The sequence below is a fragment of the Bufo gargarizans genome, chromosome 5 (genome assembly GCF_014858855.1).
Source record: "Bufo gargarizans isolate SCDJY-AF-19 chromosome 5, ASM1485885v1, whole genome shotgun sequence".
NCBI classification, from domain to species: Eukaryota; Metazoa; Chordata; class Amphibia; order Anura; family Bufonidae; genus Bufo; species Bufo gargarizans.
In genome coordinates, this window is record NC_058084.1 from 144,228,935 (window position 1) to 144,301,023 (window position 72,089).

Here is a 72,089-nt window from a genome sequence, read left to right on the forward strand (position 1 = left end):
ATCAGATAAGGGGTCCCATTCCTCATCCGACTAGGTCAGGAGCCTGTAGGCCTTTTCAGAAGAATACCCCCTGTTTAACATTTGGACTACTAAATTTAGGGGTATTCCCTGAGACTACCCAAGAAAAAAAGCAAGCCTGTCTTACAAATGGGAGGCTAGCGAAGTACCGGAAGCCGCTGCGAGTATTAGGTGACACTCATACTATTATAGATCTGACTGATCAGTTTTGATCACTTACAGATACTATGAAAGTACAAAAGCTGATTAGCAATACGCTAATCAGCGAATAAGTGACTCCGGTGGGTGGGCTGGGCGCTAAACGATCGCTAAACTACCTAACCAAGGGGCCTAAACTATCCTAAAATCTATCACTCAATACCAGTGAAAAAAAAAAGTGACAGTTTACACTGATCACTTTTTTCCCTTTCACTAGGTGATTGACAGGGGCAAGAAGGGGTGATCAAGGGGTTAATTGGGGTGCTGGGGGGTGATCTGGGGCTAAGGTGTAGTGTTTGGTGCTACTCACTGTGATGCCTGCTCCTCTGCTGAGACCAACCGACGAAAAGGACCACTAGAGGAGCAGGGAAGCCATTTAACACCTTATATTTATAAATATAAGGTGTTAGATGGCTTCTGATTTGAGATTTGAAAATCGCCAGCCTGCCAGCAATGATCACACATCCTTGTGCACCCACATCTACTGTGTACCGACACAGCTCTTTTTATTTATATTCTTATATAATTTTGATATATTCATATATTTTTTATATATATTTTTGATATGTATCCATAGATTTTTTATATATATTCATATATTTTTTATACATGGAATTTTTTATATATTTTTTTATAAAGTTTTTAACACACTCATCTTTATACATTTACCTCTTACTCATTTATTCTAACGTCATCTACATTAAATCCACGTTATTTCCATATTTTTATCATATTTTCAGTCACCTTTATCAAAATCGCTCCATGCTTGGAACTTCAAGAACCCTTACAGACTTTTACATGGATGAATTCCCCTTTTCCCATTTAATTTCCCCATTTAATTTTGTACAGCACCCAAGGAGTTAATTTTGTGCAGCACCTAATGAACCACTCATTGCCCTGATTGAGAACAGATGGGATTGATTAAAAGAGACAACCTCTAATTGAAGGAGGGGGATAAAAAGGGTGCCAATTACACCAGTGGGTCACCACTGAGGAAGGAGTCAGCTAAGACTCCGAAACGCGTCTAGTGAAGGACCCGCTCACAGAGGACAATAACCAGAAATAGGAAGCGCTTCCACACAAACTAACTAGCCGGCATACCATCCAGTACAGATCCGCACAAACCTGCGGCCCTGAACCACATGGGACGCCGATCGTCTTAGACCACGTGGGACTTCATTTGCACACCACGTGGGATGCCAACACTACGTGGGGCGTAGAGTACATTGCGCACTCCGCTCACAGGCCGGGAACGTGAATCTCCCCCGTAGCGCATAGGACAGGATCGGCAGCACCCAGAAGAGGCCGCAAAGGTAATAACAGGCAGAAGAATCACCTCTGTGTGGGACGCCACCGGAGACCCTCACAACCCACCTGCCTGCTACACCACTTTTTAACAAGTTTTCACCATTTTATGCGACCATTTTAAAACATTTACTACCTGACTCCTACCACTCCTATATGTACTACAATTAGCACTCCATATTGTGCACCACAATCATCACCCTAGCATAGTGTACTATCCCTGGCCGCACAAGCACAGACTACATTGACCAACAACCCATTGAGACACGGTTGATGCACTGAGACTTCCTTTTCCCACCTTTTTCATTATTTCATTCTTTATTTTCCATCTATTTGCTCATTGATTTTTTCTTTGGAATGCCAGACATTCTCCCTGGAATACTATAAGACTATTTTTATCCGGACAATTGTACTATTTACCATTCTTTATATTGCTCCAGTTCGGAATACTGTATCACCCTTTTAACTTTTTTTAGATCAATAAATTAGATTTTATACATTTATTCTTTCCGCTCCCTGCTCTTTTGCTTTTCACTGGATCCCAGATATTAGTGTGCCAGTCTGAACACTAAACCTATCTCCACGTAATCTTATTATAGCCTAGTTATTTGCCATAAGGTGCCATGTTGAACTTCCAGTGACCAGTATGAAAATGTGGGAGAGCAATAACACCAAATTTAACACACCTGCTCCCCATTCTCACCTGAGACCTTGTAAAACTAAAGCTAAGCTAAAGCTAAAAACTAAAGCTGCCAGTGGTTTAGATATTAATGGCTGTGTGTTGAGGGCACACCAAATTTACAAGCTGTACACTGACTACTTTACATTGTATGAAAGAGTCATATCTTCAGTGTTGTCCCGTGAAAAGATATAATAAAATATTAGCAAAAATGTGAAGGGTGTCCTCACTTTTGTGAGATACGATAGATAGAAAGATAGAAAGATAGATATACGCATTCAGATGCTCTTCAGACCCTTTCACTTTTTTCACATTTTATGTTGCAGTCTTGTGCTAAACATTTTTTTTTAAAAATCATGTTTTCCCCCCATCAATCTGCACTCAACCCCCCTTTATAACAAAACGAAAACTGAGTTTTAGAAATGTTTTCCAATTTTTTAAAAGAGAAAAACTAAAAATTTGCACCGACATGAGTATTCAGATCCTTTGCTATGACACTTGAAATTGACCTGTGGGGCCTCCCATTTTTCTTGATCATCTTGAAATATTCCTACACCTTAATAAAAGTCCACTTGGTTAATTCAGTTTACTGGACATGATTTAGAAGGACACACCACAGTCTATAAGGTTTTTTAGCTGAGAATGTATATCAGAGCAAAGAACTGCCTGTACAACCCAGAGACATGATCTTATGGAGGCATAGATCTGAAGGGCGCAATAAAATTTCTGCTGCACTGAAATATGCCAAGAGCACAATGGCATGTATAATTTTTAAATGAAAGAATTCAGGGGCGAATGTGGTTTCACCCCTGAAGAAGCAAATAGGCGAAACATAGGTCGGGCAGATCTATGCGGCTGGATGTATTTTATTTCAATGCTTGTTGACATACTTCCTTTGTGAGTATAATAAACCTTTTTATGACCATATATATGGTGGTATTTAACTATGTGTGCAAACCTCTAATTTCAACAGAGGGATTGTTTTGAGAAAGACTATCCCACTTGCATATTGTGATGTTTGGCTGCATCAAAAAAGGCTGCAATAGTCTGATGACTTTTGGATGCATTTGACTATGCAGTAGATAGCTTCATTTGGGTCTGGCTGAGCTGGTGTGAGTTTGTCTCTGGTGTTCCTGCTCGTCCGTCTCTACAGAAGTTGTGTCAAATTTGTGTTTGTTATATTCCCTGTTTGTATCTGGGCCTGAGACAGAGACTTCCATTCGTCCATCTGGGGAGGAATGGGTTGTCTCTGGTCCTAACCTTTTCCAGGGCTTTATAGGGATATAAAGGCCTAGGTATACTGCATATGAATATTCCTACATTCATGCTCTATTCAAATTGATAGATAGTTAGGGCCCAGATTAGGGTTGTCTAGGAGGTGACCTGTTTCTTCCCTAGTTTTCAGGCCCAGTTACTGTTCCCTTTTCCTCCTGTGTTCAGTGTGGAGTTTGCCGCCCCCCCCCCCCCCCCCCCCCCACACACACACACACACTGATCATGGCACTTTCCAAATGTACTGTATAATCCAAATGAACCTTCCCGGGATAATAATCCACCAATAAAAGAAGGCACCACAAAAATAGTAGACATTAATCCATTACATACAGTACCTTTGGATATGTTGGGAGAACCAGAGACCGCCTGGCTGCAGAACACCCTGTGTGGCAATAAGATGTACCACACTAAATAGATTTTAATTGGAAGTTCAATTTTAATACTATAGCCTATTCTCAGGACAGATCATCAATAAGTGATCTGTGGAGATCTGACTCACGAAGCACGCACTGGAGTACTGCAGCATATTTAAAGGGGTGGTCCCCCGAAAAATATTTTATAAGTTTCAATCCAGCATCTGGATCTGAGCACTTTTGTAACTCCCCTTATAATACACAAGTTCAAAATTCTGATCTGATAAGTTTTTTTATATATCTGTATAGCAGTCAGAGCTTTTTTTTTTTTTTATACTGAGCTGCAAATCCACTCTATACACCTCAGCTTAAAGGCTATGAATATCTTTGGATACAATTTTTTGTCCCACAAAAAATATTCTATAGGTTTCTATCCAGATAATCCCTTTAAACAACCGATTGCCAGGGTGGCAGGAATTTGACCCGCACTGATCAGCTATTGATTACTAGTGTTGAGCGCGAATATTCGAATCGTGAATTTTATTTGCGAATATCGCCATTTTGAGAATTTGAAAATATTTAGAATATAGTGCTATGTATTCGTATTCACAAATATGCTAATTGCAAATTTATCGCAAATTCATTGCGAATATCGGCTCTTAGCAACATCCCTAGCAACCAATAGGAAATTTGCCTACTCCGTAGTGTTGATCGCGAATATTTTAATCACAAATTTTTATTGCAAATATATTACATTGCCGATTTTCGCAATCAAGTAATTAATGAATAGAGACCACGAATTCTTGAATTTGCGAATTTATGGTGAATATTCGGCCAAAAATTCATGAAATATTGCAAATTTGAATATTGCCTATGCTGCTCATCACTATTGATTACCTATCCTGCGGATAAGCCATTAATGTTGACTTATAGAATATGATGCATCTTCTGCCAGTCCGAGCACCAGAAAAGCAAACCCATACCAAGCCCAGCCTGTTAATTCTAAACGTGAGAGAGCACAGTAAGGCTCCATTCACATGTCCGCAAAATGGGTCCGCATCCTTTCCGCAATTTTGCGGAAAGGGTGCGGACCCATTCATTCTCTATGGGGACGGAATGTGCTGTCCGTATCCACATTTGCGGATCCGCACTTCCGCATCCGTGCTTCCGTTTCCGCAAAAAAATAGAACATGTCCTATTCTTGTCCGCAATTGCGGACAAGAACAGGCATATTCTATTATGTCGGCAATGTGCGGTCTGCAAAATGCGGAAAGCACATTGCCGCTTTCCGTGTTTTGCGGATCCGTGTCTCCGTGTATCCGCAAAACACATTGCGGACGTGTGAATACAGCCTAAAATGGAAAAAAGGTCACAAAAGTCAGTATTATTTAGCCCGTAGGATGCTGCATTGGAGCTGTTTTTTCCCTCTTCTGGCTGTGACATTGACATTGAAACGAGAAGAAAACAGATACTTAAAGTCATTAAAAGGTTTATTTTTCAGTCAGAAAAGTCTTTTCCTTTTCCTTCGGTTTGCTTTCCTATTGTTTCCTTTCAAAGTTGAATGTCAAGGGTTAAGAAGTCAAACCTCTTAGTACAAAAGAAATTGTAAGCAGAAAACAACAAATATCAGGCTCATAGCCTGTAATATTTCATTTTCCTATTTCTCTATGACTCTAAAAATACAAAAATAAATGCAAAATGTTATCATTAATGCTCTATTTCTGAGTTCTATCTTACATGGAGTTGGTCCACAAAAATTTAAGACTGCCGTTTAATACGCCCTATTGCAGGCATAGAAAATTGTAGAAAATAGTAAATGAGACGGGCCTGCCACCCCTTCCCTGCCCACACCCACTTTTATACACCTGACGTGAGCGGAAATAAGTCTCAGATTCTGCCACAGCATGGTGTGCGTCAGAATCTGCGACAAATATATGACACAAAAGTGGCATATATCTGGTCATAAATGACCCCTGTGGTTGCAAATCCACTCTATACACATCAGCTTAAAGGCTATGATACAATTTTTTGCATTTTACTCATTTTGGGCTTAAAATCATTTATTTAAAAATTTTCTGCAGTTTTTGTCTTATAGGGTAAAGTTAGTCTATCTGCAGACTGTCACTTTCTTTTTTTATGCTGTGTCCTGTCATGTTGCTGTTCTGGATCTATTTATCTGAATTCCTAACAGCTCATAGGCACTAATTTAAACCATATACTTATCAGTTTTATAAGAATGTAGCTATAATGAGTGTTTATGAGCTATTAGGAATTGAGAGATAAGGGCTATATATTCAACCATCAGAACAGCAACATGATAGAACTCAGTGTAAAGCATGATTGAAATCAGTGTAAAGTAGTCTGCAACTCAACACTGTAAAACAAAACTACTGAAGATTTTTTTTAAAAACTAATTGAAAAAATATTTTTTTGGCCCAAAATGAGTAAATTGCAATCATGAACAAATTGCCCCCAAAGGTGCCACTAAAGGAGTTGTCCAGTCTTTTTAGGATAGTTGCACACTAGCGGCAGTGATCCAGCAAGCATGGCCGGAGGTTTGTAAAACTACGTCTGGCCCCATTCACTATAATGGGGACCGGGCAGAGATCCGGCTTCATTCCGGCAAATATTCAAAGAATCGTCCAGAAGAAAACTGCTGCGTGCAGCAGTATTATTCCGGCTGATTCTCAGCAAATTTGCGAATGAGGCTGGACAGATCCTTACAAACTTACAATGGCGGAGTATGCAAAGATCAGGCAGGCTGTTCCATGCTCGACTGATCAGGCATTTGAGCAACAGGCTGAAGATCTACGCTGGAGATTTGAGGAGAGAGGCTATTCCAAGCGCTCCATAGAGGGGGTTTATCGGAGAGCTTGATTGTCCAATCACTCCAACCTACTCTACAAAGAAACTAGATAAGGATAACATTGAGTTGTGTTTCATCACTACATATAATACCAAATGGAGGGAAGTTCGCACAGTGTTGGAAAAATACTGGGAAATATTGAATAATTTATCCCCAATTAAGCACATCCATTCCTACTCACCCACAGGTGACATATAGAAGAGCAAAGAACCTAAGATCATTTGGTCGATAGCCACTATATGACTAAACAACCGAGACTGTTTTGCAGTAGGGGCCCAATCTGGGGTTACAAAGAATGTAGAAGGTGCGTTGCGTGCACCAATATGGATAGGACTGACATATTTTGGGACTCTGGACAACACAAACAATATAAGCTCACTTACCCCATTACATGTACCACCATTGGTGTTATATATTGGGCCAAGTGTCCGTGCAATAAAATCTATGTAGGGATTACGTCACGCCAATTCAAAAGCCGCATCCACGAACATGTATTGGGCATTAAAGGGGCCAAGGTAATTGATATTGACAGCCTGGCTACTATACCAAAGCATTTCAAGGAAATGCATGATTGCAACAGTTTTTTGCTCCGTTTCAGGGGAATTGACCATCTGAACATACCATTGAGAGGGGGTAATTGGAAGGAATTGGTGAGTCAAAAAGATTAACGTTGGATTTTTGGTTTAAAATACCATCACACCACTGGGTTTAAATGACGGTAACAGCTATGTCCCATTCCTTTGAGTGACCTGACAGTCGCTGTTTATTGGATCATCAGACCACTAAGTCCTATTTTTTTTTTTATGATGTTTTCATTATTTTAAAGGGAACCTGTCATGTGGATATTTAATTATAATCTAACTAATTATATACAATCATTAACTACTAAAAAGTACCTTAGATGTAGTCACTTACTGGTGTGACAGATGGTTACCTCATAATATACACACAAAGATGCCGCATGCTAATGAGCTGATTTGAGTGCGGTGTGATGTCATGGAGTCCAGCGTATATTTAATTCAGAGCTATAGCCACTCCCCTGCCCACCTGCTGCTGATTCATATGGAAACAAATGGTCATTCAGCAGCAGGTGGGCGGGGAGAGTCAGGAGCTCATGAATATTCATGACTCATCATTATCATCTGGAGCTTTTCAATACAAGATGTTGGCAGATTGACTGGGTCAATTAAAGAAAGTGACCCAGCATTTTGCTAAGTGAATCAGTCACTTATTTATGTTGCCCTTAGTTAGGACACCATAAAACTGGTGAAAGGTTCCCTTTAATTGTTTTTTTGTGGTCTCTGTGTCTTGTTTATTGTCCTTTTATAACTTATATTTTTCATTTATTTCTATATATAATATATATTGTGACAGGATTAGCTCACGGGACCACCGTCTCCTGGCATAGACGGGCGCTATAGGCACATAAAACACAGTCCAGTCCAAGCAAGTATGGTGCAACTGGCCTCAGCCAGTTTTATTGACTTTTGCAGAAATATAAATATTGAACAAAACAGTTCAAAACAAATGAAATACCTGGCCGTCTGGCCACTACGTCTAAACAGGCAGTAGTCCCCAACTACATGAAACTGAGCCTTGTGCCCAGCTCCATCAACAAAACACACTGTTGTTTTTCACTCACCCAGCAGGGTTCTTCCCAGGAGCAGAGAGAGGTCAGCTAGTGAGCTGTTTGCCCTTTTATAGCACATCCAGGTTCCAAGGTGATTAGCCACAGTTACCCTGAATACCTGGAGTGGCTAATTGGAGCAGGGACCCACCCATCTCTCCCTGCTCCAAGCAGCCAGGCCCTTCTAACCAGGTTTTTAACAAAACCCTTGCAAAGAGAAAACCTAGGAACCTAGGTGAAATGTAGACTCCTTCTACCACTTTTCCCCTGGTCCTGTCACAATATATATATATTCTTACTCATATTTTTTCTATATACATTTTTTAGTCATATATACTCTCCCTGGATTCCTACAGTTCCTGGATGGCTAACTCACCTTTTGTACAAATCCGAGCAGAGGATGACCTTATATACAGTATATAGGATCATTATCCACCACCACTCCATCTATGAATATACCTACCATTCTGTTATATGTGTATATACGCATATGTTCGCAATTTTATTTTATAAAGAGACTTTGATTATTTTTATAGGTATCACATTGGCATTTGTCACTTGGGGTTGCACTTGCACTTTGTCACTTTTTTTGTTTGTCTTGTTTTTGTATGGCACCTATCACTTCTGTTTTGTTTGCACTATATCAATTATAAAAAAAGAAAAAAAATAGAATTTCTTATTTATTCATGTTTTAACAACGTATGTAATTAGCACATTCAATGTCATTGCATGGTGATACATGCAACCTTTATGATTAACCATGAATTATTGTATTCGTTTGTACATATGTCACTTTAAATCTCACTGGCGGGCAAGTGATATGTATTTATGGTCAATCGATTGCTATCACGGATAATGGTAGGTAATATAGTTCACAAATGTGCAGTCTGCGGGTGGACATATTTTTTACATATTTTAGAGCAGCTTTTTATACAAATCATGTGATGGAGTTGGTCGGCTGGTCGAATGGGGTCACATGCTTAATCATGTGACGTCTCCAAGTGACTTCTGGCTCGTATATTGTTAATCTCATGTGAGTGCTCATGTGATATTACGGGGCAGGGTTTTGGTTATTTCCCTAATACCAACGTTCAGTTTGCTGAGGTGCACTTCCCACATATCTCAGAGTGGCAACATAGAGTATAGTATATTGCCTTTGTGCGTGGTACTCTATGTGCAGTTCTTTATATAAATCATGTGATGGAGCTGGTGGGCTGGTCGAATGGGGTCACATGCTTTGTCATATGACTTTTCCATATGACTTTTTGCTCATATTCTGTTTTCTCCAGCACCATGTGACATTACAGGGCGGGGTCTAGGTTACTTCCCCCAACACCAACGTTCAGCCTGGCGCCGCGGGATTAAGTGGGATAAGCCCATTGGATATCTGTTGGGTGTGGATTGATTGAGTGAGGTATATATAGGTAGGTCTAGGACATGGCAAGACACCCCCTGGAAGAAGCGCACTTTGTGAAATGTATGTCGGGCTTTCGGCTCTCCCCAAACTGGTTGGTATTTATTATTACAGGTATTTTGCATCTTGTATTTATGCTCAGGGTATGTTTGGTTGTTGGCTGTGTTGGGTGTCGGCCATGACTCCACATATACCCTGCTATACCCAGTCTTTGACACAGCAAATTTTGCTGTTCACATTGAGTTGCAGAGGGAAATTTTTCCTGGGATAAGGGATGATCTATTTATGGGGTAGATCATTTATTTTCATTGTCACCCCGCTATCAATATCTGGTATCCCTACACTACTGCTACTGTATTTTATCTCATTGATCAATATTTTCTGTGTTGGATTGACTGATGATGCTCGGCACATGGCGGTATTCAGCTGAATACTGCATGTGCTCAAGCGCAATGCTTGAGTCTCCTCCCCGCATGTTTCTTGGCTCCTACACAGCCTATAAATGTGCATGTAAGTGCTGTCCTCACTGTAATGTCGTAGCCATGTTGGTTACTGGCATTACAGTGATTGGCTGGCCGAAACGCGTCATCGGGTGCTTTTCAGAGACCCAAAAGTCATTTTAAGGACTATTGTTGTGTGTGGCAGCAGCAATATCTATTTTTAGCGCAAACTGCGCGAAATAGCTAAAACTTCACAGACCAAAAAGTCCTTTTAAGGACTATTGTTGTGTGTGGCAGCAATATATATTTTTAGCGCATCCTGCGCTAAATAGCATGCAATAGTTAGGCAGCTGTGGACAGTGACATTAGCTGCGCCACATCTCCTGTGTAAAGTGTGCGCATCCATAAAATATCTGTGACATACAGTGTACTTTTTTAATAGACGGTGTCCCCTTCTGACAGTGACATAAACAGCGCCACATCTGCAGTGTAACTTGTGCGCTTAAAACATTTTTTATTTGTGACATCCAGTGTACTTTTTCAATAGACGGTGTCCGCTGCAGACAGTGACATTACCTGCGCCACATCTGCAGTGTAACGTGTGCGCTTAAATTTTTTTTAATCTGTGACATCTAGTATACTTTTTTGTGTAGACGCTGCGGACAGTGACATTGCCAGTGGTACCTCTCCTGTATAACGTTTTCTCATCCCAAATACCTGTGACATTCCCTGTATTTTTTTATTAGCCGCTGGTGACAGCATTGACATTATCTGCGGGATATCTCCTGTGTGACATTTCCACATCCCAAATACGGTTTTAAATTTGTTTCGCATACACTTCCAAATCCTACGCTACTCTACGTGTGACAGACTTTCAATCATATATAACATTTAATATGAAGAAGGTGAGCAGTAAGGGACGCGGCAGTGGCCGTGATGCTGATGGTGCACGCAGAGGCAGTGGCCCTGGGAGCGGTGAAACTGTGCCTGCAGCCAGAGCACAATAAAAACAATAATCCACATAACCCAGCTTCATATTAGGATTTTGATCTAAAGACACAGTTTTCTGATGCAGGACAGTATATGTCACAGAAACACACAGAATATGGACACTAGATTAGGCCCAGAAAATAGGATTTTGCTCTAAAGACACTGTTTTCTGATGCAGGACAGTATATGTCACAGAAACACACAGAATATGGATACTAGATCAGGCCCAGATATTTGGATTTTGCTCTAAAGAATAGTGTTGAGCGCGAATATTCGTATTGCGAATTATAATCACGAATATCGCCACTTCGAGAATTCGCAAATATTTAGAATATAGTGCTAAATATTTGTATTTGCGAATAGTGTTGAATATTCTAATCGCAAATTTATAGCAAATTTGTTGCGAGCACATTACATTGCCGATTTCTCAATCAATAAAAATAATGACTGGATATCACGAATTCTCGAATTTGCAAATTTATGGCGAATATTTGGCAAAATATTTGCGAAATATCACAAATTCGAATATTGCCTATGTCGCTCATCACTACTAAAGAAACTGTTTTCTGACGCAGGACAGTATATGTCACAGAAACACACAGAATAGGGACACCAGATTATGCCCAGATATTTGGATTTTACTCTAAAGAAACAGTTTTCAGAAACATCACCACGCCTCCCTTTTAGTAGCACCCAGTCCTTCTATGTTACTACCTCATCTATGTACTTATTTGGTGATATGTTCTCATCAGTATCTTGTACCATGTGTAAGGGTTTACACTCAGACAGGCAGGGCGGCGATGACGGATTCTCTTGCAGACCACAGGTTTAAAGTCTAAATGTTGCTTTATTTATAACACTCCGGCAATACAGGCAACCCCAGTTATAATTCACTGGGTAAGGTGAAGGTCCAGCACCACAAAACATAAACCAAACCAAAGTAAACACCTGCCCGTCTGGGCTCTGGCTAATACAGTGAAGTTCCTAGCTCACCTATTGAACACAGGTCACACAGAGAACTTCGGCTTCTCTAGCCAGCAGGGCAGCCGGTTTCCCAGACTTTCTCCAGGCATTCCTCTCCTCAGACTGATAGCCTGGACTGTGCTTTATTTCCCCTTGACGATCCCAGCTGGCTTCAGCTGGGGATCCCTCAGGCTAGGGGAAAACCTGTCCCGGAATGGAGGGAACTGGGGAGGTCCCTCTACCAATTCTACCTTCTCCCAGTCCAATAAAATCCAGCCCATAAACTTAACAAAACTGTCTCAGCAACCTACACATTGCTGAGACCATTTTAACCTTCTGGATTTTATTTACCTCACCCAGTTTAGGAAGCTGGGTGGAATATACACCCCTTCCAGGACTCTACCATACACTTTTCTGTTCACCTTACCACACATGTTACACCTTTATTTGTGACTTATAACTTTGTTTTATTGAAAATAAAATAAATAATAAAAAATAAAAAAGTACCTTGAGTTTGTTTTATTTGTATTGGCACATTATAGTATCTTGGTTATTCTAATGTTATGTGATTTCTTTAATAAAAAAGAGTACTGAAAAAAAAAACTGCCACTAGAAGGACTTGCCCACCAAGAAAAATAAAAACTAAACCATTAACCACTAATGCTCTTTATGTTAGCTAAATACTGTGAAAGACACAGTAATCTTGGTGGTTGCAGATAGAACTTGAAGATACACTATGCTTGGAGGTTGCAGTTCATAATAAATGTATCTATATGCTTAATGGTTGGAAAACATTTTAGGTTGTGCAGTGTTGCTTGCTGGTTGCTAATCAGAGTCTATGGTAATGTTAACTTTAAATAGACTGCAGTTTAGTTCTAACTGTTCACTGCAACTTAATACAATTAAATGTTTTATCCTCAATAAATACTATAACTTGTCTTTTAAACATGAAGCGGGCCACTCTCCACACCCAGCCTTATTCATGAGAGCCCTCCTTGAGTCAATCACTACTACTCCTGTTCAGTCTAGTACACCACAGGAGTAAACAATCCAGATCATATCAAAGGCCACAGGACAGCCAATTACTTGGTGTACAGTGGTCACTGTTGTCCCACATGGCTCCTCTTACGTCCAGTGATAACTTTTTCCAGGGTTGAATATAACACCACCCAACCCACTCGATATACCACTTCAGTGACAACATATAAAGAATCCTGTCCCTTGCCACAGCTAAAACTATCCCAGCCTCACTACTACAAAGCAGCAACAGTTCCCACAATTATCTTAGCATCTGCTCAAAATTGGCATTCTCCAAATGTTGCTAGCTGTTACCACAATGATACCTCTTGCCTATGGGACCCGCAAAAGCACATCAGGTGACCTACTATGCAACGTACCTATAGCCCTCTTGCTACTCTTTTCTGATCCTCCTATCCTCTAATACTTTCAAGGTAAACAAGCTGATTCCAGACCTCCACTGATGCTCACATAATGGGAATGTTCCCTTTGTCCCCCAGCCCACTGACACTCTCACAATGGACTTGTTCTTTCTGGCCTCCAGATCTTTGACAATCTCATGATGTACAAGCAGCTTCAGCCTCCAGCACACCAACATTTACAACATGGAAAAGTCCAAGTCGAACAGTTACATAAGTCATCAACCTGATGCCAAAACCACTGTCTGCAGCTCTATATGGGAACAGCCAACTATGTCACATTAACACACACAGTTCCTCTCCACATCTATTACAAAGTCCAAAGTCACACTACAGACCATTGTCTTCAAAGTTGTCCTTCCACGCCACAACCTTTTACCTCTTCAGGCACATCTTACAGGGGCTGAGTTGAATCCTAATGCACCCACTAGCATGTCTCTCTGGACGTAATACTACATCATGAAAAGTTATATATTGAACGTACATTCTATATAGACAAAAAAAATTACAGTAAATACATTTATGTTGGTAAAGTAAGGTAAACATTGACCCCCTTATAAATACTTTATATAGTACACCGGGAAAACACGCACAACCACCACCATCCCCAACTGCATCCCTGACAAGGTTGAGCATAGATAACACCATCAACGGTCTCTAGTTCAAGAGGTACACTCCTCAAAAATATGAAATTACACACACAGAAAGGAATGCAACCACATCAATTTTCTGGGATTAAAACAACAACATTTTATTTATAACATGGTAAAAGAAACATGTATTTAAAGTACATAAATATGTGTACACGGGGACAAATCACAGATATAAATCACCTATTCAACAGACCCATAGCACTAATCATGCCGAGATCTACCCCCTTGCATTGTACTCTCCGGAAAACTCCCGGCAAAATGGATCATACTGGGGGGATCTGGATCAAGGCAAACAATTCAATTGCACACATGCTATCTATGTAAATCTATGCCTCACTTATACAGCTCTAATTGTCAGATTTAAAAGAAGCCGAAAAGGTGCACTACATAGCGATGTTACATACCAAATGCAGGGGCTGCGGGCAAGGTGAAGTTGCTCCTCAACGCGCGTTTCGCGTATAGTTTGCTTCCTCAGGAGGAGTTTCGGCAATATTCAAGGTTGAGCTTAGGCAGCATAGATGATCTGTGCTTAGTAGCTGGACCAGTTGCAATAGAGGATAATAAAGAAAAGTGTACCCATAAGTCTAAATATGGTAGTGGAACAAATATAGCTATAACAGGCCTGAGTTAAAACCAAAATGAAATAGAAGATGTTGGAAAAATCTGAAAACAAACCCATGAATAGGGAGCAGAAAAATCTGAAAAGTCAAAACCAATGACTTGGGAGAATAGTGGACAATGAAAAACTCAGGACTAGTGGCACACAAACAATGGAGCACAAAAGTACCCAAAAACTTTAAACTAGAACCACAGGAACAACCATCAGAAGGACAAGGTCAAAATCAAGAAATTGTGAAAAGGAGCACAAGAATGTGCTGGATGCAATTAATTTGAGAAACCATATAAAATAATTCGGCATCCTCCTATCCACAGGTCAAACCAACTGTGTGATTGTGGAAAAGAATGGTATTGGATTTCAGAACCACATGCCATGTGTTCCAAATCTTGGAAGAGGTTGACAATGTCTACAAAGTAAAAACATGGATTGGATATGCTTTTAATGGAATAGCAAATGAAAGCTGGTGACCTCATAATAAAGGCATTACTGCTCTGTCTGTTATCAGTACATGTTACACCAAATGAAAAATATAGTTATTTCAGGATATTTTTTTACCACAATATAGGCCAGAATATGTTAAAACTAGAGACCTTATCAATCTATGTATTAAGTTTATAAGACATTAAATTAGACCTTAGAAGACTTGTATGTGTGTCATACACGTGGCACCAAGCATACATCTTCACAGTTTGAAGCAAATTCTAATTAGGTTTGGGTGCTGAGTCTACACTTATTAATGGATCTATTTACTGAGAGAGAGAAAAGTGAGGCTATTTTTGTTCAGCTGTGTATGCATGTAAATGAAGATCAAATCTATTGCAGAGTCTGGTCTTAAAGGCGTTGCCTTAGCAAACTGCATTTACACTGCTCATTTCCAGGGATTACGTTTGCTAGATGCTTGCTTGCTTACTATAGGAAAAAAACACCAGCCTATCTGTTGGCTGGGACCTTGGGAGCCCATTTATGCGAGAATGCGCAGCAACTTGCATTCTTGCTACTTGGAATCTGTGCTAAAGAGGTGGGCATAATCCCTGTATAAGAGCAGTGTATAATGTGATGAAAAAATGAATCAAGCCAGCAAAGGAGGAAATATAAGTTATATAACAATACACTAGTAAGTTCCTTGTATTAAATTTCTTTACTTGATGAATGTCATTTGCTGAAGTGAGACAACCCCTTCTTACTAAAACTTAAGTTGATTTTCTACCAACTTAATGTTTAAAATGCATAAAATACAGAAACCAATCATTTCTGTGGGGCATTTTATTTGTATATAGATAGTGAGATGTTTGCTAAGAGTATTTTCAGCGCTTACCTTTCTCTCTTAAGGTGGTCATACACAATAGACAGAAGTTGGTTGATGGTTGAACATCAGTTGAACAAGTAGTCATCTGGTGAAAGATCTTTTTATAGACATGGCCATACACATTTTAGTCCATATTGGCCATTACAGTTGTTTGATCTGACCACAAGTTCATGTAATCAGACAATGGATGTAAAGATCTTTCTGGGAATGTTCTTTCAAAGAAAGATCTTTCATCCAGTAAAGAACTTTCTTTGAACAAAAAATGTTTTGTCCTACTGTTGGATCAAAATTTCAAAAACAGTCAACATATTGTCCATTTTAATCAACTTTAGACTAATGTGTATAGCCACCTTTGTGTTAATTGATGAGAAAAACATCAGAAAGTGACACCAGAAAAAACAAACAAAAGAACAAAAGCACATTGGGTTTTCTTCGTAGTGTTAGCCTTACTTTCTGTTAAAAAATGCATTATTTGTAGGTGTTTGGTTACTGCATGTCATGGAACCATGAACCAGACGTACAACAAGAGATAAGTGGAAATAAGAAGGCTTTATTGAAAATCAAGCTGTAAGGCAAAAGTCCAAACGGATGGCTAAACCGAAGCAGGGTCTTGCGAAGCCAGAGGTCAGGAACCAGAAGGGTAGTCAGACGAAGCCTGGATCAGGAACCAGCAGGGTAGTCAGACGAAGCCTGGATCAGGAACCAGCAGGGTAGTCAGACGAAGCCTGGATCAGGAACCAGCAGGGTAGTCAGACGAAGCCAGGATCAGGAACCAGAAGCAGCAGCAGTCTTAGAAGCATGTGAACACAGGAGGACCAAGCAAGGAACTGAAGCCACAGACCTCCTATATATATGAGCTAGGCATCCAGCTCCTCCCAGTGGGAAGGAGAAGCCGCAGGGTGGGAGGCTACAAGAAACCCAGAAACCAAGATGGCCGCCAGCACATGTCAAACGAAGGAGAACAGCAAGAAGGTAAGACCATGACAGTACCTCCCCCTCAAGGGCCCCTCCTCCGCGGAGTAAAGAACGGTTTCTGAGGGAAGCGTGCGTGGAAGGCTCGGAGCAAGGCAGGAGCATGGACATCTGCGGAGGGAACCCAGGAACGCTCCTCTGGACCATAACCACGCCAATGGACCAAAAACTGCACCCGACCGCGGACCAGGCGTGAGTCCAGGATATTGCTCACCTCATACTCCTCACGATTGCCCACTTGGACCGGACGAGGCCGAGGAACCGAGGAAGTGAAACGATTACACACCAGTGGCTTCAACAGGGAGACATGAAACACGTTGGAGATCCGCATGCCAGGAGGAAGCGCAAGGGCATAGGCTACCGGGTTTACCCTGCGAAGCACTCGGAAGGGACCAACAAAGCGAGGCGCCAGCTTGGGAGTGGGCACTCGAAGGTTGAGGTTGCGGGTGGACAACCATACGCGGTCTCCGACCTGGTAGGAAGGAGCGGGCGCTCGTCTGCGATCAGCCTGGAGTCTCTGGCGCTGCGCAGAGACCTCAAGGGACCTCTGGATCTGTACCCAAGAAGCACGTAGGACGGAAAGGTGATCCTCCACAGCCGGAATATCCTGGGGAGAGAATACCTCCGGTAACACGGCAGGTTGGAACCCATAATTGGCCATGAAGGGAGACGTCCCAGAGGAAGAGTTCACCGCCGTGTTCCTGGCAAACTCAGCCCAAGGCAGGAGGTCAACCCAATTGTCTTGGTGATCGGAGACATAGCAACGAAGGAATTGCTCCAAGGCCTGATTGGATCGTTCTGCAGCCCCATTGGACTGAGGGTGGTAGGCCGAGGAGAAAGAGAGATGAATCCCCAACTGGGAGCAAAAGGCGCCAGAACCTGGACACAAACTGACTCCCCCGATCCGACACAATCTCCTTGGGCAAACCGTGCAACCGGAAGACCTCCCTGGCAAAAATCGAGGCCAACTCTTGTGCAGAGGGTAACTTCTTGAGAGGAACACAGTGGCACATTTTGGAAAACCGATCCACAATCATGAGAATGACCGTATGGCCTCGGGATGCAGGGAGGTCCACAATGAAATCCATCCCCAGGTGTGACCATGGACGCTCCCCGGTGGCTATGGGTTGCAAAAGGCCCAACGGAAGGTGCCGAGGGGACTTACTCTGGGCACAAACGGAGCATGCCGCTACATATGCGGCGATGTCGGAACGTAGAGAAGGCCACCAGAACAGACGTGAAACAGCAGCAGGACAGCTGATTCTTTCCAGGATGCCCCGCGGCCTTGGAGTTATGGTAGGTTCGCAACAACCGAGTGCGCAACTCCTCAGGCACAAAACATCTGCCGTTGGGTCTCCCAGAGGGAGCACCAGATTGAGCCGCCAAAATCTGCTCACCCAGGGGAGAGGTCAGGCTGGTGCGAATAGCGGCCAGGATCTGATTCGGAGGTATGACCGAAGTCGGAATCGACTCCTCCCCGGACAGCTCGGAGTACTGCCGTGATAAGGCATCCGCTCTGATGTTCTTGGAACCGGGTAGGTAGGAGACCACGTAATTAAAACGTGACAAGAACAGAGCCCATCTGGCCTGACGTGGTGTCAATCTCTTGGCCTCAGAGAGGTAGGTCAGATTCTTGTGGTCCGTCAGGATGAGAACCGGAACCACCGAGCCCTCGAGCAAGTGCCTCCATTCTTTAAGGGCCTGCACGATGGCCAATAACTCCCTGTCACCAATCTGATAGTTGCACTCCGCGGAAGACAGTTTCCAGGAGTAAAACCCACAAGGAAGCAGAGGACCCTCTGGTGTTCTACGCTGAGACAGAAGGGCGCCTACTCCCGTCTCAGACGCGTCCACCTCGAGGACAAAAGGCAACCCAGGGTTGGGATGCGACAGAATCGGAGCCGACACAAAGGCGGACTTTAGAGCCTCAAAAGCTCGGATGGCCTCGAGCGGCCAGACCTGGGGATTACTGCCCTTCCTGGTCAGATCCGTGAGAGGCTTGGCTAGCATGGAAAAGTCCCTGATGAACTTCCGATAATAATTGGCGAAGCCCAAAAAGCTCTGCAGGGCACGAAGACCACTGGGCTGGGGCCACTGTAAGACAGCCGAAACCTTCTCAGGATCCATGGAGAACCCCTCAGCGGAAATGATGTAACCTAAGAAGGTTACCTGGGATCGGTGAAATTCGCATTTCTCAAGCTTACCGAACAGCTTGTTCTCTCGTAACCGTTGCAACACTCGTCTGACATCCAGAATGTGGGCCTCCATGGATTCAGAATATACCAAGATGTCATCCAAATAGACCACCACACACTGCTGCAACAGGTCACGGAAAACATCGTTGATGAATTCCTGGAAGACTGCGGGCGCATTGCACAACCCAAAGGGCATAACCAAGGATTCATAATGACCGGTCCTGGTGTTAAACGCGGTCTTCCACTCATCGCCCGCCTTGATCCTTACCAGGTTATATGCCGCCCTCAGGTCGAGTTTGGTAAAGACCGTGGCCCCTTTGAGGCGATCGAACAGCTTGGAAATCAAGGGTATCGGGTAAGCGTTCTTGATCGTGATGCGATTGAGACCCCTGTAATCGATGCAAGGCCTCAACTCACCGCCCTTCTTTTTCACAAAGAAAAATCCAGCCCCTGCCGGGGACGAGGATTTGCGAATGTGTCCACGTGAAAGCGCCTCCCTCACGTACTCCTCCATGGCCTCATTCTCCGCTACCGACAGTGGATAGACTTTGCCACGAGGAGGAACGGCACCAGATTGTAACTCTATGGCACAATCGTATGGGCGGTGCGGAGGTAGGGCAACCGCACGCACCTTATCGAATACATCCCGGTACTCCTCGTATTCAGGAGGCAACAGAGAGTCCGAGGAAGTACACAGCAACTTGACCGGCCCATGGATGCAACTAGCCCCACACTGCGGTGACCACGAGAGGATCTCGGCCGATCTCCAATCGAAAGTCGGATTATGCTTCTGGAGCCAGGGGTACCCCAAGACCACCGAGTAGTGTGGAGACTAAATAACCTGGAGACAGACTCTCTGTGAACGGCACCAATGGCCATCCCCACTGGAAGGGTCTCCTGAGTCACGTGTGGCGGCAGAAGGGGTCTGCCGTCTATCGCCTCAAGAGCCAGTGGGGAACCTCGAGGCTGCAGAGGAATGGAATTGGCGGCAGCGAACACACTATCAATGAACAAACCACCAGCACCAGAGTCCACCAACGCCTGGGTCGTCACCGAGCCCCCGACCCAGGAGAGGACAACAGTAATCAGTGGTTTGTCAACACGGGAAACCGGGGACGAGGAGACTCCACCCAAGATCTGCCCCCGACAGGATCTCAGGTGCGAGCGTTTCCCGGACGGTTCGGGCATGCCAACCGAAAATGCCCACCGAGACCACAGTACATGCATCGGCCCTCGCGTCTCCGGAGTACCCTCTCCCCCTCGGACAGGCGAGCAAACCCCAGCTGCATGGGTTCACCCCCAGACAAGTCATCCCCAGGAGGCGTGGGAGGAGAGGGAGGCACGGGTGGGACAGCAAACGTAGGCGCCAATCTGTTAGAAGACCTCCGCAGGCTCTCCTTAAAGGAAGGTCTCTCCCTGAGTCTGGTGTCAATCAAAATCAGGAAAGAAATAAGAGACTCGAGCTCCACTGGTAGGTCCTTAGCTGCAACCTCATCCTTCAAGGCATCCGAGAGACCATGAGAGAAAGCAGCGACCAGAGCCTCATTATTCCAGCCCACCTCTGCTGCCAGGGTACAAAACTCAATGGCGTATTCAGCTACGGATCGTGAACCCTGTCTGATGGACATAAGGAGCTTCGCAGCAGAGGCAGCACGAGCAGGCACATCGAATACCTTCCGAAGAGAAGCAACAAAACCGGAAAACTCGGCAACCACCGGATTGTTGTTCTCCCATAAAGGGCTGGCCCAGGCCAAGGCCTTGTCCGAGAGCAGCGAGATCAAGAAGCCCACCTTTGATCTCTCAGTAGGAAAGGCATGTGGCAGCAACTCGAAATAAATGCCCACCTGGTTAAGGAAACCTCGGCACTGAGTTGGCTCTCCCCCAAAGCGCTGTGGAAGGGGGGCAGAACCGGTCATACCCCGAAACACCGCAGGCGCAGCAACAGGTGTCGGGGTAGACTCTGGCGCAACAACCGGAGCGGCAGTAGGAGCGGGCCCAGGAGCGACAACCGACCCATCGGCAACGGAAGCTAAATGAGCCGTGCGTTCAAGCAGGGTTTGCAACTCCACAGCGAACCGACCCAACAGGTGATCCTGCTGATCAAGTCTGGCAACCAGCGTAGGTAGCGAGGATGGCCCTGTACCGTCAGAATTCATGGCTTGGTCCTAATGTCATGGAACCATGAACCAGACGTACAACAAGAGATAAGTGGAAATAAGAAGGCTTTATTGAAAATCAAGCTGTAAGGCAAAAGTCCAAACGGATGGCTAATCCGAAGCAGGGTCTTGCGAAGCCAGAGGTCAGGAACCAGAAGGGTAGTCAGACGAAGCCTGGATCAGGAACCAGCAGGGTAGTCAGACGAAGCCAGGATCAGGAACCAGAAGCAGCAGCAGTCTTAGAAGCATGTGAACACAGGAGGACCAAGCAAGGAACTGAAGCCACAGACCTCCTATATATATGAGCTAGGCATCCAGCTCCTCCCAGTGGGAAGGAGAAGCCGCAGGGTGGGAGGCTACAAGAAACCCAGAAACCAAGATGGCCGCCAGCACATGTCAAACGAAGGAGAACAGCAAGAAGGTAAGACCATGACACTGCAAGGTACTGTTTTATCTGCTCTCCTGGTTTGACTTCGGCTTGTCCTGATGATTCTCTGCTTGCTCCTCTGGTACCTTATCTGCTCTCTTGGTTTTGACGCGGCTTGTTTGACATTTCTGTTTATTTATGGTCAGGGCTAGGACAACGCCGGCGCATGCAGAGAAACCTGCCCTGAACATAGTGGCTGAATTGTGCCGGGAGCCACGGGCGCGGGTACACCAGTGAAAAAGGGGGCATACCTGAAGGGAGCTTTGAGAAAAAGGACGGGAGGGAGGGGCGTGAGGCTCGGGCGCCTGGCTGAGCGGCAGGTAGGGGGATAAGTAGCCAGACGCCCCTCCCACAAATGCAGGCTGTTAACAGCCTTACTATTTATGGTCAGGGCTAGGACAACGCCGGCGCATGCAGAGAAACCTGCCCTGAACATAGTGGCTGAATTGTGCCTGGAGCCACGGGCGCGGGTACACCAGTGAAAAAAGGGGGCAAAAAACATCAGTTAGGTACAACACTATCGAAAGGCACGAGATATCTCTACTTGAGGATTGGGTATATCCCTAGTAAAGCAGGAGGACCGCCACCGCCCCATGGACCGGATGACATGAGCTGGCGGCATGAGTGGCCCGAAATTACCTTGGGGTCATAACCTAGACCCTGGGCGAGGGCACGGATGAAAGATATAAACTGAGGGTGCTGAGGCTTGCCTGCGTGTGGCAGGAGCGGGCTATCTGGTGATGAACCTTGGATGAGGGCTAGCAGTTGATGCAGCACCTGAACTGGGCACCAATTGTTCAACATGGGATAGAATTTAACCTCGGAAGGGGGTCCCGTCTGAATGGTTTTGGTGGAAGGTAGCAGGGGAGTGTAATGGCCCTGGCCCCATAACTGATGCTGCTTCAGAGGATGGTTATGGCGATTTGGACCCGCCAGAACCTCACCAGGCCGGAGGAATCCATAAAAAGGTGAGGTACATGGCCACTTTCAAAATCAGGCTAGTGAAGGGCCCAAAAGGATTACCATCCAATGACGAAGAAAGATCCCTGAACAATTTACCGGACACAGGTTGCCTATGGCTCACGGATCCAGGGACGCTGACCACCTGGGCGATCCAGGGACGCTGACCACCTGGGCGATCCAGGGATGCTGACCACCTGGGCGATCCAGGGACGCTGACCACCTGGGCGATCCAGGGACGCTGACCACCTGGGCGATCCAGGGACGCTGACCACCTGGGCGATCCAGGAACGCTGACCACCTGGGCGATCCAGGGACGCTGACCACCTGGGCGATCCAGGGACGCTGACCACCTGGGCGATCCAGGGACGCTGACCACCTGGGCGATCCAGGGACGCTGACAACCTGGGCGATCCAGGGACGCTGACAACCTGGGCGATCCAGGAACACTAACAACCTGGGCGATCCAGGAACACTGACAACCTGGGCGATCCAGGGACACTGACAACCTGGGCGATTCAGGGACACTGACAACCTGGGCGATCCAGGGACACTGACAACCTGGGCGATCCAGGGACACTGACAACCTGGGCGATCCAGGAACGCTGACCACCTGGGCGATCCAGGGACACTGACAACCTGGGCGATCCAGGGACACTGACAACCTGGGCGATCCAGGGACCCTGACAACCTGGGCGATCCAGGGACACTGACAACCTGGGCGATCCAGGGACACTGACAACCTGGGTGATCCAGGGACACTGACAACCTGGTCGATCCAGGAACACTGACAACCTGGGCGATCCAGGGACACTGACAACCTGGGCGATCCAGGGACACTGACAACCTGGGCGATCCAGGGACCCTGACAACCTGGGCGATCCAGGGACCCTGACAACCTGGGCGATCCAGGGACCCTGACAACCTGGGCGATCCAGGGACACTGACAACCTGGGCGATCCAGGGACACTGACAACCTGGGCGATCCAGGGACCCTGACAACCTGGGCGATCCAGGGACACTGACAACCTGGGCGATCCAGGGACACTGACAACCTGGGTGATCCAGGGACACTGACAACCTGGTCGATCCAGGGACACTGACAACCTGGGCGATCCAGGGACACTGACAACCTGGGCGATCCAGGGACACTGACAACCTGGGCGATCCAGGGACCCTGACAACCTGGGCGATCCAGGGACCCTGACAACCTGGGCGATCCAGGGACCCTGACAACCTGGGCGATCCAGGGACCCTGACAACCTGGGCGATCCAGGGATGCTGACAACCTGGGCGATCCAGGGACGCTGACAACCTGGGCGATCCAGGAACGCTGACAACCTGGGCGATCCAGGGACACTGACAACCTGGGCGATCCAGGGACACTGACAACCTGGGCGATCCAGGGACACTGACAACCTGGGCGATCCAGGGACACTGACAACCTGGGCGATCCAGGGACACTGACAACCTGGGCGATCCAGGAGGCACTGAGATCCCGGGAGGGCCAGGGGACCCCGGCCATGCATAAAGACCAGGAGACAGAAGCAGATTTGAACCAGGAAACAAGAAAGCACTGTTTTCTGAGACCGAAAAGTGAAAACACGCGAATCGCTAATTCTGGTATTGTGATGAAAGGCAGATAAGCTTAAAATTAAACGTACAAAGCCCCAGATGATTGGACAGGGGACCCCAATAAAACTGCGCCCCCCCCTGAAAGCGGGAGGGCAACCTGCATCCCAAAACCAGAATTAATAGGTATGCAAAATAGCATGGTTACATGTGCAATCAACCTATGACACCATTTTAACACAATAGGCTCTCATGCTGAGCCGGCATGTGACCGGCAGTTCCCTGACTAGAATGCCGCCTCCCCCAACCCTGCCGCCCGCACTCGTGCGAGCGCAACATGCTGGGGGGAGCGGCAAACAAGCGTGCACCAGCAGGGGGCAGGAAACCAGGCCGGGTGCGAGACGCAGCTAGAACGGAGCCAGCTGAGCTTCGATTACCTAGCAGGCTGGCGTGCTGTGATCCGGAAGTCAGCGGCGTGAGGCAGGATAGCGGGAGCGATTCGGGTCGGAAGAGGAGGGGGCTCGGAAACGCAAATGATGCGTGAGGCTCGGGCGCCTGGCTGAGCGGCAGGTAGGGGGATAAGTAGCCAGACGCCCCTCCCACAAATGCAGGCTGTTAACAGCCTTACTATGTGTTGTTTGTCTTCCCTGCACTATCCTAGCTAAGGGTTTGTCGACCAGTTGTCCCTTGTCGCTAGGACTAGTGAGGCAAGTAGGCAGGGACAGGGGTGAGGGTGGAGTTCAGTGGTCACTACCCCACCCCCTGTGTGTTTGACAGAATAACAGGCCCACATTACCACTGTTTTCATTAATCCTTTGGTTACCCTGACGGAGCATGTTTCTAGTCTGACTCAGATGGTTCAGGAATAGGGTTGAGTGAACCCGAACTGTAAAGTGTTCGTACCGAACTATAGGATTTTTGGACCCCGAACCCGAACATTTCAGTAAAAGTTTGGGTTCGGGTTAGGTGTTCTGCGATTTCTTGGCGCTTTTTGAAAGGCTGCCAATCAACAAGCGTTTAACTGTGGGCCCTTAGAAGCCATCACAAACATGCCTACTAATGGCATGGCTGTGATTGGCCAGTGCAGCATGTGATCCAGCCTCTATGCTGTGCTTAGAGTAGGGATAGGATGCTGCTGCTGTGAGGAAGAGAATAGAACAGAATCTTTAATCAGAACTCCAATTGAACTCAGCGATCTACATAGATTTTGTTGTGTGGGTGCAGTGCACAATCTTTTTACCCTGCCCTGAGCCCAGTGACAGAGAAAAATAACTTTTATCCGTCTATTAGTTAGGTGGGCGGTCACTGCATATGTGCTTTTGTGACATTCAAATCCAAGCTTGAAATACTGCAATAATAATCTGGTTTAAAAAAACACCCTTTTTTGGCAATATCCTACATCTGGTGCCTTTGCAGCATTAGTCATTGTGCAAGTTAAGCTAGAAATACAGCTATAATTTTCTGGGTTTTAAAAAACACCCTTTTTGGGCAAAATACACAATTTTACAGCCCTTGCTGCATCTGTACATGTGAAATTCAAGCGTTATATTCTGCTGTTATATATTACGTTAGTAAAAAAACACCCTTTTTGGGCAAAATACACGATTTTACAGCCCTTGCTGCATCTGATTGTTAAAAACATGCTTGAAATACTTAGAGATACACCATTTAGATACTGTGGTTCTATTCTGCTATTAGAAAAACACCCATTTTGGGCAAAAATCTTAATTTTGCTGCATATGTCATTGTGAGATACACCCTTTAGATACTGTTGTTGTATTCTATTAGAAAAATACCCATTTTGGGTAATAATCTTAAATTGCGGCCTAGTCTGTATGTGTACGTGTGAGATACACCCTTTAGATAGTGTTGTTCTATTCTGCTATTAAAAAAACACCCATTTTGGGCAAAAAAAACTAAATTTTTCAGCCTTTCCTGCATATGTCATTGTGAGATACACCATTTAGATAGTGTTGTTCTATTCTGATATTAGAAAAACACCCATTTAGGGCAAAAATCTTAAATTGCGGCCTAGTCTTCATCTGTACGTGTGAGATACACCATTTAGATACTGTGGTTCTATTCTGCTATTAGAAGAACAAACATTTTGGGCAAAAATCTTAAATTGCGGCCTAGTCTACATCTGTACGTGTGAGATACACCATTTAGATACTGTGGTTCTATTCTGCTATTAGAAGAACAAACATTTTGGGCAAAAATCTTAAATTGCGGCCTAGTCTACATCTGTACGTGTGAGATACACCATTTAGATGCTGTTGTTCTATTCTGCTATTAAAAAAAACAACCATATAAGGCAAGATCCTAGATTTCAGAAATATGATTAGAGCGTCAAATAAGGGACGTGGCCCAGGTCATGGTGCTGCTGGTGCAGCTCCTGTTGAAGGGATAGGACGTAGTCGATCTGTGCCAGCTACATGCACAAGTGAAACCCCATCCTCAGGTGCGAGCTCTACGAATGGTGAGGCCAGAACAAGTACAGGCGATGGTAGATTGGGTTGTTGACAGTGCCTCCAGTTCCTTCACATTGTCTACCACCCAGTCTCCTGCTGAAATATCAGAGTTGGCACCTGCAGCCGATGTCCATCAGTCTTTCACCTCACCCCCTTGCAAATCAGTCAAGCAGTCTGAGCCCCAGGTCATGCAGCAGTCTCTTCTGCCTTTTGATGACTCTGATAGCAGGGTTTCCCAGGGCCATCCACCTATCCCTGCCCCAGAAGTGGAAGAGATTAAGTGCATTGATGCCCAACCACTTATGTTTCAAGATGAGTACATGGGAGGACCATTGCAGCACGTCTCAGATGATGACGAAACACAGGTGCCAACTGCTGGGGCTTTCGAAAGTGTGCAGACCTACAAGGAGGTCAGGGGTGAAGACTGGGTGGAAGATGATGTGGAGGACGATGAGGTCCTCGACCCCACATGGAATCAAGGTCATGTGAGTGACCTGTGTAGTTCGGAGGAAGAGGCGATGGTCACACAGAGCCACCAGCACAGCAGAGCAAAAGCGGAGCGACCGTCCTCTAGACAGCATGCCTGCTACTGCCCACCGCAGCAAGGGACCGAGCACATCAAAGCCAGCTCCAAGGAGTTCCCTGGTGTGGCAGTTCTTCAGACAATGTGCTGATGACAAGACACGAGTGGTTTGCACGCTTTGCAATCAGAGCCTGAAGCGAGGCATAAACGTTCTCAACCTGAGCACAACCTGCATAACCAGGCATCTAAGTGCAAAGCACTTCTATGCCTCCTTGAAAAAACGCTGCTGGCGATGGTGGAAGAGGATGTGGCACAGGAGGAGGAGGAAGAGGGATCATTTCGTAGGATTTCCGGGCAGTCATTCACAAGTGGCTCCAAGGGTGGGTTCCTGCACCCACAAACTCCAGGTACACAATTGTCCAGCCAGGGCACAGTTCTGGAGAGTGACGAGGTAGAGGATGAGGAGGTGGAGGAGGATGAACCTTGTTCACAGCAGGGTGGCACCCAGACCAGCTCATGGCCATCACTGGTGAGTGGCTGGGGGGATACAGAGGGCACAGACGATACACCCCCCACAGAGGACAGCTTTTCATTGCCTCTGGGCAGCCTGGCACACATGAGCGATTACATGCTGCATTCTAACTTGTGCTGATTACTGGGTGGCCACGCTTATAGATCCCCATTACAAGTACAACGTACCGTCCTTAATTCAGTCACTGGAGTACAAGCGCACCCTGGTAGAAGAGCTGCTGATGGCATTCCCACCTGACAGCGGGGGCACAGTGGAAGCACAAGGCGAAGGCAGAGGAGGAGTAAGAGCTGATATGGAAAGTCTTAGCAGGAGGTAGCATTTCAGCAACATGGTGGAGCAGTATGTGTGCGCACGCCTACACGTACTGACTAGAGTTCAGCGGACACCTGGATGTTTGGGTTCGACGGGTTCAGCCGAACTTCACAAAAAAGTTTGAGTTCAGGACCCGAACTTGACCCCGAATCCTTATAGCTGTATTTATAGCTTAAATTGCACACTGACTAATGCGGCAGAGGCCCCAGATGGAGGGTATTGAATTTTTTATTTTTAAACCCAGAAAATGATTGAAGTATTTCAAGCTTGTTTTAACAATAACAGATGCAGCAAAGGCTGCAATATGAAGTACTTTGCCCAAAAAGGGTGTTTTTTTAATAACAGAATATGACAGCAGTATACAACGCTTCAATTTCACACTGACAGATGAAGACAAGGCCGCAAATTAAGTATTTTGCCCAAAATGGGTGTTTTTTGAATAACAGAATATGAACAGTATATAACGCTGGAATTTCACACATACAGATGCAGCAAGGGCTGTAAAATTTAGTATTTTCCCAAAAAGGGTGTTTTTTTAAACCCAGAAAATTATAGCTGTATTTCTAGCCTAAATTGCACACTGACTAATGTGGCAGAGCCCCAAGATGTAGGGTATTGCCAAAAATTTCTGTTTTTTAATACCTCTATTGAAAAAGTATTGTAAAGTATCGGAAAAAAAATTGCTGGCTAAATTATATTGCTTTCCTGCCAGCCTGCCACGACACACAATAGTCCTTAAATGATATCTGTCATATATTATTATATATTTTTTTTTTTTGCTAAAGTGTATGGCAAGTGATAGGTAATAATTTTGCATTAGACTTTATTTAAGAAAATCACATAAATAAGATAATAATGCACTTAGTAAAGTAGATGCAAGCATTATATATGGACAAAGTCCTCACTCTGATATGATAATATCTGAGACACTTAGCCAATATATTTTGATCAAAACACATCTGAGCCCGCCTATCAAGCCCCAAGGTGGTCTCAGGTCAGGCAAGTCCTACGCTAAACCTACCTAAGCCATTGGGCTTCTATGTTCAGGAGTGCAGACACCGCACATATGGTGTTCTGCTCCTAGTCACCTCCATGTGCATCAAGCAACCAATGGGAGGAGGAGCAAGCACACCTATATGTACTACCTATTCAAGGCGCTCTATTGGATAGGAAGGGAAAAAGTGCAGAGGAATGCTACTCCCAAGATAAAATTGGTGCGCATTCACACTTGAAGGCTACTGGAATTACAGTGATGGCAGTACTTACCTGCATGTTTATTGGCTGCCTAGCAGCCGCAAAACGTGCGGGGAGGAGACTTGAGCATGGCGCTCGAGCACATGCGGTACTCGGCCGCGATGCTCGAGCTGAAAAGTTAATTGGCCGAGCATGCTCGCTCAACACTACACAGTAACAGTAATTTTTACCAGGAGTGCCCAAACTTTCATGCCACTGTATATTTGTCTTTCAGAAAGACAGAATGCTCTTCACAAGAGATCAAGCACGCCTCTTTACATGTTCCCAGTACCAGCCCAGATTGTCTCACAGTGAAATAAAGACATTGCAGGGCTTGGCACCTGAGTATGATGCCTTCTGTAGGTTACTCACTGCACAACTGCTGCAAGCCCCGGAGGAGTTGGTTGGGAGGATGGGAATGGTAGTGACCCTGATGAAGTGTTGTGTCACGTGTTCTCCCTCAGACTATTGCTCCCTGGGAATCGGTGCAGTGTAAATGTAGTATTGAAAATTGAGGCCAGAATTAAACTTAACAAAGTCTTTTTACCAAGTGCAACATAGAACTTCAAATACATTCACATTCAGGAGATTTAAATTGCAAAACTTATCTTACACCAGATAATGGAGTAAGATAATGGAGGCAGGTTGGATGGTAGCAAGATAGCACTTAAGTGGTTCGGGCCTAGTAACACCTTACAGCAGTGTCTTTAATGTTGGTTGTAGCAGTTGCTCTTTTGTCTAGCATCTTAAGACTTCACTTGAGGCTTGAAGTAAACACATATCTGTGCAGAAATGTGGGAGCAGGAGCTCTGCAGTCAGCATCTTCTTTCCTCTGGACAGGAAGTCCCCCCTTTGGCATGAAGCAGGACCAGCCCACTCCTACCAAGAGGGAAGAAACAGAATGGTTAGCCCTGTTCCCTGCCAAACATTGCCATCCACATACTTACTGGTAACAGTGACCTCAAAACTACAATAAAATACATAACATTATAATTTAGGTTTAGGGTACTACACAAGCATAGACAGTTTTTCTGTTCTGCTCTTGCATGAGATTTTGCTGAGGGACCTGTTGACCAGGCAGGCGGAGCTGTATGAATATTGTGACAATGCAGAGGAGGGGACAGACATGAAGGTGCAAGGGGCGGTACTGGAAACATGTGAAGAGGCAGGCTTGGGCGCTTAATGCAGATGGGCTTGAGCACTTGGAGGAGGCGGGCTTAGGCTCCTGGAACAGTTAATTAAGTCCGCTGGGCACTTTGAGGCTAATTATTATACTAAACTAAGGGGGTCATTTACCATCAGATATACGCCAGTTTTCTGGCGTATATCTGTTGCAGATTGCAGTGCAAAGGTTATTACATTTAGACCGATGGGGGATAGGCCGACGTTATGTAGAGGTCAGTGCCTCTGCTTAACTTCTGCGAATCCCCCGCCAGAGCAAGGGGTTATTAAGACCGGTGTCTAAAACACCGGTCTTAATAAATGACCCCCTAAGTTCATCTTTGGAAATATCGGTATAGTTGTAATGATAGTACAAAGAGCTAGAATGCATTGCCACTTGTTAAATACACTAGAAGAAGGTTACAGATTTACACTACTCAATATATCATATAGCCATGAGGCCAACTCAATACAGCATGATATATATAATATTGAATCTTTTATAATTCACAGCGATATGCTCATGGTGTGATTAAGGGTACAGCCACATGGTCAGGTTTCTAAATGCAGTTTTGGAAGCCAAAATCAGAAGTGGGTCATAAAAATATAAAGGACAGCTACAACTTCTTCTCTTTTTTAAATTCACTCCTGGTTATGGCTTGCAAAAGTGCATCAGGAAACCTGACCGTGTGGCTCTACCCTTAAGCACTATGCTGTAAATTGTGTATGTGCAGCATGCAATGGACTAATGGGAATAATTTAACTTTTATGTTCTCCCAGTCTTTATTATTACTTCTTTTTTGCCAGCAGCTGAATCGAGGAACATTGACCCATCTGCAATTTCTAACCGTTTAACTGTCATACAATGGAGTGGTTTCTAATAGCTGTGTTATTAGCATAATGTATCTTAATTCACTGTAAATCAGGTTTTAATTTGAATAAATTCAAATCCTAAAGCTGAATGTTCTACTTGGAAAGGACAGTGATTCATTTTTCTTATCAAGCTTTTTCTATATATTTTTTTTAGAAAATCTTTGAGAAATATGACCTTATGGCTGTGTCTAGTAATTTACTACAACTTAATTGGAACTACTGCTATTCATGTAAAAAAAATGGACTTCTTGTACGTCACTCTACACCTGATAAATCTTTTATTCTACAGTATAACAGCTGCAATGTGCCTAAAGAATTTAGATCGAATTACCTATAATTGAACCATCATACCAGGCACCTTCTAGAGCTCGCAGATGAATGGTTTCCACATCATGACAAGCAAATCTGCAATATTCCCCCAGGTTTCAAGAAAGTAATTTTACTTTCATTATATTACCTTCTTCTCTGAACTATAATTATCAAAATTGTTATACATTTCCCTTGATGATTTTTAATTCATGAGATAATTGTTTGCATTTGTCTTGAGTGACTGAAGCGTTAATCTATATCTTTGTTAAGGATAGGTACAGATCCACTGCGTGGTTCCGACAAGAGACTCTGTCGACGATTCTGGCAAAAACACATAAAATATCGCAGCATGCAGAGCCATGGAAACTCAATGAACTCCATTTTAGCCAACAGGATGCTTCAGGTGTCATTAACCCTGTAAGCCACCATGATGTACCTGTATGTCATGGACTGCACTGCATTAAGCCTTCATGACATACAGGTACAGTACAGACCAAAAGTTTGGACACACCTTCTCATTCAAAGAGTTTTCTTTATTTTCATGACTATAAAAATTGTAGATTCACACTGAAGGCATCAAAACTATGAATTAACACATGTGGAATTATATACATAACAAAAAAGTGTGAAACAACTGAAAATATGTCATATTCTAGGTTCTTCAAAGTAGCCACCTTTTGCTTTGATTACTGCTTTGCACACTCTTTAATTCCCTTAGGATACGGGGGTGTATGCCATCCGGTCCTGGCGATTTGTCTATTTTAATCTTTTTAAGTCGCTGATGTACTTCTTCCTGGGTCAGACAGGACACTTTTAACCACTTCAGCCCCGCTAGCTGAAACCCCCTTCATGACCAGAGCACTTTTTACACTTCGGCACTACACTACTTTCACCGTTTATCGCTCGGTCATGCAACTTACCACCCAAATGAATTTTACCTCCTTTTCTTCTCACTAATAGAGCTTTCATTTGGTGGTATTTTATTGCTGCTGACATTTTTACTTTTTTTGTTATTAATCAAAATGTAACGATTTTTTGCAAAAAAATGACATTTTTCACTTTCAGCTGTAAAATTTTGCAAAAAAAAACGACATCCATATATACATTTTTCGCCAAATTTATTGTTCTACATGTCTTTGATAAAAAAAAATGTTTGGGCAAAAAAAAATGGTTTGGGTAAAAGTTATAGCGTTTACACACTATGGTACAAAAATGTGAATTTCCGCTTTTTGAAACAGCTCTGACTTTCTGAGCACCTGTCATGATTCCTGAGGTTCTACAATGCCCAAACAGTAGAAAACCCCCACAAATGACCCCATTTCGGAAAGTAGACACCCTAAGGTATTCGCTGGTGGGCATAGTGAGTTCATAGAACTTTTTATTTTTTGTCACAAGTTAGCGGAAAATGATGATGATTTAAATTTTTATTTTTTCTTACAAAGTCTCATATTCCACTAACTTGCGACAAAAAATAAAAAATTCTAGGAACTCACCATGCCCCTCACAGAATACCTTGGGGTGTCTTCTTTCCAAAATGGGGTCACTTGTGGCGTAGTTATACTGCCCTGGCAATTTAGGGGCCCATATGTGTGAGAAGTACTTTGCAATCAAAATGTGTAAAAAATGACCGGTGAAATCCGAAAGGTGCACTTTGGAATATGTGCCCCTTTGCCCACCTTGGCTGCAAAAAAGTGTGACACATCTGGTATCGCCGTACTCAGGAGAAGTTGGGGAATGTGTTTTGGGGTGTCATTTTACATATACCCATGCTGGGTGAGAGAAATATCTTGGCAAAAGACAACTTTTCCCATTTTTTTATACAAAGTTGGCATTTGACCAAGATATTTTTCTCACCCAGCATGGGTATATGTAAAATTACACCCCAAAACACATTCCCCAACTTCTCCTGAGTACGGCGATACCAGATGTGTCACACTTTTTTGCTGCCAAGGTGGGCAAAGGGGCACATATTCCAAAGTGCACCTTTCGGATTTTGCAGGCCATTTTTTACACATTTTGATTGCAAGGTACTTCTCACACATATGGGCCCCTAAATTGCCAGGGCAGTATAACAACGCCACAAGTGACCCCATTTTGGAAAGAAGACACCCCAAGGTATTCCGTGAGGGGCACGGCGAGTTCCTAGAATTATTTTTTTTTTTTTGTCACAAGTTAGCGGAAAATGATGATTTTTTTTTTTTCTCTTTTTTCCTTACAAAGTCTCATATTCCACTAACTTGCGACAAAAAATAAAAAATTCTAGGAACTCGCCATGCCCCTCACGGAATACCTTGGGGTGTCTTCTTTCCAAAATGGGGTCACTTGTGGCGTAGTTATACTTCCCTGGCAATTTAGGGGCCCATATGTGTGAGAAGTACTTTGCAATCAAAATCTGTAAAAAATGACCGGTGAAATCCGAAAGGTGCACTTTGGAATATGTGCCCCTTTGCCCACCTTGGCAGCAAAAAAGTGTGACACATCTGGTATCGCCGTACTCAGGAGAAGTTGGGGAATGTGTTTTGGGGTGTAATTTTACATATACCCATGCTGGGTGAGAAAAATATCTTGGTCAAATGCCAACTTTGTATAAAAAAATGGGAAAAGTTGTCTTTTGCCAGGATATTTCTCTCACCCAGCATGGGTATATGTAAAATGACACCCCAAAACACATTCCCCAACTTCTCCTGAGTACGATTTGTGACACTTTTTTGCAGCCTAGATGCGCAAAGGTGCCCAAATTCCTTTTAGGAGGGCATTTTTAGACATTTGGATCCCAGACTTCTTCTCACGCTTTAGGGCCCCTAAAAAGCCAGGGCAGTATAAATACCCCACATGTGACCCCACTTTGGAAAGAAGACACCCCAAGGTATCCAATGAGGGGCCTGGCAAGTTCATAGAATATTTTTTTTTTTCGCATAAGTTAGCGGAAATTGATTTTTTTTTTTGTTTTTTCTCACAAAGTCTCACTTTCCGCTAACTTAGGACAAAAATTTAAATCTTTCATGGACTCAATATGCCCCTCAGCAAATACCTTGGGGTGTCTTCTTTCCAAAATGGGGTCAGTTGTGGGGTGTTTGTATTGCCCTGGCATTTGAGGGTCTCCGCAATCATTACATGTATGGCCAGCATTAGGAGTTTCTGCTATTCTCCTTATATTGAGCATACAGGTAATGAGATTTTTTTTTCCGTTCAGCCTCTGGGCTGAAAGAAAAAAATGAACGGCACATATTTCTTCATTCGCATCGATCAATGTGGATGAAAAAATATCTGCCAAAAAAAAAAAAGGAGGGGAAAGGCGTCTGCTAGGACATAGGGGCTCCGCCCAACATCCATACCCACTTAGCTCGTATGCCCTGGCAAACCAGATTTCTCCATTCACATCAATCGATGTGGATGAATAAATCATTGCCGGGATTATTATTATTTTTTTTTTATATATATACAAAGTGTTTGCCAAAGCATAGGAACGCCGCCTCCTCCTCAGCTCATATGCCTTGGCAAACGTATCTGTTACTGCAGAGGAGAAAATCTCGTCTTGCAGCGCCGCATACACCGACTTGCGTGTAATCTGACAGCAGCGCAATGCTTCTGTCAGAATGCACATCAGTGCTGCAGCTAGTAGATCGGTTGGTCCACCTGGAAGGTAAAAAAAGAAAAAAAAAAAAAAAGAAAAAACCAGGCCACAAAGCATTAATTTTATTAACTTTGGAACAGAACATGTAAACTTTAACTTTTTGAACTAAACATTAACGTGTTTGCTTACTGGTGTTTTTTTTTGTTTTTGTTTGTTTTTTTACCTTTATAGAACAAACCTCTCCTTCCCCATGGGTCAATGTGCAAAGCGCAAATCGCCCAAAGATGTGGTGAAGTGCGTTATGCACTTTGTCCCATGTGAAAGGAGACATTTGCAGCAGCTGTGAGTGAATGGGCCCTAATAGCCCTGTGTGCTTGTCCTGGTGAAATGATCCCTATGCTAGGTGTACCTGTGTGTGGTACTTCCGGAAACACTCCCCTAAGCATAGGGCAGGGTGGTCAGGACAGTCAGGACAGAAATAGCGGGTGTCACGCCTTATTCCACTCCTGCTACAGACACGACATCTTTTTCGGGGTGACGGGTGGGTTGAGGTACCAGCAACGACATTGGGGAAATGTCGCTCGTGTAGACGGCTAACTACACTGGTGGATGGGGCCACGGAACCTTCTGGATACAGGAGGTTCTCGATGATCTCTTCCTGAAATTTGATGAAGGATCCAGTTCTCCCAGCCTTACTGTAGAGAACAAAACTATTATACAGAGCCAATTGAATTAAATATACAGACACCTTCTTATACCAGCGTCTGGTTCTGCGGGAAACTAAATACAGAGACAACATCTGGTCATTGAAGTCCACCCCTCCCATGTGAAGGTTATAGTCGTGGACTGAGAGGGGCTTTTCAATGACACGGGTTGCTCGCTCAATTTGTATTGTCGTGTCTGCGTGAATGGAGGAGAGCATGTAAACGTCACGCTTGTCTCTCCATTTCACCGCGAGCAGTTCTTCGTTACACAGTGCGGCCCTCTGCCCCCTTGCAAGACGGGTGCTAACGAGCCGTTGGGGGAAGCCCGCGCGACTAGTTCGCGCGGTACCACAGGCGCCAATCCGTTCTAGAAACAAATGCCTAAAGAGGGCCACACTTGTGTAAAAATTGTCCACATAAAGATGGTACCCCTTGCCGAATAAGGGTGACACCAAGTCCCAGACTATCCTCCCACTGCTCCCCAGGTAGTCAGGGCAACCGACCGGCTCCAGGGTCTGATCTTTTCCCTCATAGACACGAAATTTGTGTGTATAGCCTGTGGCCCTTTCACAGAGCTTATACAATTTGACCCCATACCGGGCGCGCTTGCTTGGGATGTATTGTTTGAAGCCAAGGCGCCCGGTAAAATGTATAAGGGACTCGTCTACGCAGATGTTTTGCTCTGGGGTATACATATCTGCAAATTTCAGGTTGAAATGGTCTATGAGGGGCCGAATTTTGTGGAGCCGGTCAAAAGCAGGGTGGCCTCTGGGACGGAAGGTGCTGTTATCACTAAAGTGCAGGAAACGCAGGATGGTCTCAAATCGTGTCCTGGACATAGCAGCAGAGAACATGGGCATGTGATGAATTGGGTTCGTGGACCAATATGACCGCAATTCATGCTTTTTAGTTAGACCCATGTTGAGGAGGAGGCCCAAAAAAGTTTTAATTTCGGAAACTTGGACTGGTTTCCACCGGAAAGGCTGGGCATAAAAGCTTCCCGGGTTAGCGGTTATAAATTGTGTGGCATACCGGTTTGTCTCTGCCACAACTAAGTCTAAGAGCTCCGCAGTCAAGAACAGCTCAAAAAATCCCAGGGCCGAACCGATCTGAGCTGTCTCAACCCGAACTCCAGACTGGGCGGGGAAAGGGGGAACTACAGGTACGGCTGAAGTTGGGGACTGCCAATCAGGGTTTGCCAGCACCTCTGGGATTCTAGGGGCTCTACGGGCATGTCTTTGCGGTGGCTGCGACGGGGTCACTACTGCACGTGCCACCGTACATGCTTCAACTGCCCTTCTGGTGCTCGCTACTTCACCATGTTCTACGGCAGTGCTGGTACTAGGTCCAGGATGGGCTGGGCTGCTGGTGTATGCCTCACCACGTAATCCGACAGCACCAGCCCCACTCTGCTGCTCTTGAAGCGGATCCTGCGCAACCTGCGGTCTAGCGACACGGGGCCGGGTACGCCTGCTGCTATCAGGGACCTCAGCCTCCTCGTCCGAACTTTGGGTCAGAGAGCCACTGCTTTCTACAGGTTCGTATTCTGACCCGCTGGATTCATCAGATGAGGGTTCCCACTCCTCATCCGACTGGGTCAGAAGCCTGTAGGCCTCTTCAGAAGAATACCCCCTGTTTGACATGTGGGCAACTAAATTTAGGGGTATTCCCTGAGACTACCCAAGAAAAAAAAAGCAAGCCTGTCTTACAAATGGGAGGCTAGCGAAGTACCAGAGGCCGCTGCGGTTGATAAAAAATATCAAAACTGTTTTTTTTATCGCCGCAGTGCGTGTAAAGTGAATGTGCAGCGATAAAAAAAAAAATGTTTTTTTGTCACTGCGGTGGGGCGGGCGTGGGCGAACACACGTGTGGGCGACCGATCAGGCCTGATCGGGCAAACACTTCGTTTTGGGTGGAGGGAGAACTAAAGTGACACTAATACAATTATAGATCTGACCGTGATCAGTTTTGATCACTTCCAGATACTATAAAAGTACAAATGCTGATTAGCGATACACTAATCAGCGAATAACGGACTGCGGTGCGGTGGGCTGGGCGCTAACTGATCCCTAAACTACCTAACCAAGGGGCCTAAACTATACCTAAAACCTAACGGTCAATACCAGTGAGAAAAAAAAAGTGACAGTTTGCACTGATCACTTTTTTCCTTTCACTAGTGATTGACAGGGGCAAGAAGGGGTGATCAAAGGGTTAATAGGGGTGATCTGGGGGCTAAGTGTGGTGTAGTGGGTACTCACAGTGATGTGTGCTCCTCTGCTCCTCTGCTGGAACCAACCGACCAAAAGAAGGAGCAGAGGAGCACAGCAGCCATATAACCCCATCATATTTACTAATATGATGGGTTAAATGGCTGCTGATTGGTTTTTTTAAAAATCAGCAACCTGCCAGCCAATGATCGTGGCCGGCAGATTGCTGACGAAATACTTGGCTACGAAATTCCGGTCCGCGATGCGCATGCGAGGGCCGGCTGTGACGAAATCTCGCGTCTCGCGAGATGACGCGCCGATGCGTCCAGGAGGAACAAATCAACCACCTCCCGGATGCATCGGCGCGTTAGGCGGTCGGGAGGTGGTTAATGGGGAATTTATTTTTCCATTCTGCATGTCATCTGATTTTCCTCACTGAATACATTGGAGAAAAAAATATTTAACAGCTTTGCTTTCTCCTCGTCGCTTTCTGCGACTCCCCCCTCATTACTCTTTAAAGGGCCGACACCTTCAGATTTATACTTTTTAACATTTATATAATTGAAGAACATTTTAGGGTTAGTTTTACTCTCTTTGGCATATAATCTCTCAGTCTCTAGTTTGTCCGCTTTTATTTGTTTTTTACATGTTCTATTTTTTTCCTTGTAGTTTTTTAGTGCTTCCGTGCTACCTTCCTGTTTCAGTGAATTATATGCTTTCTATTTGTAATTTATTGCTTTCTTTACAGTTCTATTTATCCACATTGGTTTCTTTTTGTTCCTTAACCTTTTATTCCCATACGGTATGTACCTCTCACAATGAGATTTTAGGATGTTTTTAAAGATATCCCATTTTGTGGCTGTATTTTTATTTTTGAGGACTTTGTCCCAGTTAGTTCGGCCTATGGCCTCTCTTAGTTGGCTAAATTTAGCTTTTTTGAAGTTTGGTATTTTTGTTCCTCCCTGTAGAAACGCTCTTTTGAATGATAATTGGAAGGTTATTACTTTATGGTCACTATTTCCCAGGTGTCCCCCAACCTGCACGTCTGTTGTTCTGTCAGGCCTATTGGTTAATAGTAAGTCCAGTATGGCCGTCCCTCTAGTCGGGTCCTGAACCAGTTATGAGATATACAAGTTTCAGTTTCCCAGTCTATATCTGGGTAGTTGAAGTCCCCCATAATAACCACCTCATTATGATTTGCCGCCTCGTCTATCTCATTTAGTAGTAGATTTTCTGTGGACTCTGGTATATTAGGTGGTTTATAGTAAACTCCTATTAATTTATTGTTGTTTTTAGCTCCATGTATCTCTACCCACAGTGACTCCACATGTTCATGTCCCTCACTTATATCTTCACGGAGTGTGGGCTTTAGACAAGACTTTACATAAAGGCAAACCCTTCCCCCTGTCCGGTTTTGACGATCCTTTCTAAACAGACTGTAACCTTGTACATTAACTGCCCAGTCATAGCTATCATCCAGCCATGTCTCAGTTATTTCCACTATGTCATAGTTCTCCTCACATATCACTAATTCCAGCTCCCCAGTTTTATTAGTCAGGCTTCTGGCATTAGTATACATACATTTGAGAGGTTTATGTATATTTTTTACCCTACACCTTTCCTTCTGAACTGTTCTAGTCCCTCCTTCCATTCCTCCCCCAGTCCCACTACCTTGCCTCCGGTCTCTATCTGCCCTATCTTTCCCTCCTTTAATGTAATTTCCCCCCCCCCCCCCCCAGTCCCTAGTTTAAACACTCCTCCAACCTTCTAGCCATCTTTCCCCCCAGCACAGCTGCCCCTTCCCCATTGAGGTGCAGCCCGTCCCTATGATAGAGCCTGTAGCCGATAGAAAAGTCGGCCCAGTTCTCCAGGAACCCAAACCCCTCCTTCATACACCGATTCTTGAGCCACTTGTTAATCTCCCTAATCTCCCGTTGCCTTTCTTGTGTGGCTCGTGGTACAGGCAGTATTTCGGAAAATATTACCTTTGAGGTCCTTGCCCTCACCTTTTGACCCAAATCCCTGAAATATTTTTTAGCAGGGGTCACTTCGAGAGGCCTGAGCTCCCAGTGTCAGCTAGCGGTAGTGTCTTGACCAGCAACCCAGCGGTTCTTGAATGGTTGACTTGGTCATCCACTTCGTCCCAAGTGACATCAGACACTTTTAGTCAAGAGTCAGTGGGTTCGTCAGACACAACTCTTAGTTGGCATGGCCCGGGAGCAGGCCCTGTGCCCTCACCTGTCCTCAACCTGCCTCTGTCCTTTTTCGTTCCCTCAGCCAGAGAAGTATTATATGCTATGGGCTCAGCCCCACTATACAGCGAGGACAAGCTACTAGAGGACAGTCCGCAGCTACTGGCCAGCAAAGATGTGGAGGAGACATCCGCCACTTTCTACGCTAGGCAGGCAAGTAGTGATGAGGAGAGTGGCGTGGGAGCTGGTGCAAGCGTTAAAGCTCCTGACCCAGAAACAGGACATCGGTAACGTGCAAACAGTACTCGATGATTATGATGTAGCTGATCGCACTTGGGGGCCGGGTGAATTAGGGGCTTCATCCTCATCGGAAGAAGAGGGTGGCAGCGTGCTGGTGAGGCAGCAGCGGAGCCAGCAAGTCGCTAGCGTGGCTGGGAGTCAGCAGAGTGGCAGCAATGGGAAAGGCAGCAGGTCGGTAGCCAAACATGCCCGGGGTAGACGACCTGCTTCGCAGAAGCCTACCTGCCTAGAAAGTTGTGGTGCACTGTTTCACGGAAGCAGCGGCGGTAGCAGTCAGTCAGTGCGTAGCTTTGGGGGTAAAATCACCTACTCGGTGAACATGGCCATATGTAGAATCTGTGGGCAGAAGGTGAAGCGTGGCCAGGGTGGCAATGTTGGCACCACGGCCCTGGTCAACATATGCAGCATCACCATAAAGTGGCCTGGGAGAACCGTGGCTCTGATGTGGTGGTCCAGTCTGCCACAGCAACCGCTGCATCACCCAGTGGCATGCACCCGGTTTCAGGCAGTCAAGGCTCCACCACCTCAGCCAAAGAAAGCTGTTTGTCCTTCCCATTATCTGCTGGTCCTGATGCTCCTGCTCCTCCTTCTACTACTTCTTGTCACTCATTCCATCAGCAATCGATCACCGAAGCAATTGCCAAGAGACAACAGTATGCGTGCACTCATCCAATGGCGCAGAAGCTGAATGTGCTCCTGTCCAAGTTGTTGGTGCTGCAGTCCCTAACTTTCCAAGTGGTGGACTCTGTACCTTTCAAACAACTGATAGCTTGTGCCGAGCTGAGGTGGAGAATCTCAAGCCGTCATTTCTTTCCAAAAAGGCAGTACCAGCTCTGGACACACATGTAGAACAGAAGGTGGGCCAGTCTTTGAGCCTGTCGGAGTGTGCCAAAGTGCATGGCAGCGCCGACGGGTGGAGCTGTAACTATGGCCAGGGACAATACATATCCTTTACGGCCCACTGGGTGAATGTGGTTCCTGCACAACCACACCAGCAACTAGGCCAGGTGACGCCGTTTCTGCCTGGACGTTCTCACTCCATTTGTCCTGCGACAATGTCCGCCTCTGCCTTCTCATCCTCCACCATGTCCTCAGCCTCCACTGCAGGAACAATTCACAGTGCCCCTCTAGCATACCACATGTGCAGGGCATGGCGGTGTAACTCTGTTCTGCACCTCGTTTGCCTGGGCGAACTGAGTCACACAGGGGAGGAACTGCTCCGTGTCCTTGATCAAGAAATCGAATCCTGGTTTTCTCTGCGACAACTCAAAATCGGAACCATGGTGACTGGCAACGGGAAGACCATAGTGTCAGCGCTGCGTCAAAGAGGGCTGAGCCATGCGCCCTGCATGGCACATGTGTTCGATCTGGTTTTCAAGCGGTTCCTGAAGTCTTCCACCCATCTGCATCCACCCATCCAGACATCCTAAAAATGGCCAGGAAACTTTGCATGCACTCCAGCCACTCGTACATCGCAAAGCACACACTCCTTGAGCTGCAGCATCAGAACAGCATCCCCCAACATAGGCTGATATACGATGTTTCCACCCGTTGGCATTCCACCCTCCATATGTTGTACCGACTATGCAAACAGAGAAAGGCCATAAATGATTTCTTGATGATCCAAGCGGACAGGAGTAGTCCCCTGTGTAATTTCTATGTCAGCCAGTGACAGCTCATGTGTGACATCTGCCATTTGCTAAGGCCCTTTGAGGAGGCCACGTTATTTATCAGTCACCCGGACTATGGGATGAATAACGTCATTCCACTGCTTAATGTCCTGGAACAGATGCTGGTAAATCTGGCTGGTCAGGGGAGTGGAGACGTGGTGCCTAGATCTCATGGCCACAGGACCCTTGTGGGGGCTAAACTGAAGGAGGAAGAGGTGACAGGAGAGGAGGAGCAGGAGCAGCCAGAGGAGCTGCACGGCGATGAGGAAGACAAGGCAGAGGACCCAGACACACCGTGGCAGTATGCAGTAGAGATGGAGGCAGGGAGTCCCTCCGAGTCACTTGCACAAATGGCCTGATGCATGCTCACTTGCTTGCGTAGTGACAGCCGAATTAAAACTATTCGTCAGAGGGATGACTTCTGGCTCTCCACCTTGTTGGACCCCCGCTACCAGCCCAAAATGGGGGCCTTTTTTACTCCCGCTGAGAGGGAGGGCAAATTGAACTACTATAGAGACATCCTATGTAGTGAGTTGGCATATCTGCGCCATCGTCCATCCTCTCGCAGGTCTGATCGGCGGGGCCCTCTGCGCTCACGTTCCTCTGCCATGGCTGCTGTGGCAGGGTGGGGGGTTAGGAGTAGTGATGATCGATCATGCTCGGCCGAACACCTGTTCGGCTCAAGCATCTCGATGCTCGGCACATGCGTTATTTGGCAGAATACCACATGTGCTCGAGCGCAATGCTCGAGTCTCCGCCCGCATGTTTCTTGGCTGCTACACAGCCAATAAACGTGCAGGTAGGTACTGCCCTAACTGTAATGCCGTAGCCATGTTGGCTGATGGCATTACAGTGATTGGCTGGCCGGAACACATGTTCGGATCATTATTTGTCAGGGAGAGCTGTGCTGAGGAAGGGACAGACAGTTTAGGGAGTGATTTAAGAATATTATTACCACCAAAACTTTTCATGGACCCAAAAGTCCTTTTAACTATTTGTCTGTGGCAGCAGCAATCTATATTTCTAGCGCAACCTGCGCTAAATAGCAAAAATTTTACATACCCAAAAGTCCTTCTAAGAACTATTGTGTGTGGCAGCAATATCTATTTTTAGAGCATCCTGCATCAAATAGCGTACAATAGTTAGGCTGCTGCAGACAGCAATATTAGCTGCACCACATCTCCAGTGTAAATTGTGCGCATCCCAAAAATATCTGACATCTAGTGTACTTTTTCCGTAGATGGTGTCCGCTGCGGACAGTGACATTAACTGCGGCACATCTCCAGTGTAAAGTGTGGGCATCTAAAAATATCTGACATCCAGTGTACTTTTTCCATAGGTGTTGTCCGCTGCGGACAGTGACTGTAACGATAGTAGTATAAAACTGCTGGATTCCAATGGCAGGGACAAGGCCTGTACACAGGAAGCACCAGAGTCTTGAATAGGAGGTTGCAGGACTGAAGAATGAAGCAGTGCCAAACAGGCATGGCCCTGGGCGCGATGAAACTGTGCCTGTTGCCAGAGCACAAGAAAAACAATCAACCACGATACCTAGCTTCATGTCCCAGTTTGCAGGGCAGCGCAGGACACCACTCTTGAAGTCAGACCAGAGCGACCAGGTGGTCGGTTGTATTGCAGCAGATAATACTTCCAGTTGGTTAAGCACCACTCTGTCATCCACTAAATCCAGTCTCAGTAGCCAAGAGTCTGCTCAATCCAATCGTCACCCTGATCTTCCTTCCCCTCATCATGGAGAGTCTGGGCAAACAAGTGATCCCACACTCGGATATTCCAAGGAGCTCTTTTCAGCACCATTTCTAGATTTGGCCATCTCGCCAAGCACGCTTAAAGAGGGACAGATTTTGTGCCCTGATTCCCAAACTCTTGAGCATCCACAATCACAAGAAGATGACGGTGGGGAACTGCAATTACTGTATAATGAGGTGGATGATGATGAGACACAGTTGCCAATGACTCAACGGCAATTACTGTCTCAAGAGGTTGAGGAAGAGGATGAGACACAGTTGTCAATCACTGAGGTAGTGGTTAGGTCAACAAGTCAGGAGGATGAGCAGAGTAAGGAAGTGGAAGAGCAGGTGGTGGACGATGAAGTCACTGACCCAACCTGGGAATGTGGAAAGCTGAGCAATGATAGCAGTACAGAGGGGGAGGGATCTGCAGCACCGCAACAGGCTGTAAGAGGCAGTGGGGTGGCAAAAGAGAGAAGACGGGCCACACCAAACAGGCCCGCAACTGTTCCCCACAGCACGCCCTGTTCCACAGTCTGATGCTTTTTAAAGAAAGTGCTGATGACAAAAAAAAATTAATTTTCAACCTGTGCCATAGAAAAATGAGCAGGGGCGTGAACACTAGCAACCTCACCACCACCAGCATGATCCACCACATGGCATCAAAGCACTAATAGGCGGACCGAATGCCTGGGTCCACAATCTGTGTCTGCGGGTCACATCACTGCCTCCTCTTCCCCTGTGTTATGTGCTGGCCAATCCTCTATCGAATGCGCAGGCCCGGATAACTCCCGCCCTGCACCTGAACCTTCGCAAGCACCATCAGCGACCACATCCACTTCCGTGTCCCAGCGCAGCGCCCAAATGTCCTTACCCCAGGCCTTTGAACGCAAGCGCAAATACCCAGCCACCCACCCACAGGCCATAGCACTAAATGCGCAGCTTTCCAAATTGCTGGCCCTGAAAATGTTGCCATTTAGGCTTGTGGACACTGAGGCCTTCTGCAGCCTCATGTCAGTGGCCGTCCCGCGTTACGCAGTTCCCAAACGCCATTATTTTGTGCCCGCCTTACACCAACATGTGTCTTGTAACATCGCACGTTCCCTGACCAACGCAGTTACTGGAAAGGTCCACTTAACCATGAACACATGGACAAGTGCATTCGGCCAAGGATGCTATATTTCTCTGACGGCACACTGAATGAATGTTGTGGAGGCCAGGAGCGAGTCATACCCTGGGATGGCACAGGTGCTACCGACGTCAAGGATTGCGGGCCCTACGTCGATCAGGGTTTCCACCAGCACCTATGTTAGTGACTCCAACCCTCACTTCTCCTCCTCTTCCTCCTCCACTTCCACCTCTGAATTATCCGTGTGCAGCACCAGTCAGTCACTAGTCGGTAGCTGGAAGCAGTGTAGCACTGCAGTGGGGAAGCAGCATCAGGCCGCGCTGAAGCTGATATGCTTAGGGGACAAACAGCACACCGCCGCAGAGCTGTGGCAGGGGATAAGAGACCAGACTGAGCTGTGGCTCTCGCCATTCAACCTAGAACCAGGAATGGTTGGTTCTGATAATGGCCGTAACTTGGTGGTGACTTTGGAGCTCGGCAAGCTCACACACATCCCATGCCTAGCCCACGTCTGAAACGTAGTGGTTCAGCGGTTTCTCAAATGCGGACGTGCGATCGGGCCCAGGTTATCTAGAGTCACTATAGTGGCAGCAGGCCCTCGCCTATAATGTTTTAGATGGTCAGATCAGCAGGCCCTTGCTCCAAATGTTTTTGAGTGTCACCAGCAGGCCATCAATCATAATTTTTCAAGGCTGTGTATGATACATTCTGATGTCTTCAGCCCGAGCACCCGAGCACTATGGTGCTCGATCAACACTAGTTAGGAGCAGTTCCAGCTCCATCAGCAGAAACTTGAGTCTAGAGTCGCTGATGAACAGCTTTCTTCACCCGCCTAGTGAAGAAACTACTCACCAGCAGCAGCAGCTAGACTGGAGCAGGACCTGAACCTGCAGGTGGTGGTATACTTGGACGGTACCCTGCCACCCCACATTGAAGATTCGCTGGACTACTGGGCAATCAAACTGGATTTGTGTCCGCAACTAGCAGAGTTTGCCCTGGAAAAGCTGTCCTGCCCGGCCAGTAGTGTGGCATCAGAGCGGGTGTTTAGTGTGGCAGGGGCCATAGTTACCCCAAGAACTCGCCTGTCCACACAAAATGTGGAGAGGCTGACATTTGTCAAGATGAATCAGGCGTGGATCAGCCAGGATTTCCACCCACCAATGCCTGATGCATCAGACTAGATCATCCATGGTGCCACATCAACACTGACAAAAGAGAACGGTTTCTTCTGGCTACCCGCATCAGCTACTATTCTGATGCTGCGAAACGCCTAATGCCAAGTGCTCCTTCTTTCACCCACCATCTGTCACGGAAGGTGTACAGGAAACAAGACAATGCAAAATAAATATATGACTCACTGGATCCAAAACTAAGGAACCCGTTTGGTCTCTATGAATAAGTTGGGGCAGTATAGGGACTAAGCGGTTAGCTAAGAGTTTAGCTAGCAGTTTTAGGTCCAAATTTAATAGGGAGATGGGCCGGTAATTGCCACAATCGGTGGGGTCCTTCCCCTCTTTAGGGATAATGGTGATGTTGGCTCTGGTCATGTCTTGGGATAGAGGGTCTCCCCGTAGAGATTGATTGCAAACTTTAAGTAGGTATGGCAGGAGGATGGAGCTAAATGAGCGGAAGTACAGAGCAGGGAACCCGTCTGGGCCGGGAGCTTTCCCTTTTGGGAGCTGTTTGATCGCTAAGAGGAGTTCTTCGTTGGAGAAAGGGGAACTAAGGGAATTAATCTGAGTTTCTGGGATTTGAGGAATTTTTATGGAGCGGAGGAAGAGTTTTATTGAGTCTAGATGTGAGACATTCGGGTCATTGTTTCCCTGGGGGGGGGAGATTATAAAGGGAGTGGTAAAATTCTGAGAATCTCCGGGCTATATTATGTGTGTCACTGAGCATGTTTCCCTCATTATTACGTATTTTGCATATAAAGTTTTGGGTCTTCCTTTTTTTAATACGAGACATCATGAACTTAGTCACTTTGTCTCCATGGGCAAAGTATTTATATTGAGCATTGAGGAAGTATTTGGCGGACTGGGTATTGAGAAGATTTTTTAAGTCAGCTCTGAGGAGTGTTAATTTTGCTAAATGGGTGTCCAGCATGGATCTTTTATGAAGTGCTTCAATATCCCTGATATTCTTTAGGAGAGATTCAATACGGGCAAGCCTATTTTTTTTTATGTAGGAGCCTAAGCCGATAAGTTGGCCGCGGATATAGGCTTTGTGTGTGTCCCATAAGGTATAAGGGTGAATACCTGGGGTATCATTGGAGGAAAAAAAGTCCTTTAGCCATTTAAGGACTTTTTCCTTATTGTCAGGGGATTGAATTAGTTGTTCGTTGAGCTTCCATCTAAATGTTCTGGGAGGTCTGTCTGGAGTGAATATATTGATCCAGATGGGTGCATGGTCAGAGAGATTAATGGAGCCAATTTGGGCCTTAGAGCAAAGTTGAATATGTTGGGAAGAGACTAATAAATAATCCAGGCGTTGGTATGATCTATGGGGGTAGGAGTAGAATGTATAGTCTTTAACATCAGGGTTCAGGGTTCTCCAGATGTCAACCAGGCGGCGGTCGTGGAAAGATTTCCTTAATTTGCTATGGGCCTTATTAGAGACCGAAGATTTTTTGGAGGAAGAGTCTATAGGGGGGACTAATGTAAGGTTAAAGTCACCTCCCATAACGGTTACACCTTCACAGAAGTGGTCCAAAGTCTGGAGAACATTATGGAACCAAGCAACCTGGTTGACATTTGGGGCATATACATTAACAAACGTATAGGTCTGATTAGCAATATCACCTTTTAGAAAGATGAACCTCCCCTCTGGGTCCTGGATGTGATCCCTGTAGGCGAAAGGAGTGGTTTTGCTAAAGCCCACGCTAACTCCTCTAGAAGCGGAGGAATCTGCGCCGCAATGGTACCAGGTAGGGAAGCAAGAGTGGGAGAGGTTCGGGTAGTGATTGAATTTAAAATGTGTCTCCTGGAGGAGCACAACAGAACATCCCATTTTCTTTAATGTAGAGAAAATTTGGCAACGTTTGGAAGGGGCGTTAAAACCTTTCACGTTGTAAGATGTAATTTGTAGGTTCGCCATGTTACCTTATAGAAAGAGGGAGGGCCAAAACTAAGGAACAAAAGGGAGACCCCTGCATAAGACCTGGCTCTCTCCCTGACTGCTCAGCCCATGCGAAAATCCCAATGGTGGATGATTGCATATCCACGTACCTCGACTATATACCACCTGAACACCCTACAATAGTGAGGGGACACGACCACCGGCTCCCTACACTAGACATGGAGGGAGTCAGGGTCACCTGGGATCCAGCAAACAGAAAATCACAAATAAATGTACAGCACTTATCTTGTAGAAGGCTGGAAAATAGGATCAGCATGCACATACACTCCAGGAAGTTGTATAAGCTGCACACTAATGCATTATGGGGAGGAATTTAAAGGGATGCAATCAGTCCAACTACATGACAGCTGAGAGAGGCTAACGAGATGAGGAACTGAAATTCAAAACAAAGAAAACTCAAGGAGGAGGTTCTGAAACGCTTCTGTCAGAGCTTCTCAGCTGTCTGGTTGTGACAGTACCCCTCCCTCTACGAGTGGACTCCGGACACTCAGAGCCCACCCTCTCAGGATGGGACCTATGAAAAGCCCTGATGAGACGAGTGGCCTTAATGTCCGTTACTGGGACCCACATCCTCTCCTCAGGACCATAACCCTCCCAATGAACGAGGTACTGGAGAGAACCGCGGACAAGACGAGAATCCACAATCCTAGAGACCTGAAATTAAATTCCCATCAACCATAATCGGAGGAGGAGGCAAAGGCGAGGGTACAATGGGTTGAACATAAGGTTTCAATAAGGACTTATGAAAAACATTAAGGATCTTCCAAGTCTGAGGAAGATCAAGACGGTAGGCAACAGGATTGATGACAGACAGGATTTTGTAAGGCCCAATAAACCTAGGACCCAACTTCCAGGAAGGAAACTTCAATTTGATATTCTTGGTAGACAACCACACCAGATCACCAACATTCAGGTCCGGACCAGGGACACGTCTCTTATCTGCCACACTCTTATATCTCTCACTCATGCTCTTTAGATTATCCTGAATCTTTTGCCAAATAGAAGACAAAGACGAGGAGAATATGTCCTCATCAGGTAAACCAGAAGACCCCTCTCCCGAGAAAGTCCCAAACTGCGGATGAAACCCATATGCACCAAAAAATTGTGACTTATCAGAGGACTCCTGACGACGGTTATTTAAAGCAAACTCAGCAAGGGACAAAAAAGAACACCAATCCTCCTGATTCTCCGCCACAAAACAGCGCAGATATGTCTCCAGATTCTGATTGACGCGCTCTGTCTGGCCATTCGACTGCGGGTGGAAAGCAGAAGAGAATGAAAACCGAACCCCCAAGCGAGAACAGAAAGCCTTCCAGAATCTGGAAACAAACTGCGTGCCCCTATCAGAGACTATGTCTGAAGGAATACCGTGCAATTTGACAATGTGATCAATAAATGCCTGCGCCTGCGTCTTAGCATTGGGCAAACCAGGAAAAGGGATGAAATGCACCATTTTGCTAAAACGGTCCACCACCACCAGAATCACAGTCTTCCCCGAGGAACGAGGCAGGTCCGTTATGAAGTCCATGGACAGATGTGTCCAAGAACGGGAAGGAATGGGTAAGGGAAGGAGAGGACCTGATGGCCGTGAAGGAGGGACTTTGGCACGAGCGCAAGTCTCGCAGGCTGCCACAAAACCCTCAACCGACTTATGAAGCGCAGGCCACCAGAATCTCCGAGCGATGAGATCCACTGTGGCTCTTGCCCCCGGGTGCCCAGCAAGGACCGTATCGTGGTGTTCCTTAAAAATCTTGTGTCTTAAAGCGAGAGGCACAAACAACCTCCCAGGAGGACAAAGATCAGGAGCCTCTGACTGGGCTGCCTGCACCTCTGCCTCAAATTCAGGAAAAAGAGCAGAGACCACCACACCTTCAGCCAAAATGGGACCCGGGTCTTCAAAATTCCCACCTCCCGGAAAACAACGTGACAGGGCATCTACCTTCACATTCTTAACCCCAGGGCGGAACGTGACAACAAAATTAAACCTTGAAAAGAACAAAGACCATCTGGCCTTTCTCGGGTTCAGACGCTTGGCTGACTCCAAGTAGGCCAGATTTTTATGGTCAGTAAACACGGTAATAGGGTGTCTGGCTCCCTCTAGCCAATGGCGCCATTCCTCAAAAGCCAACTTGATGGCCAACAACTCCCTATCTCCCACATCGTAATTTCTCTCTGCGGAGGAGAGTTTCTTCAAGAAAAAGGCACACGGTCACCATTTGGCAGGAGAGGAACCCTGAGACAAGACCGCACCCACACCCACCTCAGAAGCATCAACCTCAACTATGAAGGGTAGAGAAATATCAGGTTGTACCAAGATGGGAGCGGAAGCAAAACTCTCCTTGATATTAGAAAAGGCCTTACGCGCCTCTACCGACCAGGAAGAAAAATCTACCCCCTTTCTGGTCATATCACTGAGTGGTTTAACAATAGAGGAATAATTCAAAATAAACTTCCTGTAATAATTGGCAAAGCCCAAAAAATGCATCAGCGCCTTCTGGTTCTCAGGAAGCTCCCACTCAAGCACAGCGCAGACCTTCTCGGGGTCCATGCGAAAACCAGAAGCGGAGAGAAGAAACCCCAGAAATTGAATTTCTGGAACCGCAAACACACATTTTTCCAGTTTCGCGTATAATTTATTCTCCCGCAGGATGAGCAAGACCTGACGTAAATGTTCCTTATGAGTTTTGAAATCAGGAGAAAAAATCAAAATGTCATCCAAATACACTAATACAAATTTTCCCATTAAATGATAAAAAATGCTGTTCACGAAATGCTGAAAAACGGCTGGGGCATTCATCAAACCAAAAGGCATAACCAAATTCTCAAAATGGCCCTCAGGGGTATTGAAGGCCGTCTTCCATTCGTCTCCTTCTCTGACCCTGACCAGGTTGTATGCCCCTCTTAGATCTAATTTGGAAAAGACTTTAGCCCCAACAATCTGGTTAAACAGGTCCGGGATCAGAGGAAGCGGATAAGGGTCACGAATAGTGATACTGTTCAGCTCCCTGAAATCCAGACAAGGTCTTAAAGAACCATCTTTTTTCTTAACAAAAAAAAACCCAGCGGCAACAGGTGACTTCGAGGGTCGTATGTGTCCTTTTCTCAGACTCTCAGAGATATAAGCACGCATAGCGACCCTTTCAGGTTGGGAAAGATTGTATAAACGAGATTTAGGGAGCTTGGCGCCTGGGATGAGAGTAATAGGGCAATCGTACTCCCTGCGCGGGGGCGAATCCTGAACTCCACTCTCAGAGAAGAAATCCGAAAATTCAGAGAGAAAAGGTGGTACAGTCTTAGTAGAAACCTCTGAAACAGATGTCATGAGGCAATTCTCTCTGCAAAAGTCACTCCAACCATTTATTTGCCTCGCTTGCCAATCAATGGTGGGGTTATGTTTAGTGAGCCAGGGTAGCCCCAACACAAGAGGAGTAGGTAATCCGCTAAGGACGAAACATGACACATCCTCAACATGAGCATCACTCACAATTAAACGAATATTGTGAACTATGCCCTTTAATGATTTCTGAGAAAGTGGAGCAGAATCAATAGCAAAAACAGGAATATCCATTCCCAAAGTGCACACCTGGAAACCATGAGTTATCTCAAATTGATTATCAATGAGATTGACAGCTGCTCCACTATCTACAAAAATCTCACAAAAAATGTTCTTGCTCTCTAGCGCCACCCTGGCAGGCAGGACAAAACGGGAACTACAAGCAAACGGAAAACCTTCAATTTCCGCCTCAACCCTGCCAATAGTAACAGATGGAACATTTTTAAAAGATTTTTTCCTTTTTGTTTCTTTATTACTCCCAGAAAACTGCCTGAATCTCCTAGAGGGACAAACATTTGCCAAATGATTTATACCTCCACAACAAAAACAAACCTTCCCATGCGGGCTGAATCTTATATTGTCAGAGGCAATCAACCCCAGCTGCATGGGCTCCTGCTCAGAAGGGGCTGACAGCGACTGAGACCCCTGCGCATAGAATGAGACCGCTGCACTGTCCTGGGACTGAGTATGACAGGAAGGAGAGATCTCTCCTCTCTCTCTAAGACGCCTGTCAATACGAACGGCCTGAGACATAGCACAGTCCAAGGAGATAGGCCTCTCATGAAAGGCAAATGCATCTTTCAATCCCTCTGAAAGAAAATGGCAAAATTGACTTCGGAGTGCAGCATCATTCCAACCAGTATCAGCTGCCCATCTCCGAAATTCTGAGCAGTATATCTCTGCGGATTGTTTACCCTGGCATAACAGACGTAGTCTAGACTCAGCCAAAGCAACACGATCCAGATTATCATATATCTGACCCAGGGCTAAAAAGAAATCATCCACTGAACGGAGAGGCCGTGCCCCCACCGGCAGCGAAAAGGCCCACGACTGAGCGTTACCCCTGAGCAGCGATATAATGATCCCCACCCTCTGTTCCTCGTCACCAGAGGAATGGGGAAGAAGGCGAAAATGGAGTTTGCAAGCCTCTCTGAAACGCACAAAATTCTCACTACCCCCGGAGAACGTATCCGGGAGCGAGATCTTGGGCTCAGAACAAACTCCATGAACGCAAGCTGAACCGGTCACTAGAAACTGAGAAAGAGTCTTACGGAGATCAGCTACCTCCAATGAAAGACCCTGGAAGCGTTCAGTCAAAAGTGAAACCGGATCCATGCTTGAGACAGTTTAGGCGGCTTATAATGTCACGGAAGGTGTACAGGAAACAAGACAATGCAAAATGAATATATGACTCACTGGATCCAAAACTAAGGAACAAAAGGGAGACCCCTGCATAAGACCTGGCTCTCTCCCTGACTGCTCAGCCTATGCGAAAATCCCAATGGTGGATGATTGCATATCCACGTACCTCGACTATATACCACCTGAACACCCTACAATAGTGAGGGGACACGACCACCGGCTCCCTACACTAGACACGGAGGGAGTCAGGGTCACCTGGGATCCAGCAAACAAAATCACAAATAAATGTACAGCACTTAGCTTGTAGAAGGCAGGAAAATAGGATCAGCATGCACACACACTCCAGGAAGTTGTATAAGCCGCACACTAATGCATTATGGGGAGGAATTTAAAGGGATGCGATCAGTCCAACTACATGACAGCTGAGAGAGGCTAACGAAATGAGGAACTGAAATTCAAAACAAAGAAAACTCAGGGAGGAGGTTCTGAAAGGCTTCTGTCAGAGCTTCTGAGCTGTCTGGTTGTGACACCATCTTCAGCTGGTATTCATATTGCCACCCACCTCTGCACTCTGTCACCGGGTCACTCTGTGGTCTCCTGATGCTGCTGCCACCTCCTTACTATGTCATCTTTCCACTCTTTGGTCTCCTGATGCTGCTTTCACCTCCTCACTCTGTCACCAGGTCACTCTGTGATCTCCTGATGCTGCTGCCACCTCCACACTATGAAATCTTGCCACTTTGTGGTCTCCTGATGCGGCTGTCACCTCCCCACTATGTCACCTTGCCACTCTGTAGTATCCTGATTCTGCTGTCACCTCCACACTCTGTAACCTTGCCACTCCGTGGTCTCCTCATGCTGCTGCCACCTCCACACTATGTCACCTTGCCACATTGTGGCCTCCTCATGCTGCTGCCACCTCCCCACTCTGTCACCGGGTCACTCTGTAGTCTCCTCATGCTGCTGCCACCTCCACACTATGTCACCTTGCCACTCTGTGGTCTCCTCATGCTGCAGCTGCCACCTCCACACTGTCATTGATCCACTCTGTGGCCTCCTCCTGATACTGCTGCTGCTGCCACCTCCACACTCTGTCATTGTGCACTCTGTGGCCTCCTGATGCTGCCGCCAACTCTACACTCGGTCATTGTGCCACTCTGTGGCCTCCTACTGATGCTGGCGCCACCTCCAGACTCTGTCATTGGGCCACTCTGTGGTCTCCTCATGCTGCTTCCACCTCACCACTATGTCATAGGGCAACTCTGTGGATTTCTCATGCTGTTCCCACCCTCCCCACTATATGACTTAGCCATTATTTTGCCTTTCGTCCTGGTTGACATAATCATTTATTTGACCCTTCTTCTGATCTGTCAGAAGGAAGGAAAAATGAGACACAAAACAGATCCTCTCTGTGTAGTAGCTATAAGGCTTGTATGGTCCCATCAGAATTGGCTTGGCTTTGGTAGCCAAAAGCAGGAGTGGGTACAAAACACAAAAGGCATGCCAATATTCCATTCACGTGTTATCTCAGTTATCTTTTTTGGATCCACTCCTGTTTTTATTTGGTATTAGCAATACTGATGGATTACTGACCAAATGCTGACCGAGTGAAGGCCGATGCTGAACAGACAGGATCCATTTTTGGGGGTTATTGTTCTGTCGGATCAAAGGAAAAACAAAATAATCAGTGACGTCAACACAAACTTACTGCAGACATCCTCTCCACTTTGTCAGGGGTCTCTTCTTGTATAAGCGTTTAATAGAACAGGTTCTGTAGCCATCTATGTGCAATCAGCTGACGACGGTATAAAAGGAGTGTGCTTCTTCCTTGGGTTAACATCGCCCTGTAAGGCTGAGTTCATATTTGAGTTATTTGGTCAGCTTTGGCCCGTGAATGCCCAAATAAGTGAAGTGTGCAGTGATTCTAAGAGCGACGCCTGTTATCTGCATGTCATAGTGACTCACAATATAATTTACTACCACAGAAGAGTCCCTATGTGTGTTACTGCAAGTCAAAGTGTTCTACATCCCTAAAAAGGCTCTCTGCAGCCAGGAAATAGTAGTTTTTTAATGCGATTCGCCGCAAAAAATATGGTGAACCGGCCGAATCGAATTTTTGAAAAATTCGCTCATCTCTAGACATAACTATAGATAGTTGCAGAGGTTGTAGTTGCATTCAACATCTACTACCTGAGGGGACCTAAAAACCCCTCTGTCAATTAGAATGCAGTGCTACTAGAAATGTTATACAGGTCCTTCTAAAAAAATTAGCATATTGTGATAAAGTTCATTATTTTCTGTAATGTACTGATAATCATTAGACTTTCATATATTTTAGATTCATTACACACAACTGAAGTAGTTCAAGCCTTTTATTGAATTAATATTGATGATTTTGGCATACAGCTCATGAAAACCCAAAATTCCTATCTCAAAAAATTAGCATATCATGAAAAGGTTCTCTAAACGAGCTATTAACCTAATCATCTGAATCAACTAATTAACTCTAAACACCTGCAAAAGATTCCTGAGGCTTTTAAAAACTCCCAGCCTGGTTCATTACTCCAAACCGCAATCATGGGTAAGACTGCCGACCTGACTGCTGTCCAGAAGGCCATCATTGACACCCTCAAGCAAGAGGGTAAGACACAGAAAGAAATGTCTGAACGAATAGGCTGTTCCCAGAGTGCTGTATCAAGGCACCTCAGTGGGAAGTCTGTGGGAAGGAAAACGTGTGGCAGAAAACGCTGCACAACGAGAAGAGGTGACCGGACCCTGAGGAAGATTGTGGAGAAGGACCGATTCCAGACCTTGGGGGACCTGCGGAAGCAGTGGACTGAGTCTGGAGTAGAAACATCCAGAGCCACCGTGTACAGGCGTGTGCAGGAAATGGGCTACAGGTGCCGCATTCCCCAGGTCAAGCCACTTTTGAACCAGAAACAGCGGCAGAAGCGCCTGACCTGGGCTACAGAGAAGCAGCACTGGACTGTTGCTCAGTGGTCCAAAGTACTTTTTTCGGATGAAAGCAAATTTTGCATGTCATTCGGAAATCAAGGTGTCAGAGTCTGGAGGAAGACTGGGGAGAGGGAAATGCCAAAATGCCTGAAGTCCAGTGTCAAGTACCCACAGTCAGTGATGGTCTGGGGTGCCATGTCAGCTGCTGGTATTGGTCCACTGTGTTTTATCAAGGGCAGGGTCAATGCAGCTATCTATCAGGAGATTTTGGAGCACTTTATGCTTCCATCTGCTGAAAAGATTTATGGAGATGAAGATGTCATTTTTCAGCACGACCTGGCACCTGCTCACAGTGCCAACACCACTGGTAAATGGTTTACTGACCATGGTATTACTGTGCTCAATCGGCCTGCCAACTCTCCTGACCTGAACCCCATAGAGAATCTGTGGGATATTGGGAAGAGAAAGTTGAGAGACGCAAGACCCAACACTCTGGATGAGCTTAAGGCTGCTATCGAAGCATCCTGGGCCTCCATAACACCTCAGCAGTGCCACAGGCTGATTGCCTCCATGCCACACCGCATTGCAGCCTCCTGGGCCTCCATAACACCTCAGCCATGCCACGCCGCATTGAAGCAGTCATTTCTGCAAAAGGATTCCCCACCAAGTATTGAGTGCAGAACTGAACATCATTATTTGAAGGTTGACTTTTTTTGTATTAAAACACTTTTCTTTTATTGGTCGGATGAAATATGCTAATTTTTTTAGATTTTTAGATATGAATTTTGGGTTTTCATGAGCTGTATGCCAAAATCATCAATATTAAAACAATAAAAGGCTTGAACTACTTCAGTTGTGTGTAATGAATCTAAAATATATGAAAGTTATAATGTTTATCAGTACATTACAGAAAATAATGAACTTTATCACAATATGCTAATTTTTTTTAGAAGGACCTGTATAGTTAGGAGGATCTGCTACAGGTTTAGCATTCCCAGGAGCTTCAAGTTACACCTCTGGAAGCTGAAAGTCTAAATTATTAGTTTTTTGAGAAGTAATTGCATGGAAGCATACAGTCACCGATAAAAATAAGATGCCCTATTACATACCTGTCTTCTGTTAGGTATAAATCAGAAATATTAGGCCTTTTAAGTTATTGATTTGCCTTTGCTTTTACTTTCATATTGTATTCACAAATTTATGTATTCCGCTTTGCATTACGCTTCAGGGTTAGCAGTGCCTTTCACTTTATACAATGTAGTGATACTATTTTTGCAATGTAATAAACATTATATATCCTGAGGGTATGTGATTCTAAGCAAACTATGAATTAAAATGTATTTTCTATTGCCCAGGAAGTAAAATCTCAGCAATTTTCTGTTCAGCACGGTTCAGTCTTTTATTTTACTTGGATTTGATTCAGAACTTTGAATACGAAACTAATAATATAAATTCTACTGGGGCTTGCATTGGCTTCCGCAGAAATCCAAATTCTCAATAAATAAGCAACATTTTGTGAAAGTAAATTGCAGCTCACTTAGATTTTTTCCAGTGCTTTATTATTCTACTTTTATATTCACATTTGTCAACAAGGATATGGTATTTTGTATAGTAATATCTGCAGTCAATACAAAAACGTATGATTCCTGCTTCAGTAGATATAAATCAGAAAAGATAGGGCATAGCTTGCTTAAAGGCTGTGAACAACTTTTTCTGATTGGATTGGTTGTATTATTGGATAAAATACATATTTCCAATTAACTTTTATTAACACTTTTGCTCCGTTTGTCTTCTGCAGCTTGCATGTATTCAAAGACATTGCAAGCTGCTCAGTCCTATTCAGTGTTAAATCCGTCAAATGCTCTTTTATGACACAGTCTCTTTTTCTTGTCTTCTGAACATGCAGCTAAGAAGAGATCTATGCAACAATATAAAATAAACAAATCTAAAGGGATGTCAGCATTAAAAATTCAGAGCAGAGAGAAAGGCTGTAGACTGAGCAATCAGAAAGTTGTTCAGCCAATGGATTTCACAGTAAACAGAACTGAGCATCCAACAATATATGATAATATATATCAGAAGATAAATCAAATATGTTTTATCCCATAATACAGTCAATGCAATATTAAAAATGTCCACAAAGGTGTCCCAGTCTTTAAAAAAATTATGTATTACATATAGTGTGATTATATGGATGACACTGCTGTGCACCGGAATATGCTGTAGGTGGATTTGGAGTGATACGTGCTGGATACGGGTGGTGCTCTATCCCAAACAGTCCAAATGTAGTCTTTTTCACTAATTTATCTCTCGGTGTACAGTATATCTGCATCTAAATGATATCATGGGTTTGGATCATTTAGATGCAGCCAAACACAGAGAGATAAATTGGTGAGGAGAAGGTTCATAGATGTGAAACCAGCAATATGGTTAAGGAATTATGCACCAAAAGATAACCTTAGGTGTGGCAATTGTTCCTTCTGTATGAATAACCCCCAACATAGATGGCTTAAATTAGGAGGGAATCAGAATCGGGTTGATAACACATAGATGTAAATATGTGGTATACCTGATAATGTACCCCTGTGGTCGCTTCTATATTGGTAAAACCATAATAAATTTATTTGAAAGGATAAGGTAGCATTTCGGCTTATAGGTTCCAGGAAAGATTTCCCCCGTTTAATTGCACATGTCAGAGAGGCACATATAGGCGATCCTAGGGTTCTCATATGTTCAGGTATAGAGTTATTACCGATTACACCTCAAGGGGGCGATAGACATAGATTATTGCTACGTAAAGAAGCTGGTTGGATTAACGATAAGAATGAAAGTGTTTTTCTAGGAATGGGCACCCTATTAATTTTTTTATGAATATGTGTAGACTTTTATCTATATTTTTAATATGTATAATGTAGCACTGAGTTTAGTTTGTGTGTTAACACGATGACCTGCAGCGCTGGCATATAAGCGTATAAGCGGGACGCAATAGGGTCATTATGTCAGAGGCCATCAATGCTTGCCATGCTTGTGTGGCGTCCTGTACCCTTTCTGCCACCCGCATTTGGTGAGAAATAAAGTATAGAATCCGACCATTACGGTGAGTGCCATTCTTTGTCGTTATTAAAAGCCTTTAAAAGAATCCCCTGGCGAAAATCTGATTATCTATCACATTGTTGTATGGATTCGAAAAATGAACCTCTTTGTACTGTACCTTTTTATTCTTTTACATTTTCATCCCTATCTATGCCTCCAAGCATTCCAAAAATGTATCATACCTTTGATTTGATAAAGAGGCGCATGGAGGAATCTATTTGGAAAGCTTCAACACATGCCATATTGTGCAGAAAGTCCCACACCGCCACCAGCACACAAAGTGGAAATGTAATATGTGTATGGTGTATGCTGTGATTTTCTCTGCATGGATCTCTGGTCCATGTGAAAAATTGCATATGTGATTTGGCCCATTAACTATAATGGGTCAATGTTCAGATCAGGTACTGTCCCTTCTACAGTCAGACTTTACCAAGATATGAACATTGCTCATCTATATGCACCCTAAAGCCCTTTTTCACCATGTCTGTGTTGTTGAAGGAGAGTTAGGCTAAATTTACAAATTATAGTCAAATCATGTTTTTTCTAGCAACTTTCACAAATTCACAATACAATTAGATGGTTTAGCTGTTATTTTGTATCAAAAATGTGATTTGATCACTATGCTTGAACTCACTGAAAGGCTAGGGCTGCACCTAACATAAATCACTGTGATATCACTATATTGTTGTCCATAGAAATATATTGGATGGCTTGAAAATCTCTTCAAAATTGTTGCTGTCCAGTCAGTGGGCAGTGATTTTTTTTTTTTTATTGCCCCATGCTAGAATTTCACTTGAACATACAGAGTTTGAAGATATTCAGTTCACAATCTACTCAATGCATTCCTATGGAAAGTCATATCACAGCAATGTATTTCTCTAGCAGAATCTAGTTATAACTGTGGTCAGAAAAGTAGTGGCTACCATACTTTCTTCTACATAGAACAGCATGGAAAGCTTCAAATATTTTGCAGTGATTTGACAGTGATTTATTTCTAGAGGTGAAATTGCTCAACAAAATCTAGAAGGAATCCTAGTCTTAAAGATAAAAGGATTTTTAGACATAATAATAACATTACATTCTGCCTAACACACTAAGATAATACAATTATCCATATACAGGTCCTTCTAAAAAAATTAGCATATTGTGATAAAGTTCATTATTTTCTGTAATGTACTAATAAACATTAGACTTTCATATATTTTAGATTCATTACACATCAACTGAAGTAGTTCAAGCCTTTTATTGTTTTAATATTGATGATTTTGGCATACAGCTCATGAAAACCCAAATTTCCTATCTAAAAAAATTAGCATATTTCATCCGACCAATAAAAGAAAAGTGTTTTTAATACAAAAAAAGTCAACCTTCAAATAATTATGTTCAGTTATGCACTCAATACTTGGTCGGGAATCCTTTTGCAGAAATGACTGCTTCAATGCGGCGTGGCATGGAGGCAATCAGCCTGTGGCACTGCTGAGGTGTTATGGAGGCCCAGGATCCTTCGATAGCGGCCTTAAGCTCATCCAGAGTGTTGGGTCTTGCGTCTCTCAACTTTCTCTTCCCAATATCCCACAGATTCTCTATGGGGTTCAGGTCAGGAGAGTTGGCAGGCCAATTGATCACAGTAATACCATGGTCAGTAAACCATTTACCAGTGGTTTTGGCACTGTGAGCAGGTGCCAGGTCATTCTGAAAAATGAAATCTTCATCTCCATAAAGCTTTTCAGCAGATGGAAGCATGAAGTGCTCCAAAATCTCCTGATAGCTAGCTGCATTGACCCTGCCTTTGATAAAACACAGTGGACCAACACCAGCAGCTGACATGGCACCCCAGACCATCACTGACTGTGGGTACTTGACACTGGACTTCAGGCATTAGGTCCCCCAAGGTCTGGAATCGGTCTTTCTCCACAATCTTCCTCAGGGTCCGGTCACCTCTTTTCGTTGTGCAGCGTTTTCTGCCACACTTTTTCCTTCCCTCTGAGGTGCCTTGATACAGCACTCTGGGAACAGCCTATTCCTATTCATTCAGAAATTTCTTTCTGTGTCTTACCCTCTTGCTTGAGGGTGTCAATGATGGCCTTCTGGACAGCAGTCAGGTCGGCAGTCTTACCCATGATTGCGGTTTTGAGTAATGGACCAGGCTGGGAGTTTTTAAAAGCCCCAGGAATCTTTTGCAGGTGTTTAGAGTTAATTAGTTGATTCAGATGATTAGGTTAATAGCTCGTTTAGAGAACCTTTTCATGATATGCAAATTTTTTTTGATAGGAATTTTGGGTTTTCATGAGCTGTATGCCAAAATCATCAATATTAAAACAATAAAAGGCTTGAACTACTTCAGTTGGTGTGTAATGAATCTAAAATATATAAAAGTCTAATGTTTATCAGTACATTACAGAAAATAATGAACTTTATCACAATATGCAAAATTTTTTAGAAGGACCTGTATATACTTGCATTCAAGGTAACTCGTTGAACATGGTGACAGATCTGTGGGCGTCATGTTATAGAGCATTTTATTTCCTACTTTTTCTATGCTTAGGAGTCCAGTGGGTGTTCCTATCAGTGATTAACAGCTTTCACCAAATGAGTATGCATACTGTCAGGCAGCCAGGGAGACAGACGCAGTCTCACCTGAAGCATGTCACCAAGTGAAAACGTGTCTCTCATTCTCCCAGGTGGTCTCCGGCAGGACATCCCTCACTGGCCACGAGGGGCGGGGTGTCTCCCCCGGTGAGTGGAGCTAGTTAAGGTTTGCACTTTACGCGCGCGCGTCACTCTGTGAGATCCACTCCGGATCTTGGTACTGCTGGGAGATGGGATGCCGTCATTCCCAGCGATGGTCAGAGGTACAGGGACGCTGGAACCTCTAGCGTCAGCTGTTGCCAGGGAACTTGTGTTCCTGTCTCCTGACTTATGTATGTGGTGGGAGGTTCCCTCCTCTGCACACTATCAGCCCTCACCTGTGCTTCCCTGGTCTGAGGGTGGAGATTGGGTTTGACCTCAGTAGTGTCAGGTGATCTGTGGAGGGATATTTAAACCTGGTCTTTTCTCTCACTCACTGCTGATTATTCAGTCGCTTTCCTGGTTCTGGATCTGAAGCTATCTAGTGAGTGGTTTCTATAGTTATTGACTTTGGCTTTGTTTTTGGTTGTCTTCTGGTTCTTGTGCTTTGGCTTACGTTTAATGACCAGTCTCGTGTTTCCCTATTGACCTATTGCATAGTGTCACGGTATTTACTTTGGGGTTTTTCCCAACTGCGGCCGGTGTGCCCAGTCACCAGTTGCCCTGCTACTGACACCTGGGAAGGGCTCTGCCAGAGTCCCCCTTCCTGCTGGAGGCGGGTGAAGAGTACCTCGTCCCTCAAGGGTGTTCAGAGTCTGACGGCTTGCGCAAAGTGTGTCTGGTACTCCGCATTTGCTGGCCATCAGTTTCACTTTATCATTACATTAGCATCACACATACACACATAGCTGTCAATCACTGAGTACATAAGATAACATCATACACAGCGCACTATAGGTAGTGTTGCCAATAGGAATAGGATGCGATATGAAACTCAGACAGGTAGAGACTCACCCTGACCAGTTGTGCTAATTAGGCACAATGAAGGCAATGTGGTGAATATCACGTGTGGCTGGCTGCTGCGTCTTCCTTGAAAACAAAGTTGATCCAATGAGAAGGAGAAATGAGGAGATAGGGCACCAATAGAATGTAACAAAATTTTGCCGCCAGAGTTCCAGATTAAAGATTAATTGGTGACAACGCATTTTGCCACTGAACCAGTGCCTTCAACATGCTTTATTACAGTTACCACAAACATGGGACAAATATATACAAGATAAAACAGGAAAAGGAAATTACATCATAGAATGAGGTAAAGGATCAGATTTTTTTTTTTTATTAAGGGGTTTACAACAGACATTTAGTTGGAAAGAAGTATATCATCTATGGTGTATAAACATGAGGGATAAACAGTGATAAATGGAACCAATAGTGGCCCTATTAGTGTTGATTGAGCATGCTCGGCTCAACACCAGTTCGGCTCGAGCATTTCGATGCTCGGCACGTGGCGGTATTCAGCCGAATTCCGCATGTGCTAGAGCGCAATGCTCGAGTCTCCTTCCCGCTTATCTGTTGGCTGCTACGCAACCAATAAATGTGTGGGTAAGTACTGCCCTTCACTGTAATGCCGTAGCCATGTTGGTTACTGGCATTACAGTGATTGGCTGGCCACAACGCGTCATTGGGTGCTATACAGCACCCGATGACACGTGTTCGGCTCAGTGTTAGGGCTCATGCACACGACCGTATGGCGTTTTCAGTGTTTGGCGTGCCGTTTTTAACAATTACTGTATTTTGTTTCAGTAGTATTTCCGGTTCAGTTCCGTTTTTCTGTTCCGTTTTTCCATAAGACATATACAGTATACAGTAATTACATAGGAAAAATTGGGCTGAGCATAAAATTTTCAATAGATGTTTACGCAAAAACATAACGGATACGCAATACATATGGAGTACATTCCGTATGTGTTCAGTTTTTTTTACGGACCCATTGACTTGAATGGAGCCACTGCATGTGATTTGCGGGCAATAATAGGATATGTTCTATATTTCAACGGAATGGAAAAATGGTAATGCAGAAATGGAATGCACACGGAGATACTTCAGTTTGTTTTGCTGACCCGTTGAAATGAATAGTTCAGTATAAGTAACGCATACTAAACTAAAAAAAAACACCAGTATACTGAACGCAAAAAACGTTCGTGTGCATGAGCCCTTAATGAGGAGAGCTGTGCTGAAGAAGGGAAAGATAGTGTAGGGAGTGAATAAAATATTTTTTAAGTTGAAAAACTTGTCAGAGACCCAAAAGTCCTTTTAACCACTTAAGGACCACAGGTTTATTTAACCCTAGTGACCAGGCTCTTTTTTACAAAATAGGCACTTCACAACTTTAACGGTTTATTGCTCGGTCATGCAACTTAGCACCCAAATGAATTTTACCTCTTTTTCTTTTCACAAATACAGCTTTCTTTTGGTGGTATTTGATGCTGCTGAGATTTTTTTCTGATATTAATCAAAATAGACCGCAATTTTCTCAAAAAAAGTGTATTTCTAACTTTTTCTGGTAAAATTTTTCAAATATAATTACATTTCTAAACAAGTTTGTGTCAGAATTTATTGTGCTACATGTCTTTGATTAAAAAAACAACAATAAGTGTATATTTATTGGTTTGCGCAAAAGTTATAGCGTTTACAAACTATGGTACAAAAATGTGAATTTTCGCATTTTGAAGCAGCTCTTACTTTCTGAGCACCTGTCATGTTTCTTGAGGTGCTAGAATGCCAGGATAGTATAAATACCCCCAAATGACCCCATTTTAGAAAGAAGACACCCCAAAGTATTCGCAGAGGGGCATGGTGAGTTCATGTATGATTAAAAAAAAAATCACAAGTTAGCGGAAAATGACTTTCTGAGGAAAAAAAAATTATAATAAAGTTTCCATTTCTGCTAACTTCTGTCAAAAAAATAAAAAATCTCCCACGGACTCACTATGCCCCTCAGTGAATATCTTGGGGTGTCTACTTTCCGAAATGGGGTCATTTGTGGGGTGTGTTCACTGTTCTGGCATTTTGGGCGGGGCTAAATTGTGAGCAACCCTGTAAAGCCTAAAGGTACCCGTTGGACTTTCGGCCCCTTTACCCACCTAGGCTGCAAAAAAGTGTCACACATGTCGTATCACCGTACTCAGAAGAAGTAGGACAATGTGTTTTGGGGTGTATTTTTACATATACCCATGCTGGGTGAGAGAAATATCTCTGTAAATTGACATTTACAGAGATATTTCTCACACACAGTATGGGTATATGTAAAAATACACCCCAAAACACATTTCCCTACTTCTCCTGAGTACGGCGATACCACATGTGTGACACTTTTTTGCAGCCAAGATGCGCAAAGGGGCCAATGAGTACTTTTTAGAAGAGTATTTTTAGGCATTTGGATTCCAGACTTCTTCTCATGCTTTAGGGCCTCTAAAATGCCAGGGAAGTATAAATGCCCCACATGTGACCCCATTTTGGAAAGAAGACATCCCAAGGTATTCCGTGAGGGGCATGGCGAGTTCATAGAAGATTTTTTTCATGAAATCAATATGCCCCTCAGCGAATACCTTGGGGTATCTTCTTTCCAAAATGGGGTCATTTGTGGGGTGTACTGCCCTGGCATTTGAGGGTCCCTGCAATCATTACATGTATGGCCAGCATTAGGAGTTTCTGCTATTCTCCTTATATTGAGCATACGGGTAATGAGATTTTTTTTTTTTTCGTTTTTCCGTTCAGCCTCTGGGCTGAAAGAAAAAAGGAACGGCACAGATTTCTTCATTCGCATCGATCAATGTGGATGAAAAAATCTCTGCCCAAAAATGTGCAAAAAAAAAAAAAAGGGGAAAGGACATAGAAGTGCTTGCGAAGTAAAGCTGCGATCGCTAATAAAGATCCAAAAAGCTCAAAAGTAATCTTTATAGCGCCGCAGCGATTTTACGGTGTTTTTGCAGTGATCAGAAAAAAAAAATTCGGTTACTGTGGTGGGGCAGACTGAACGCAAGTGTGCGCACAAGATCAGGCCTGATCGGGCGAACACTGCATTTTTTGTAGAGCCTAAGGTGACCCTAATGTACTGATATAGATCTAATTGCGATCAGTCTTGATCACTTACAGATACTATATAGTACTAGTGCTGATTAGTGACAGCGGTAATGCTAATTAGCGACTAATCAGTGACTGCAGTGCGGTGGGCTGGGCGCTAACTACCTAACAAGTAGCTAACTAAATGGTGGTGATAAGGGACCCTTGGGCCCCATTCACACGTCCACAATTCTGTTCTGCATTTTGCGGAACGGAATTGCGAACCCATTCATTTCTATGGGGACAGACTTTGTCCCGCTCGGATACGGAATTATGGATCTGCACTTCCGGGTCCGCACTTCCGTTCCGCAAAATATAGAACATGTCCTATTCTTGTCCGCAATTGCGGACAAGAAAAGGCATTTTCTATATAGTTCTGGCAATGTGCAGATCCGCAAAATGCGGAAAGCACATTGCCGGTGTCTGTGTTTTGCGGATCTGCGGATCCATGGATCCGCAAAACACATACGGATGTCTGAATTGAGCCTTACAGGGGGGAGATCAATGACAGGAGGGTGATCAGGGAGTCTATATGGGGTGATCAGGGGTTAATAAGGGGTTAATAAGTGACAGGGGGTGTAGTGTAGTGTGGTGCTTGGTGCTACTTACAGAGCTGCCTGTGTCCTCTGGTGGTGGATCCAAGCAAAAGGGACCACCAGAGGACCAGGTAGCAGGTATATCAGACGCTGTTAACAAAACAGCATCTAATATACCTTTCTGATGAGATTTTTTTAAACATCTACAGCCTGCCAGCGAATGATCAGCGCTGGCAGGCAATAGTTTAACTTCAGAGCTGAGCGCGTTCACGCGAAATGTCGGGTCTCACGAGATGACGCCAATAGGCGTCGCTGAGACCTGAGAGCGCCGCCGTCCTGACGCCTATCGGCGTTAGTGTGACGGTAGGTGGTTAAGGACTATTATTGTGTGTGACAGCAGCAATATATAATTTTAGCGCAACCTGCGCTAAATTGCTAAAACTTTACAGACCCATAAGTCCTTTTAAGGACTATTGTGTGTGGCAGCAATATCTATTTTTAGCACATCCTGCGCTAAATAGTGTGCAATAGTTAGGCTGTTGCAGACAGCGACATTATCTGCGCTACATCTCCTGTGTAACGTGTGCGCATCCCCAAAACATCAGTGACATCCAGTGTAATTTTTCCGTAGATGATGTCCGCTGCAGACAGTGACATTAGCTGGGGTACATCTCCTGTGTAACATTTCCACATCCAAAATACCTGTGACTTTCCCTGTAATTTTTTATTAGCCGCTGGCGTCATTAGCGACATTATTTGTGGTATTTATCCTGTGTAACATTTCCACATCCCAAATGCCTGTGACATTCCGTGTAATTTTTTTAAGCTGCTGGTGACATCATTGACATTATCTGCAGTATATCTCCTGTGCAACGTTTCCACATCCAAAATACCTGTGACATTCGCTGCAATTTTATATTAGGCGCTGCTGACATCAGCGACATTATTTGCTGTATTTCTCCTGTGTAACGTTTCCATATCACAAATACCTGTGACATTCCCTGTAATTTTACATTAGACGCTAGTGACATCAGCGGCATTATCTGCGGTATTTCTCCTGTGTAACATTTCCACATCCCAAATACCTGTGACATTCCCTGTAATTTTACATTAGACGCTAGTGACATCAGCGGCATTATCTGCGGTATTTCTCCTGTGTAACATTTCCACATCCCAAATACCTGTGACATTCCCTGTAATTTTTTATTAGCTGCTGCTGACATCAGCGACATTATCTGCAATATATCTTCTGTGTGACGTTTCCACATCCCAAATACCTTTTATTATTTTTTTACGTATACATTTACAAATCCTACGGCACTGTACGTGTGGCGTACTTTCAAGCATATATAACATTTAATATGAAGAAGGCGACCAGTAAGGGACAGGGAAGTGGCCGTGATGCTGATGGTGCACGCAGAGGCCGTGGCCCTGGGCACGTTAAAACTATGCCTACTGCCAGAGCACAAGAAAAACAATCATCCACGATACCTAGCTTCATGTCCCAGTTTGTAAGGTGGCAAAGGACGTTTTCGAAGTCAGACCAGTGCAACCAGGTGGTTGGTTGGCTTGCAGCAGATAATGCTTCCAGTCGGTTAAGCACCACCCTGTCTTCCACAAAGTCCAGTATCAGTAGCCAAGAGTCTGGTCAACCCAATCCTCACCCTGATCCGCCTTCCTCCCACCATGGAGAGTCTTGCCAAACAATTGATCCCACAAACAATGTCTTGCCAAACAATTGAGCTCTTTTCAGTGCCATTCCTTCATTTGGGCCTCTCGACAAGCCCGCTTGAAAACGGACATGAGATCTTGTGCCCTGATTCCAAAACTCTTGAGCATCCACAGTCACAAGAAGATGACTGTAGGGAACTGCAATTAGTGTTTCACAAGGTGAATGATAATGATAAGACAGTTGCCAATAAGTCAATGGCAATTAGTGTTTCAAGAGGTTGATGAAGAGGATGAGACACAGTTGTCAATAACTGAGGTTCTTGTTAGGTCAACAAGTCAGGCGGATGAGCAGAGTGAGGAAGTGGAAGAGGAGGTGGTGGACAATGAAGTCACTGACCCAACCTGGGAAGGTGGAAAGCCGAGCGAGGACAGCAGCACCGCAACAGGCTGGAAGAGGTAGTGGGGTGGCAAAAGGGAGAAAGCGGGCCACACGAAACAGGTCCGCAACTGTTCCTCAGAGCACACCCTTGCGGAAATCTCCCTTGCCAAGGGGTAGGTGTTCCACAGTCCGGCTCTTTTTTTAGGAAAGTGCGGACGACAAAAGAATTGTAATTTGCAACCTGTGCCATACAAAAATGAGCACGGGCGTGAACACTTGCAACCTCACCACCACCAGCATGAACCACCACATGGCATCAAAGCACCGTAATAGGTGGGCCGAACAGCTGGGTCCACAATCTGTGTCTGCAGGTCACACCAATGCCTCCTCTTCCCCTGTGTTACGTGCTGGCCAATCCCCTGTCGAAGGCGCAGGCACCGGATGCCTCCCGCCCTGCACCTGGACCTTTGCAAGCACCATCAGCGACCACATCCACTTCCGTGTCCCAGCGCAGCATACAAATGTCCTTACCCCAGGCATTTGAACTCAAGCGCAAATACCCAGTCACCCACCCACAGGCCATAGCACTAAATGCGCAGCTTTCCAAATTGCTGGCCCTGGAAATGTTGCCATTTATGCTTGTGGACACTGAGGTCTTCCGCAGCCTCATGTCGGCAGCCGTCCCTCGTTATGCAGTCCCCAGCCACCACTATTTTTAAAGTCGTGTCGAGCCTGCCTTACATCAGCATGTGTCCTGTAACATCACATGTGCCCTGACCAACGCAGTTACTGGGAAGGTCCACTTAACCATTCACACATGGACAAGTGCATTCGGCCAGGGACGCTACATTTCCCTGACGGCACACTGGGTGAACGTTGTGAATTCTGGGAGCAAGTCGTACCCTGGTATAGCACAGGTGCTACCGACGTCAAGGATTGCGGGCCCTAATTCCATCACGGTCTCTGCCACCACCTACGATAGTGGCTCCAACCCCCTCTTCTCCTCCTTCACCTACTCCCCTACTTTCACTTCAGAATTATCCTCTTGCAGCACCAGTCAGACCAGCAGTCGGTAGCTGGAAGCAGTGTAGCACTGTAGTGGGGAAGTGTCAACAGGCTGTGCTGAAGCTGATCTGCTTAGGTGACAAACAGCACACTGCTGCAGAGCTGTGGCAGGGGATAAGAGACCAGACTGAGCTGTGGCTCTCACCACTCAAAACAATAATGCATGTTTGTGTCTGATAATGGTCGTAATTTGGTGGTGGCTTTGGAGCTCGGCAAGCTCACACACATCCCATGCCTAGCCCACATCTTAAACTTAGTGGTTCAGCGGTTTCTCAAAAGCTACCCCAATTTGCCTGAGTGACTGGTGAAGGTGTGCCGCATGTGTGCCCATTTGCGCAAGTCATCGTCAGCTTCCGCCGGTCTGTCAACGCTGCAGCAACGTTTACAATTGCCAGCAAACTGACTGTTTTGCAACGTGACCACGTGCTGGAACTCCACGTTCCACATGTTGGCCAGGCTTTGTGAGCAGCAGAGGGCAGTAGTGGAATACCAGCTGCAACATGGTCGTCGCCTTTCCAGTCAGCTTCCGCTTTTCACAAGCGAGGAGTGGGCATGGATGTCTGACCTTTATGAGGTTTTAATAAACATTGAGGAATCAATACAGATGGTGAGCGGCGATAATGCTATTATCAGCGTAACCATCCCACTTCTGTCTCTACTCAAACGCTCGCTGCTCACAATTAAGGACTACGCCTTGCATGTGGAAGAGGTGAAAATGGTGGAAGACATTACACAAGGTGATAGCTAGACCTCAGTTCATCTTCTCAGCGCAAATTGGATGATGATGAGGAGGAAGAGCAGGAGACGGTTGCCTCCGCTACAGAGGGTAGTACCCATGGAAGTTTAATTCCATCTGTTCAGTGTGGATGGGCAGAAAAGGAGGAAGAGGATGAGGAGATTGAGAGTGATCCCCTTGATGACGACAGCAAAGTCTTGCCTGTTAGGACTCTGGCACACATGGCTCACTTTATGTTAGGCTGCCTTTCCTGTGACCCTCGCGTTGTACGCATTTTGGCCAACACCGATTACTGGTTGTTCACCCTTCCCGACCCCCTCTACAAAGAGAACTTCTCATCTCTCATTCCTGTGGTGGAGAGGACGAGCAAAATGGTGGAATACCAGAAGGTCCTTGTGGAAAACCATAATTTTTTACAGGATCAGCTCACCAGCAGGCCCTCGCCTACAATTTTTTAGAGGGTCAGCTCACCAGCAGGCCGTCGCATAAAATGTTTTTGAGGGTCAGCTCACCAGCAGGCCCTCAACTGTAATGTTTTACAGGGTCAGCTCACCAGCAGACCCTCACCTACAATATTTTAGAGGGTCAGCTCACCAGCAGGCCTTTGCATATAATGTTTTTGAGGGTAAGCTCACCAGCAGGCCCCCAACCATAATGTTTGACAGGGTCAGCTCACCAGCAGGCCCTTGCCTATAATTTTTTTTTAATAGTTAGTTAAGCAGCAGGCACTCGCCCATAATTTTTTTAATGGTCAGCTCAGCAGCAGGCACTCTCCCATAATTTTTTTAAGCTCAGATCAAAAGCAGGCACTCGCCCCTAATGTTTTAGAGAGTCAGCTCTACAGCAGACCCTCACCCCTAATGTTTTAGATGGTCAGCTCAGCAGCAGGCCCTCACCCATAATGTTTTAGAGGATCACCAGCAGGCCCTTGCTCCTAATGTTTTTGACAGTTACCAGCAGGCCATCAATCATAATTTTTCAAGGGTGTATGATGCCCTCCTTTATGTGTAATAAAGGGTGTATTGGAGTGACAGTTCCTTGTAATTTTTGGAAGCCCTTTCACTTAGTGCATAGGCTTTATGAGTATAGGAGTCCCACTACCTGGACAATTGTACCACAATGTGAATGAGGCCCTCCATTATGTGATATACAGGTTGCATCAGATTGCCTCTTCCTTATATTTTTGGCAGCACTTGCACTTTATATACAAGTAAATATACAGACAGAATGTTTCCTAACAATTTTTCCTCTAAAATAGATTTTATCCTCGTTTATTTTCGTATTATTGTCAGTCTGTAAAAGTGGAGTACTACTCGGACATCGTTCTCAGCAGCAACCTGGGAGTCCAAGATGCATCTAGACATCCTCCCCATGCTGTTACCGAACCATTTCAGTGGTGTTTCCTATGAACCAGACACCCTCCACTCTTCAGAGCACAGGGTGCCTGGTTTAATGCTCGGGTTCTCGGTTTGACCCGAACACCCGAGCACTTTGGTGCTCGCTCAACACTAGTCCCTATCTGGAGTACAATGCGCAACATAATGAAATACTATGAAATCAACAACAAATTTAAATTATACAAACACCACAATGTTAAAAAGTATGGAACCTATTTCACAAAGGGAGAATCAGACATTTTCAATAATTTCATTGAGGCCCCCTGGGTGTAGACTTCCTAATTTAAATATATAATAGGTCTCCCTACTAGCATGTGAACCCAGTCTGTTTGGATCTGTTCAAGGGGAATTTTTAGGTCAAATTATCAGTTTAG